Genomic DNA, 63,026 nt, shown 5'->3' on the forward strand with positions numbered 1-63,026 from the left:
CATGTTAGCACACATGCTAATGCTAACACATACTTTAAACATCTACTCATGAACCATAGATCAGATTGACTCTAGATCTGGTATATAGACTCAATGAATTAGCCACTAAAGAATTAGAGAATGATTACTTGTTGCATTCATTGTCGGCCACTAGATGAAATGCTCTTATGTAGTTGACTTGCAAATCCAATCAGCCTTTTCCACATTGATTTAATGTCATCACATGTTTTGGGTTGAAGTGAAGAGGAAACTACATTGATTACAACAAGGGGAAGGGGGAAAATGTTAAAATACAAATTACAAAATAACATAAAGATCAATGTTTGAAAAATAAACAACAAAATACTTGTATTTTCAAGTGTATTTAATTAAAATGCTTGTATTTTGTATTTTAAAATACAGAAGTACATTAACCAGTAGCAGACCCCAACATCAACAACCCTCTCAGTAATGATAACAGAAACAGTTGACTTGCTATGACTGTGATACAGGATGTTGTTGTTTATCTGCCTTTAGTTTAATGCACTGAAGTCACTCTGGATAAGAGTGTCTGATAAATGACTAAATGTATTAGTGAAAATGAACATACCATGATGAACAGCAATGTGCTGGGGCAATAAACTAAAACGTTCCCCCCTTCAGGGTCCCCAGGACCAGGACAAAAGGACACTGATCTACAGTATGGTACAGTAGCTTTCCCAGAAGCCTGGTTACAGTATGATACAGTAGCTTTCCCAGAAGCCTGGTTACAGTAAGGTACAGTGGCTTTCCCAGAAGCCTGGTGCAGCTCTGGGTGGAGCTCTGGGTGCAGCTCTGGGTGGAGCTCTGGATCCACCTTCCATATCAATCCTAGTATCCCCAGACTCCCTGGGGGCGATGCCCTGATACATAATTGCATTTTGCTCATGGGTGGAATAGCCCGCCTGTTCCAGGAAGTTACTCAATGAATGGCCACATATGATCATGAGCAACCCCCTGCTGATGCAATAGGTGTTGACCGGGTCGAAGCTCCTCAGGTCCTCGTGCTGGGTCACATAGACCTTATCCACTATCCTGTCTGAACGCATACTGATGATGAGGCGGTCCATGTTGCTGGTATCTATGTTACCAGTGTTGTACTTCCTGACATATTTAGGCAATGATTTAGATGTTGGGAGGTGGAGGTTGCCCACCTCATAGAATGGGTAGCCATCATAAGGAAGCAGCCTCTTGCAGACATTGTTTTCACACTCACGCCTGTTCTGGAAGTGATGGAAACCAAAGTCTCCCTCTTTGGGGTCGGGATTTGCAAACATCTGGTTGTCATCGTTGAAGACGATGTAATCGTTGGCAAACCAGAAAAGGAGCTTGAGTCCGTGCCTCGGCCAGGGACGACCAAAACTAGAACCTCTTAGCTCCGCCATATTGTTCAATGTTCTGACCATGGTATCCCTGGGGGGGGGGGAGAGAGAGAGAGAGAGAGAGAGGGAGAGGGAGAGGGAGAGGGAGAGGGAGAGGGAGAGGGAGAGGGAGAGGGAGAGAGAGAGAGAGAGAGAGAGAGAGAGAGAGAGAGAGAGAGAGAGAGAGAGACAGAGACAGAGACAGAGACAGAGACAGAGACAGAGACAGAGACAGACAGAGACAGAGACAGAGACAGAGACAGAGAGAGAGAGAGAGAGAGAGAGAAGGGGGGAGAAACAGACATAATTAAACAATACAGTTCATAGTGATAGACTTAAAACCTCTTGAAACTCTGGGGGCGGTATTTCATTTTTGGATAAAAAACGTTCCCGTTTTAAACGGGATATTTTGTCACGACAAGATGCTCGACTATGCATATAATTGACAGCTTTGGAAAGAAAACACTCTGACGTTTCCAAAACTGCAAAGATATTGTCTGTGAGTGCAACAGAACTGATGTTACAGGCGAAACCCAGATAAAAATCCAATCAGGAAGTGCCCCATATTTTGAAAGCGCTGCATGCCAATGACTCCTTATATGGCTGTGAATGGGCTACGAATGAGCTTACGCTTTCTACGTATTCCCCAAGGTGTCTACAGCATTGTGACGTCTTTTTACGCATTTCCATTGAAGAATAGCCGTATATAGCATGTGGTCACATGGTGTCTCCCGCAGAAAATCTCGCATAAAGTACAGAGGTAGCCATTATTCCAATCGCTTCTAATGAGAAACCAATTGTCCTGGTGGATATATTATCCAATAGATAAGTGAAAAACACCTTGAGGATTTATTCTAAACAACGTTTGCCATGTTTCTGTCGATATTATGGAGCTAATTTGGAAAAAAGTTTGGAGTTGTAGTGAACGCATTTTCCAGTCGATTTCTCAGCAAAACGTGAAGGACAAACGGAGCTATTTCGCCTACAAAAATAATATTTTTGGAAAAAAGGAACATTTGCTATCTAACTGGGAGTCTCGTGAGTGAAAACATCTGAAGTTCTTCAAAGGTAAATAATTGAATTTGATTGCTTTTAACTTCTCTAGTTGTCTTGACAGATGTGGAGGGTTAACTCCTCTAGTTGTCTTGATAGATGTGGAGGGTTAACACCTCTAGTTGTCTGTATAGATGTGGAGGGTTAACTCCTTTAGTTGTCTTGATAGATGTGGAGGGTTAACTCCTCTAGTTGTCTTGATAGATGTGGAGGGTTAACACCTCTAGTTGTCTGTATAGATGTGGAGGGTTAACTCCTTTAGTTGTCTTGATAGATGTGGAGGGTTAACTCCTCTAGTTGTCTTGATAGATGTGGAGGGTTAACTCCTTTAGTTGTCTTGGTAAATGTGGAGGGTTAACTCCTTTAGTTGTCTTGGTAGATGTGGAGGGTTAACTCCTCTAGTTGTCTTGATAGATGTGGAGGGTTAACTCCTTTAGTTGTCTTGATAGATGTGGAGGGTTAACTCCTCTAGTTGTCTTGGTAGATGTGGAGGGTTAACTGCTCTAGTTGTCTGGGATGTGGAGGGTTAACTCCTCTAGTTGTCTTGATAGATGTGGAGGGTTAACACCTTTAGTAGTCTTGATAGATGTGGAGGGTTAACTCCTTTAGTTGTCTTGATAGATGTGGAGGGTTAACTCCTCTAGTTGTCTTGGTAGATGTGGAGGGTTAACTGCTCTAGTTGTCTGGGATGTGGAGGGTTAACTCCTCTAGTTGTCTTGATAGATGTGGAGGGTTAACTCCTCTAGTTGTCTTGGTAGATGTGGAGGGTTAACTCCTCCAGTTGTCTTGGTAGATGTGAAGGGTTAACTCCTCTAGTTGTCTTGATAGATGTGGAGGTTTAAGTCCTCTGGTTGTCTTGATAGATGTGGAGGGTTAAATACTCTAGTTGTCTTGATAGATGTGGAGGGTTAACACCTCTAGTTGTCTTGATAGATGTGGAGGGTTAAATACTCTAGTTGTCTTGATAGATGTGGAGGGTTAACTCCTCCAGTTGTCTTGATAGATGTGGAGGGTTAACTCCTCTAGTTGTCTTGATAGATGTGGAGGGTTAACTCCTCTAGTTGTCTTGATAGATGTGGGGGGTTAACTCCTCTAGTTGTCTTGGTAGATGTGGAGGGTTAACACCTCTAGTTGTCTTGATAGATGTGGAGGGTTAACTTCTCTAGTTGTCTGAGATGTGAAGGGTTAACTCCTCTAGTTGTCTTGATAGATGTGGAGGGTTAACACCTCTAGTTGTCTTGATAGATGTGGAGGGTTAACTCCTCTAGTTGTCTTGATAGATGTGGAGGGTTAACTCCTCCAGTTGTCTTGGTAGTTGTGGAGGGTTAACTTCTCTAGTTGTCTGAGATGTGGAGGGTTAACTCCTCTAGTTGTCTTGGTAGATGTGGAGGGTTAACTCCTCCAGTTGTCTTGATAGATGTGGAGGGTTAACTCCTTTAGTTGTCTTGATAGATGTAGAGGGTTAACACCTTTAGTTGTCTTGATAGATGTGGAGGGTTAACTCCTCTAGTTGTCTGGGTAGATGTGGACGGTTAATTCCTCTAGTTGTCTTGATAGATGTGGATGGTTAACTCCTTTAGTTATCTTAATAGATGTAAAGGGTTAACACCTTTAGTTGTCTTGATAGATGGGGAGGGTTAACTCCTTTAGTTGTCTTGATAGATGTCGAGGGTTAACTCCTTTAGTTGTCTTGATAGATGTGGAGGGTTAACTCCTCTAGTTGTCTTGATAGATGTGGAGGGTTAACTCCTCCAGTTGTCTTGGTAGTTGTGGAGGGTTAACTTCTCTAGTTGTCTGAGATGTGGAGGGTTAACTCCTCTAGTTGTCTTGGTAGATGTGGAGGGTTAACTCCTCCAGTTGTCTTGATAGATGTGGAGGGTTAACTCCTCTAGTTGTCTTGATAGATGTGGAGGGTTAACTCCTCTAGTTGTCTTGATAGATGTGGAGGGTTAACACCTCTAGTTGTCTTGATAGATGTGGAGGGTTAACTCCTTTAGTTGTCTTGATAGATGTGGAGGGTTAACACCTCTAGTTGTCTTGATAGATGTGGAGGGTTAACTCCTTAAGTTGTCTTGATGGATGTTGAGGGTTAACACCTTTAGTTGTCTTGATAGATGTGGAGGGTTAACTCCTTTAGTTGTCTTGATAGATGTGGAGGGTTAACTCCTCTAGGTGTCTTGGTAGATGTGGAGGGTCAACTCATCTAGTTGTCTTGGTAGATGTGAAGGGTTAGCTCCTCTAGTTGTCTTGATAGATGTGGAGGGTTAACACCTCTAGTTGTCTTGATAGATGTGGAGGGTTAACTCCTTAAGTTGTCTTGATAGATGTGGAGGGTTAACTCCTCCAGTTGTATTGGTAGATGTGGAGGGTTAACTTCTCTAGTTGTCTGAGATGTGGAGCGTTAACTCCTCTAGTTGTCTTGATAGATGTGGAGGGTTAACACCTCTAGTTGTCTTGATAGATGTGGAGGGTTAAATACTCTAGTTGTCTTGATAGATGCGGAGGGTTAACTCCTCTAGTTGTCTTTACAGATGTGGAGGGTTAACTCCTCCAGTTGTCTTGATAGATGGGGAGGGTTAACTCCTCTAGTTGTCTAATTAGATGTGGAGGGTTAACACCTTTAGTTGTCTTGATAGATGTGGAGGGTTAACTCCTCTAGGTGTCTTGTTAGATGTGGAGGGTTAACTCCTCTAGTTGTCTTGGTAGATGTGGAGGGTTAACTCCTCCAGTTGTCTTGGTAGATGTGGAGGGTTAACTCCTCTAGTTGTCTTGATAGATGTGGAGGGTTAACTCCTCTAGTTGTCTTGATAGATGTAGAGGGTTAACACCTTTAGTTGTCTTGATAGATGTGAAGGGTTAACTCCTCTAGTTGTCTGGGTAGATGTGGACGGTTAATTCCTCTAGTTGTCTTGATAGATGTGGATGGTTAACTCCTTTAGTTATCTTAATAGATGTAAAGGGTTAACACCTTTAGTTGTCTTGATAGATGGGGAGGGTTAACTCCTTTAGTTGTCTTGATAGATGTCGAGGGTTAACTCCTTTAGTTGTCTTGATAGATGTGGAGGGTTAACTCCTCCAGTTGTCTTGATAGATGTGGAGGGTTAACTCCTCTAGTTGTCTTGATAGATGTGGAGGGTTAACTCCTCTAGTTGTCTTGATAGATGTGGAGGGTTAACACCTCTAGTTGTCTTGATAGATGTGGAGGGTTAACTCCTTTAGTTGTCTTGATAGATGTAGAGGGTTAATACCTTTAGTTGTCTTGATAGATGTGGAGGGTTAACTCCTCTAGTTGTCTTGATAGATTTGGAGGGTTAACTCCTCCAGTTGTCTTGGTAGATGTGGAGGGTTAACTCCTCTAGTTGTCTTGTAGATGTGGAGGGTTAATTCCTGTAGTTGTCTTGGTAGATGTGGAGGGTTAACTCCTCTAGTTGTCTTGATAGATGGAGGGTTAACTCCTTTAGTTGTCTTGGTAGATGTGGAGGGTTAACTCCTTTAGTTGTCTTGGTAGATGGAGGGTTAACTCCTCTAGTTGTCTTGAGAGATGTGGAGGGTTAACTCCTCTAGTTGTCTTGACATATGTGGAGGGTTAACTCCTCTAGTTGTCTTCATAGATGTGGTGGGTTAACTCCTCTAGTTGTCTTGAGAGATGTGGAGGGTTAACTCCTCTAGTTGTCTTGATAGATGTGGAGAGTTACCTTCTTTAGTTGTCTTGGTAGATGTGGAGGGTTAACTCCTTTAGTTGTCTCTCCCTATTTTCATTTCTAGACAAACATTCCTTTATCTGATCTTCCCTGTTTTTGTTTATCTCCACTTTGTGGTTTACTTCCTGTCTTGAAGTTTGGTGTGTGTGTTTCTTTTGTTTACCTCTTCTTGTTGAATTTAGTGGGTCTCATTGTGGGTGTCTTTTAGGCTCCAGTTGTTATTGCTAGTCACACCCCCATGAGTGTCTTTCAGAACCCCTCCTAAAACCCCACCCGTTTCATTCTGGTTGTGGTCAGTGACTCTTTGTTAGTTTCTGTTTCAGTGACATTTTTGGTTTTCTTGCTGTGGAACGTGACAATAGAACATCAAATAGAAAGGAGGACCAAGGCCCTCTTCATATCATTAATTAAAATGCCTTTATTAGTATGGCCTGTTCAATAGTTACACACTTTTAAAAATCAGACGAGATCAAATCGTATTGTTGCTGTGGAACGTGTCATTTGGGATAAAGCCTGGATGATTCATGTGTTAAATAAAACAATACACTCTAGTGAGTCCCAAATGCCACCCTATTCCCTATATAGTGCCCTTCTTTTGAACAGGACCCAATGGGGAATAGGGTGTCATTTGGGACCACGCCTGGATGAGTCAAGTGTTAGTTTGAAATATAATCTCCTGAAGGATCCAGGAACATGAAACTTAAAGGGAAATAAAATATTTAACTACATGACAGTGAATGCAAGGTTTAAATAGTTACCAAACAGTATACTTGTTAAAGTTATAAGTGAACAGAAGGTAAAATCTCTCTCTTACCGTACCATGTTTTAATGCAGAAAAAAATAGCTGATATATATTCAACCACAATCTGTCATGCTTCTAGTAAACGTATTAAAATATAATACATTTTGATAGTAATGCTTTATTATTCAGGATTCATTTAATATAAAAAAATAATATACATTTTCACTGAATGAACAAAACATTAGGAACACCTGCTCTTTCCATGACACAGACTGACCAGGTGAAAGATATGATCCCTTATTGATGTCACTTGTTAAATCCACTTCAATCAGTGTAGATGAAGGGGAGGAGACCTGGTTAAAGAAGGATTTTTAAGCCTTGAGACATTGTGTCTGTGTTGCCATTCAGAGGGTGAATGGGCAAGACAACATATTGAAGTGCCTTTGAACGGGGTGTGGTATTACCTACGGTAGTAGGTGCCAGGTGCACCGGTTTTAGTGTTTCAAGAACTGCAACGCTGCTGGTTTTTCATACTCAACAGTTTCCTGTGGGTATCAAGAATGGTCCACCACCTAAAGGACATCCAGCCAACTGGACACAACAGTGGAAGCACTGCAGTCAACATGGGCCAGCATCCCTGTGGAACGCTTTCAACACCTTGTAGAGTCAACATGGGGCCAGCATCCCTGTGAAACGCTTTCGACACCTTGTAGAGTCAACATGGGCCAGCATCCCTGTGGAACACTTTCAACACCTTGTAGAGTCAACATGGGCCAGCATCCCTGTGGAACGCTTTCAACACCTTGTAGAGTCAACATGGGGCCAGCATCCCTGTGGAACGCTTTCAACACCTTGAGTCCGTGCCCTGATGAATTGTGGCTGTTCTGAGGGCAAAATGGGTTGCAACTCTATATTAGGAAGGTGTTCCTAATGGTTTGTACACTCAGTGTAAAAATAGATATAATTGATTTTGAATCATGTCCTTAGCTAGTTAGATTATAACTGTTGTTGTGTCTGAACATAATCAATAAACTCAAGACTGGAGAGCAGACCTAGATTAATTTAAAAACTAGAACAGACCTAGATGAACCCAGATTGAAGCAGACCTAGATGATCTCAAACTAGATCAGACCTAGATGATCTCAGATTAGATCAGACCTAGATGATCTCAGATTAGAGCAGACCTAGATGAACTCAGATTAGAGCAGACCTAGATGAACTCAAACTAGATCAGACCTAGATTAACTCAAACTAGAGCAGACCTAGAGGAACTCAGATTAGATTAGACCTAGATGAACTCAGAATAGAGCAGACCTAGATGAACTCAGATTAGAGCAGACCTAGATGAACTCAGATTAGATCAGACCTAGATTAAGATCAGATCAGCTCAGATCAGATCAAATAAAGTATCAAGTTGTTAATTGTGAGCTAGATTCGGGCATATTCCTTCCTAGAGAGCAAACCTACAAAAATATACAACACAGACTAGATCTAACTTGTAAGGACAGACTAGATCACAAAAAAGCACATCATAAATGTTTTTTCTGTACCTGGTGTTTATATTAAATGTAATCTCTTGTTCTCTGGTGCTCGGTGTCCCTGTAGATCTGTATGAGGCCGTGTGAGAAGTTGATTGGATGATCTGCAAGCTTTGCTGTGTGTGTGTGTGTGTGTGTGTGTGTGTGTGTGTGTGTGTGTGTGTGTGGTGTCATAACTGGGGGCAGGACTCACCATGAAGATCTCAGGAAATGAAACTGAAAGTAATCAGTCTTGGCCTGGGCTGTGTTACATACCACAAATGTCCCTACTTTGAGCCTCCTCCATTCACAAAGCGTCTCTGAATCAGTGTTATGATCTAGGATCAGTTCTAATCCTTATAATCATCATGGAAAAGATTACAAAGACAGGGGGACCTGATCCTAGACCAGCAGTAGTCTGAGACGCTTTTAGAACACGGGACCAGATGTTTGAGCTCCAGCCAAGAGCTACAACCCTTTTTCCTTTTAGGGACTGGTGAGCTATGGTTTCTCTTCCTTGGGGAACTGCTTACATTCAAACTAACATTGCATTAGCGTCAGTGCATTAGCGTCAGTCACTGCATTAGCGCCAGTCACTGCATTAGCGTCAGTCACTGCATTAGCGTCAGTCACTGCATTAGCGTCAGTGCATTAACGTCAGTCACTGCATTAGCGTCAGTGCATTAGCGTCAGTGCATTAGCGTCAGTCACTGCATTAGCGTCAGTGCATTAACGTCAGTCACTGCATTAGCGTCAGTGCATTAGCGTCAGTCACTGCATTAGCGTCAGTGCATTAGCGTCAGTCACTGCATTAGCGTCAGTCACTGCATTAGCGTCAGTCACTGCATTAGCGTCAGTCACTGCATTAGCGTCAGTCAGTGCATTAGCGTCAGTCAGTGGCGGCCTGTTATTCAGGGCCTGTTATGAGCCCCGCCTTTTTTTATTGCCTGTTTTGCATGTTACTTTGGCATTAATACGTGTCAAATATCAGTTTGCAAACAGTGTAAAAAATATATATTTATAAAAAAAACAGTATTGAGTTAATAAAGTTGCAAACAAACATGGTCTCTTTATTGCTTTCTTGAAAAAGGCAGCTTCAAAATGCAGGTGTTTCAGCTCAGTGCGGTGCGGTGGGGGGCCAGCCAGTGGGAAATACAGAGCATAGGGGTTGGGAATCTTCTCTAGTTGCGCCGTGATTGGCTCAAAGTTCTGTCACTCATGGGGACACCATGTCCTCGCAAAATCTACGAGGAGAGCTCAAAAAATTCCAGCCCCTTAGATTAATTAACTCCTCTAGTTGTCACCCCATTAGAAGTGCCTGTCCAATAAGGCTCATGGTGATTTGGCCACAGATCAAATTATGTCAAATCACGTTATATCTACAGTAGCTTTGATTGGACTGCTCATGTCAACATCATACCTTTCTAAATCTTAGCTAGCAGTCATCATCATGAATCAAGTTCACAATCTACTGACAAATCTTTTTCAACCCAATAAATTATGAAGAGAAATTATAGATTAAAACATGTTGGTGCTCAACGTCCATTGGACACAAACATTACACAACAAGTTGGAAATCGCAAATTCAACGAGTGGTTTGGAAGGAATCAGCGGCTAACTGCAGCATTGCAAAGCAATCACTAGCGTGCTTTCAAAAGTGCTGAACAAATTGTTATATTGACTACGTCCGTCCTAGCTCGCTCATTGATGTCTTAATCGCAATCACGAACTGCCTCTTATCTGCTTGTCGTCCCCTTATGCCATAGTTTGTACATCTCAATTGTCAGTAGAAACCACATTTGTTTAAGCAAGTCAGCCATATCAGCAATGTTTTTTTAAAGGCAGTAAATGAGGCTGAATGAACAGTTTCGCTGCCAGACAAGACTCCGCTGATAGCCAGGTGTAGCAGTGGTAAGGTATTGGGACTCTGCTGATAACCAGGTGTACCAGTGGTAAGGTGTTGGGACTCTGCTGATAGCCGGGTGTACCAGTGGTAAGGTGTTGGGACTCCGCTGATAGCCGGGTGTACCAGTGGTAAGGTGTTGGGACTCTGCTGATAGCCAGGTGTAGCAGTGGTAAGGTGTTGGGACTCTGCTGATAGCCAGGTGTAGCAGTGGTAAGGTGTTGGGACTCCGCTGATAGCCAGGTGTACCAGTGGTAAGGTGTTGGGACTCCGCTGATAGCCAGGTGTAGCAGTGGTAAGGTGTTGGGACTCTGCTGATAGCCGGGTGTACCAGTGGTAAGGTGTTGGGACTCCGCTGATAGCCGGGTGTACCAGTGGTAAGGTGTTGGGACTCTGCTGATAGCCGGGTGTACCAGTGATAAGGTGTTGGTACTCCGCTGATAGCCGGGTGTAGCAGTGGTAAGGTGTTGGGACTCTACTGATAGCCAGGTGTAGCAGTGGTAAGGTGTTGGGACTCCGCTGATAGCCAGGTGTAGCAGTGGTAAGGTGTCGGGACTCCGCTGATAGCCAGGTGTACCAGTGGTAAGGTGTTGGGACTCCGCTGATAGCCAGGTGTAGCAGTGGTAAGGTGTTGGGACTCTGCTGATAGCCGGGTGTAGCAGTGGTAAGGTGTCGGGACTCCGCTGATAGCCGGGTGTAGCAGTGGTAAGGTGTCGGGACTCCGCTGATAGCCGGGTGTAGCAGTGGTAAGGTGTCGGGACTCTGCTGATAGTCAGGTGTAACAGTGGTAAGGTGTTGGGACTCTGCTGATAGCCAGGTGTAGCAGTGGTAAGGTGTTGGGACTCTGCTGATAGCCGGGTGTAGCAGTGGTAAGGTGTCGGGACTCCGCTGATAGCCGGGTGTAGCAGTGGTAAGGTGTCGGGACTCCGCTGATAGCCGGGTGTAGCAGTGGTAAGGTGTCGGGACTCTGCTGATAGTCAGGTGTAACAGTGGTAAGGTGTTGGGACTCTGCTGATAGCCAGGTGTAGCAGTGGTAAGGTGTTGGGACTCCGCTGATAGCCGGGTGTAGCAGTGGTAAGGTGATGGGACTCTGCTGATAGCCAGGTGTACCAGTGGTAAGGTGTCGGGACTCCGCTGATAGCCAGGTGTACCAGTGGTAAGGTGTCGGGACTCTGCTGATAGCCGGGTGTAGCAGTGGTAAGGTGTTGGTACTCCGCTGATAGCCAGGTGTAGCAGTGGTAAGGTGTTGGGACTCCGCTGATAGCCAGGTGTAGCAGTGGTAAGGTGTTGGGACTCTGTTGATAGCCAGGTGTAGCAGTGGTAAGGTGTTGGGACTCCGCTGATAGCCAGATGTAGCAGTGGTAAGGTGTCGGGACTCTGCTGATAGCCAGGTGTAGCAGTGGTAAGGTGTTGGGACTCTGCTGATAGCCAGGTGTAGCAGTGGTAAGGTGTTGGGACTCTGCTGATAGACAGGTGTAGCAGTGGTAAGGTGTTGGGACTCTGCTGATAGACAGGTGTAGCAGTGGTAAGGTGTTGGGACTCTGCTGATATCCAGGTGTAGCAGTGGTAAGGTGTTGGGACTCCGCTGATAGCCGGGTGTAGCAGTGGTAAGGTGTCGGGACTCTGCTGATAGTCAGGTGTAACAGTGGTAAGGTGTTGGGACTCTGCTGATAGCCAGGTGTAGCAGTGGTAAGGTGTTGGGACTCCGCTGATAGCCGGGTGTAGCAGTGGTAAGGTGATGGGACTCTGCTGATAGCCAGGTGTACCAGTGGTAAGGTGTCGGGACTCCGCTGATAGCCAGGTGTACCAGTGGTAAGGTGTCGGGACTCTGCTGATAGCCGGGTGTAGCAGTGGTAAGGTGTTGGTACTCCGCTGATAGCCAGGTGTAGCAGTGGTAAGGTGTTGGGACTCCGCTGATAGCCAGGTGTAGCAGTGGTAAGGTGTTGGGACTCTGTTGATAGCCAGGTGTAGCAGTGGTAAGGTGTTGGGACTCCGCTGATAGCCAGATGTAGCAGTGGTAAGGTGTCGGGACTCTGCTGATAGCCAGGTGTAGCAGTGGTAAGGTGTTGGGACTCTGCTGATAGCCAGGTGTAGCAGTGGTAAGGTGTTGGGACTCTGCTGATAGACAGGTGTAGCAGTGGTAAGGTGTTGGGACTCTGCTGATATCCAGGTGTAGCAGTGGTAAGGTGTTGGGACTCCGCTGATAGTCAGGTGTAACAGTGGTAAGGTGTTGGGACTCTGCTGATAGACAGGTGTAGCAGTGGTAAGGTGTTGGGACTCTGCTGATATCCAGGTGTAGCAGTGGTAAGGTGTTGGGACTCCGCTGATAGTCAGGTGTAACAGTGGTAAGGTGTTGGGACTCCGCTGATAACCAGGTGTAACAGTGGTAAGGTGTTGGGACTCCGCTGATAACCAGGTGTAGCAGTGGTAAGGTGTTGGGACTCTGCTGATAGCCGGGTGTAGCAGTGGTAAGGTGTTGGGACTCTGCTGATAACCAGGTGTACCAGTGGTAAGGTGTTGGGACTCCGCTGATAGCCAGGTGTACCAGTGGTGAGGTGTCGGTACTCTGCTGATAGCCAGGTGTAGCAGTGGTAAGGTGTTGGGACTCTGCTGATAGCCGGGTGTACCAGTGGTAAGGTGTCGGGACTCTGCTGATAGCCAGGTGTAGCAGTGGTAAGGTGTTGGGACTCTGCTGATAGCCGGGTGTAGCAGTGGTAAGGTGTCGGGACTCTGCTGATAACCAGGTGTAGCAGTGGTAAGGTGTCGGGACTCCGCTGATAGCCAGGTGTACCAGTGGTGAGGTGTCGGTACTCTGCTGATAGCCAGGTGTAGCAGTGGTAAGGTGTTGGGACTCTGCTGATAGCCGGGTGTACCAGTGGTAAGGTGTCGGGACTCTGCTGATAGCCAGGTGTAGCAGTGGTAAGGTGTCGGGACTCTGCTGATAACCAGGTGTAGCAGTGGTAAGGTGTTGGGACTCTGCTGATAGCCAGGTGTACCAGTGGTGAGGTGTCGGTACTCTGCTGATAGCCAGGTGTAGCAGTGGTAAGGTGTTGGGACTCTGCTGATAGACAGGTGTAGCAGTGGTAAGGTGTTGGGACTCTGCTGATAACCAGGTGTACCAGTGGTAAGGTGTTGGGACTCTGCTGATAGCCAGGTGTAGCAGTGGTAAGGTGTTGGGACTCCGCTGATAGCCAGGTGTAGCAGTGGTAAGGTGTCGGGACTCCGCTGATAGCCAGGTGTACCAGTGGTAAGGTGTTGGGACTCCGCTGATAGCCAGGTGTAGCAGTGGTAAGGTGTTGGGACTCTGCTGATAGCCGGGTGTAGCAGTGGTAAGGTGTCGGGACTCCGCTGATAGCCGGGTGTAGCAGTGGTAAGGTGTCGGGACTCCGCTGATAGCCGGGTGTAGCAGTGGTAAGGTGTCGGGACTCTGCTGATAGTCAGGTGTAACAGTGGTAAGGTGTTGGGACTCTGCTGATAGCCAGGTGTAGCAGTGGTAAGGTTTTGGGACTCTGCTGATAGACAGGTGTAGCAGTGGTAAGGTGTTGGGACTCTGCTGATAACCAGGTGTACCAGTGGTAAGGTGTTGGGACTCTGCTGATAGCCAGGTGTAGCAGTGGTAAGGTGTTGGGACTCTGCTGATAGCCGGGTGTACCAGTGGTAAGGTGTCGGGACTCTGCTGATAGCCAGGTGTAGCAGTGGTAAGGTGTTGGGACTCTGCTGATAGCCGGGTGTAGCAGTGGTAAGGTGTCGGGACTCTGCTGATAACCAGGTGTAGCAGTGGTAAGGTGTCGGGACTCCGCTGATAGCCAGGTGTACCAGTGGTGAGGTGTCGGTACTCTGCTGATAGCCAGGTGTAGCAGTGGTAAGGTGTTGGGACTCTGCTGATAGCCGGGTGTACCAGTGGTAAGGTGTCGGGACTCTGCTGATAGCCAGGTGTAGCAGTGGTAAGGTGTCGGGACTCTGCTGATAACCAGGTGTACCAGTGGTAAGGTGTTGGGACTCCGCTGATAGCCAGGTGTAGCAGTGGTAAGGTGTTGGGACTCTGCTGATAGTCAGGTGTAGCAGTGGTAAGGTGTTGGGACTCTGCTGATAGCCAGGTGTACCAGTGGTGAGGTGTTGGGACTCCGCTGATAACCAGGTGTACCAGTGGTAAGGTGTTGGGACTCTGCTGATAGCCGGGTGTAGCAGTGGTAAGGTGTTGGGACTCCGCTGATAGTCAGGTGTAGCAGTGGTAAGGTGTTGGGACTCTGCTGATAGCCAGGTGTAGCAGTGGTAAGGTGTTGGGACTCTGCTGATAGCCAGGTGTAGCAGTGGTAAGGTGTTGGGACTCCGCTGATAACCAGGTGTAGCAGTGGTAAGGTGTTGGGACTCTGCTGATAGCCAGGTGTAGCAGTGGTAAGGTGTTGGGACTCTGCTGATAGCCAGGTGTAGCAGTGGTAAGGTGTTGGGACTCCGCTGATAACCAGGTGTAGCAGTGGTAAGGTGTCGGGACTCTGCTGATAGCCAGGTGTAGCAGTGGTAAGGTGTTGGGACTCTGCTGATAGCCGGGTGTAGCAGTGGTAAGGTGTCGGGACTCTGCTGATAACCAGGTGTAGCAGTGGTAAGGTGTCGGGACTCTGCTGATAGCCAGGTGTAGCAGTGGTAAGGTGTTGGGACTCTGCTGATAGCCAGGTGTAGCAGTGGTAAGGTGTTGGGACTCTGCTGATAGACAGGTGTAGCAGTGGTAAGGTGTTGGGACTCTGCTGATATCCAGGTGTAGCAGTGGTAAGGTGTTGGGACTCCGCTGATAGTCAGGTGTAACAGTGGTAAGGTGTTGGGACTCCGCTGATAACCAGGTGTAACAGTGGTAAGGTGTTGGGACTCCGCTGATAACCAGGTGTAGCAGTGGTAAGGTGTTGGGACTCTGCTGATAGCCGGGTGTAGCAGTGGTAAGGTGTTGGGACTCTGCTGATAGTCAGGTGTAGCAGTGGTAAGGTGTTGGGACTCTGCTGATATCCAGGTGTAGCAGTGGTAAGGTGTTGGGACTCTGCTGATAACCAGGTGTAGCAGTGGTAAGGTGTCGGGACTCTGCTGATAGCTAGGTGTAGCAGTGGTAAGGTGTCGGGACTCTGCTGATAACCAGGTGTAGCAGTGGTAAGGTGTCGGGACTCTGCTGATAGCTAGGTGTTGCAGTGGTAAGGTGTTGGGACTCTGCTGATATCCAGGTGTAGCAGTGGTAAGGTGTTGGGACTCTGCTGATAGCCAGGTGTAGCAGTGGTAAGGTGTTGGGACTCTGCTGATAGCCAGGTGTAGCAGTGGTAAGGTGTTGGGACTCTGCTGATAGCCAGGTGTAGCAGTGGTAAGGTGTTGGGACTCCGCTGATAGTCAGGTGTAACAGTGGTAAGGTGTTGGGACTCTGCTGATAGCCAGGTGTAGCAGTGGTAAGGTGTTGGGACTCCGCTGATAGTCAGGTGTAACAGTGGTAAGGTGTCGGGACTCTGCTGATAACCAGGTGTAGCAGTGGTAAGGTGTTGGGACTCTGCTGATAGACAGGTGTAGCAGTGGTAAGGTGTTGGGACTCTGCTGATAGCCGGGTGTAGCAGTGGTAAGGTGTTGGGACTCCGCTGATAACCAGGTGTAGCAGTGGTAAGGTGTTGGGACTCCGCTGATAACCAGGTGTAGCAGTGGTAAGGTGTTGGGACTCTGCTGATAGCCGGGTGTAGCAGTGGTAAGGTGTTGGGACTCTGCTGATAGTCAGGTGTAGCAGTGGTAAGGTTTTGGGACTCTGCTGATAGTCAGGTGTAGCAGTGGTAAGGTGTTGGGACTCTGCTGATAACCAGGTGTACCAGTGGTAAGGTGTTGGGACTCTGCTGATAGTCAGGTGTAGCAGTGGTAAGGTGTTGGGACTCTGCTGATAGCCAGGTGTAGCAGTGGTAAGGTCTCTGCTGATAGCCGGGTGTACCAGTGGTAAGGTGTCGGGACTCCGCTGATAGCCGGGTGTAGCAGTGGTAAGGTGTTGGGACTCTGCTGATAACCAGGTGTACCAGTGGTAAGGTGTTGGGACTCCGCTGATAGTCAGGTGTAGCAGTGGTAAGGTGTTGGGACTCCGCTGATAGCCAGGTGTACCAGTGGTAAGGTGTTGGGACTCTGCTGATAGCCAGGTGTAGCAGTGGTAAGGTGTCAGGACTCTGCTGATAGCCAGGTGTAGCAGTGGTAAGGTGTTGGTACTCTGCTGATAACCAGGTGTAGCAGTGGTAAGGTGTTGGGACTCTGCTGATAGCCAGGTGTAGCAGTGGTAAGGTGTTGGGACTCTGCTGATAGCCAGGTGTAGCAGTGGTAAGGTGTTGGGACTCCGCTGATAGCCGGGTGTAGCAGTGGTAAGGTGTTGGGACTGCTGATGGAACTCTGCTGTTGGGACAGTTTTATGTTGGGCCCTAACAGTTTGTGGGCACCGTTTGTCACCATTATAGTGCAACTAATGTATTGTTTAGTGTTGTGTTGTGCAGTGGCTCTGCTGACATGTATCCCAATGTGTTTGTTGTCGAGTTTATCCCACCAAGATTGACACGCTAAAATCACCACTGGTGTCAGTTAATCATCTCAGGGACCGGCCAGCAACATCCCACTGACTGGCGCAGGTCCACGGAACAGAGGTTGAGAAACACCATACTAAATCTCTTGCAACGCTCTTATGGTAGAAAAGTTGTGTGTCACACTGTGTTACCATGGACACAGAACAACAATGTCAGCTGTTCTTCACTTAGCCACCGTGCTTCTACATCTGCATTGCTTGCTGTTTTGGGGGTTTCAGGCTGGGTTTCTGTGTAAGCACTATGTGACATCAGCTGATGTCAGAAGGGCTTTATAAATACATTTGATTGATTGAAATACATGTGATAATACAGACAATCACAGATGGGCATCAGGCCTATTTCTGTTACATGTATTTCAAATATGTGTTTCAATTACTGCTGAGTATTTAGAGTCGTGTGTATTACAATGGGCTAAACCACACGCCAATGTATTTAGTAACAAGATACTTCGGAGAGCTGTAATTTGTATTCTCAAAATGCTTTCGGTACCATTTTTGATAGCCGTTCACCATTTTGTGTCCCCCTTTCTCCCTGCATTGGTATCAGAAGTCTGATGGCACCATAGTGTGATAAGAGCCTCTGCTAAATGGACTAAGTTGAATTGTATATGTAAAAAAAAATAATCGCAAAGCATGCTGAGTATTATTCTAATGAGCTCTGCCCCGAAGTAGGACCAATAACAACACCCATTGTGCTTTGCAGTTCATTTTGGTATGTTCATTCTCACAACATTTACGTTTTGGTCGTTTATCAGACACTCTTATCCAGAGTGACTTCAGTGCATTAAACTAAAGGCAGATGAACAACAACATCCTGTATCACAGTCATAGGAAGTCAACTGTTTCTGTTACCATTACTGAGAGGGTTGTTGCTGTTGGGGCTGATTACTGGCTAATGCATGTCTACATTTTAAAATACAAAATACAAGTATTTTAATTAAAAACACAGCAAAATACAAGTATTTTAATTAAATACACAGCAAAATACAAGTATTTTAATTAAATACACAGCAAAATACAAGTATTTTAATTAAATACACAGCAAAATACAAGTATTTTAATTAAATACACAGCAAAATACATGTATTGTGTAGTTTATTTGGATACATTGATGTTTGTATTGTTTGGTAGTTCTATTTTGTAATGTACCCATCCCTGCTGACAATACAATTACTATTATTGATTTTTTTTAAAACCTTTTTTTTTTAACTAACTTTAATTTACTAACAATATGATCCCAGGAGGCAGGGCCTGTTAGAACAGGAGGCAGGGCCTGTTAGAACAGGAGGCAGGGCCTGTTAGAACAGGAGGCAGGGCCTGTTAGAACAGGAGGCAGGGCCTGTTAGAACAGGAGGCAGGGCCTGTTAGAACCGTGTTTCTCAACCCTTTCTACACCAGGGACCAGACAGAGCTATGATTTATTCTCCTTTAAAACTACAACTGTACAAATGAGAGAGTAGAGAGGTGAAAAAACATAGACCAAATAATACTTCAAACATTCAATAAACAGCAACTTACGGTTTATGTTGAGGTTCTGCTCTCTGTCTTTTCCTCATGTCTAGAAGACCTGTATGAACAGCAACTTACGGTTTATGTTGAGGTTCTGCTCTCTGTCTTTTCCTCATGTCTAGAAGACCTGTATGAACAGCAACTTACGGTTTATGTTGAGGTTCTGCTCTCTGTCTTTTCCTCATATCTAGAAGACCTGTATGAACAGCAACTTACGGTTTATGTTGAGGTTCTGCTCACTGTCTTTTCCTCATGTCTAGAAGACCTGTATGAACAGCAACTTACGGTTTATGTTGAGGTTCTGCTCTCTATGGTCAGGGCGTGACACCAGCATCATGGGGGAACATAACGGTAGTCCAGACTCTGTTATATCACACCAGCATCATGGGGGAACATAACGGTAGTCCAGACTCTGTTATATCACACCAGCATCATGGGGGAACATAACGGTAGTCCAGACTCTGTTATATCACACCAGCATCATGGGGAACATAACGGTAGTCCAGACTCTGTTATATCACACCAGCATCATGGGGGAACATAACGGTAGTCCAGACTCTGTTATATCACACCAGCATCATGGGGAAACATAACGGTAGTCCAGACTCTGTTATATCACACCAGCATCATGGGGGAACATAACGGTAGTCCAGACTCTGTTATATCACACCAGCATCATGGGGGGAACATAACGGTAGTCCAGACTCTGTTATATCACACCAGCATCATGGGAAACATAACGGTAGTCCAGACTCTGTTATATCACACCAGCATCATGGGGAAACATAACGGTAGTCCAGACTCTGTTATATGGGGCGGCAGGGTAGCCTAGTGGTTAGAGCGTTGGACTAGTAACCGGAAAGTTGCGAGTTCAAACCCCCGAGCTGACAAGGTACAAATCTGTCGTTCTGCCCCTGAACAGGCAGTTAACCCACTGTTCCCAGGCCGTCATTGAAAATAAGAATTTGTTCTTAACTGACTTGCCTGGTTAAAAAAAAAAAAAAAAAAAAAAAAAAAAAAATATCACACCAGCATCATGGGGGAACATAACGGTAGTCCAGACTCTGTTATATCACACCAGCATCATGGGAAACATAACGGTAGTCCAGACTCTGTTATATCACACCAGCATCATGGGGGAAACATAACGGTAGTCCAGACTCTGTTATATCACACCAGCATCATGGGAAACATAACGGTAGTCCAGACTCTGTTATATCACACCAGCATCATGGGGGAATATAACGGTAGTCCAGACTCTGTTATATCACACCAGCATCATGGGGGAATATAACGGTAGTCCAGACTCTGTTATATCACACCAGCATCATGGGGGAACATAACGGTAGTCCAGACTCTGTTATATCACACCAGCATCATGGGGAACATAACGGTAGTCCAGACTCTGTTATATCACACCAGCATCATGGGGGAACATAACGGTAGTCCAGACTCTGTTATATCACACCAGCATCATGGGGAACATAACGGTAGTCCAGACTCTGTTATATCACACCAGCATCATGGGGGAACATAACGGTAGTCCAGACTCTGTTACATCACACCAGCATCATGGGGGAACATAACGGTAGTCCAGACTCTGTTATATCACACCAGCATCATGGGGGAACATAACGGTAGTCCAGACTCTGTTATATCACACCAGCATCATGGGGAACATAACGGTAGTCCAGACTCTGTTATATCACACCAGCATCATGGGGGAACATAACGGTAGTCCAGACTCTGTTATATCACACCAGCATCATGGGGGAACATAACGGTAGTCCAGACTCTGTTATATCACACCAGCATCATGGGGAACATAACGGTAGTCCAGACTCTGTTATATCACACCAGCATCATGGGGGAACATAACGGTAGTCCAGACTCTGTTATATCACACCAGCATCATGGGGAAACATAACGGTAGTCCAGACTCTGTTATATCACACCAGCATCATGGGGGAACATAACGGTAGTCCAGACTCTGTTATATCACACCAGCATCATGGGGGAAACATAACGGTAGTCCAGACTCTGTTATATCACACCAGCATCATGGGGGAACATAACGGTAGTCCAGACTCTGTTATATCACACCAGCATCATGGGGGAATATAACGGTAGTCCAGACTCTGTTATATCACACCAGCATCATGGGGGAAACATAACGGTAGTCCAGACTCTGTTATATCACACCAGCATCATGGGGGAACATAACGGTAGTCCAGACTCTGTTATATCACACCAGCATCATGGGGAACATAACGGTAGTCCAGACTCTGTTATATCACACCAGCATCATGGGGAACATAACGGTAGTCCAGACTCTGTTATATCACACCAGCATCATGGGGGAACATAACGGTAGTCCAGACTCTGTTATATCACACCAGCATCATGGGGAACATAACGGTAGTCCAGACTCTGTTATATCACACCAGCATCATGGGGAACATAACGGTAGTCCAGACTCTGTTATATCACACCAGCATCATGGGAAACATAACGGTAGTCCAGACTCTGTTATATCACACCAGCATCATGGGGAACATAACGGTAGTCCAGACTCTGTTATATCACACCAGCATCATGGGGGAACATAACGGTAGTCCAGACTCTGTTATATCACACCAGCATCATGGGGGAACATAACGGTAGTCCAGACTCTGTTATATCACACCAGCATCATGTGGGAACATAACGGTAGTCAGGACTCTGTTATATCACACCAGCATCATGGGGAACATAACGGTAGTCAGGACTCTGTTATATCACACCAGCATCATGGGGAACATAACGGTAGTCCAGACTCTGTTATATCACACCAGCATCATGGGGAACATAACGGTAGTCCAGACTCTGTTATATCACACCAGCATCATGGGGGACATAACGGTAGTCCAGACTCTGTTATATCACACCAGCATCATGGGGAACATAACGGTAGTCCAGACTCTGTTATATCACACCAGCATCATGGGGAACATAACGGTAGTCCAGACTCTGTTATATCACACCAGCATCATGGGGAAACATAACGGTAGTCCAGACTCTGTTATATCACACCAGCATCATGGGGGAACATAACGGTAGTCCAGACTCTGTTATATCACACCAGCATCATGGGGGACATAACGGTAGTCCAGACTCTGTTATATCACACCAGCATCATGGGGAACATAACGGTAGTCCAGACTCTGTTATATCACACCAGCATCATGGGAAACATAACGGTAGTCCAGACTCTGTTATATCACACCAGCATCATGGGGGACATAACGGTAGTCCAGACTCTGTTATATCACACCAGCATCATGGGGAACATAACGGTAGTCCAGACTCTGTTATATCACACCAGCATCATGGGGGAACATAACGGTAGTCCAGACTCTGTTATATCACACCAGCATCATGGAGGAACATAACGGTAGTCCAGACTCTGTTATATCACACCAGCATCATGGGGGAACATAACGGTAGTCCAGACTCTGTTATATCACACCAGCATCATGGGGGAACATAACGGTAGTCCAGACTCTGTTATATCACACCAGCATCATGGGGGAAATAACGGTAGTCCAGACTCTGTTATATCACACCAGCATCATGGGGAACATAACGGTAGTCCAGACTCTGTTATATCACACCAGCATCATGGGGGAACATAACGATAGTCCAGACTCTGTTATATCACACCAGCATCATGGGGGAAACATAACGGTAGTCCAGACTCTGTTATATCACACCAGCATCATGGGGGAACATAACGGTAGTCCAGACTCTGTTATATCACACCAGCATCATGGGGGAACATAACGGTAGTCCAGACTCTGTTATATCACACCAGCATCATGGGGGAACATAACGGTAGTCCAGACTCTGTTATATCACACCAGCATCATGGGGGAACATAACGATAGTCCAGACTCTGTTATATCACACCAGCATCATGGGGGAACATAACGGTAGTCCAGACTCTGTTATATCACACCAGCATCATGGGGAACATAACGGTAGTCCAGACTCTGTTATATCACACCAGCATCATGGGGGAACATAACGGTAGTCCAGACTCTGTTATATCACACCAGCATCATGGGGGAAATAACGGTAGTCCAGACTCTGTTATATCACACCAGCATCATGGGGGAAATAACGGTAGTCCAGACTCTGTTATATCACACCAGCATCATGGGGAACATAACGGTGGTCCAGACTCTGTTATATCACACCAGCATCATGGGGGAACATAACGGTAGTCCAGACTCTGTTATATCACACCAGCATCATGGGGGAACATAACGGTAGTCCAGACTCTGTTATATCACACCAGCATCATGGGGGAACATAACGGTAGTCCAGACTCTGTTATATCACACCAGCATCATGGGGAACATAACGGTAGTCCAGACTCTGTTATATCACACCAGCATCATGGGGGAACATAACGGTAGTCCAGACTCTGTTATATCACACCAGCATCATGGGGGAACATAACGGTAGTCCAGACTCTGTTATATCACACCAGCATCATGGGGGAACATAACGGTAGTCCAGACTCTGTTATATCACACCAGCATCATGGGGGAACATAACGGTAGTCCAGACTCTGTTATATCACACCAGCATCATGGGGGAACATAACGGTAGTCCAGACTCTGGTATATCACACCAGCATCATGGGGGACACAACGGTAGTCAGGACACTCTTATATATGACACCAGCATCATGGGAAACATAACGGTAGTCTAGACTCTGTTATATCACACCAGCATCATGGGGAACATAACGGTAGTCCAGACTCTGTTATATCACACCAGCATCATCAAATCAAATCAAATCAAATTTATTTATATAGCCCTTCGTACATCAGCTGATATCTCATAGTGGGGAACATAACGGTAGTCCAGACTCTGTTATATCACACCAGCATCATGGGGGAACATAACGGTAGTCCAGACTCTGTTATATCACACCAGCATCATGGGGGAACATAACGGTAGTCCAGACTCTGTTATATCACACCAGCATCATGGGGGAACATAACGGTAGTCCAGACTCTGTTATATCACACCAGCATCATGGGGGAATATAACGGTAGTCCAGACTCTGTTATATCACACCAGCATCATGGGGGAACATAACGGTAGTCCAGACTCTGTTATATCACACCAGCATCATGGGGGAACATAACGGTAGTCCAGACTCTGTTATATCACACCAGCATCATGGGGGAACATAACGGTAGTCCAGACTCTGTTATATCACACCAGCATCATGGGGGAACATAACGGTAGTCCAGACTCTGTTATATCACACCAGCATCATGGGGAACATAACGGTAGTCCAGACTCTGTTATATCACACCAGCATCATGGGGGAACATAACGGTAGTCCAGACTCTGTTATATCACACCAGCATCATGGGGGAACATAACGGTAGTCCAGACTCTGTTATATCACACCAGCATCATGGGGAACATAACGGTAGTCCAGACTCTGTTATATCACACCAGCATCATGGGGGAACATAACGGTAGTCCAGACTCTGTTATATCACACCAGCATCATGGGAAACATAACGGTAGTCCAGACTCTGTTATATCACACCAGCATCATGGGGGAACATAACGGTAGTCCAGACTCTGTTATATCACACCAGCATCATGGGAAACATAACGGTAGTCCAGACTCTGTTATATCACACCAGCATCATGGGGGAACATAACGGTAGTCCAGACTCTGTTATATCACACCAGCATCATGGGGGAACATAACGGTAGTCCAGACTCTGTTATATCACACCAGCATCATGGGAAACATAACGGTAGTCCAGACTCTGTTATATCACACCAGCATCATGGGGGAACATAACGGTAGTCCAGACTCTGTTATATCACACCAGCATCATGGGGGAACATAACGGTAGTCCAGACTCTGTTATATCACACCAGCATCATGGGGAACATAACGGTAGTCCAGACTCTGTTATATCACACCAGCATCATGGGGAACATAACGGTAGTCCAGACTCTGTTATATCACACCAGCATCATGGGGGAACATAACGGTAGTCCAACTCTGTTATATCACACCAGCATCATGGGGGAAACATAACGGTAGTCCAGACTCTGTTACATCACACCAGCATCATGGGGGAACATAACGGTAGTCCAGACTCTGTTATATCACACCAGCATCATGGGGGAACATAACGGTAGTCCAGACTCTGTTATATCACACCAGCATCATGGGAAACATAACGGTAGTCCAGACTCTGTTATATCACACCAGCATCATGGGGGAACATAACGGTAGTCCAGACTCTGTTATATCACACCAGCATCATGGGAAACATAACGGTAGTCCAGACTCTGTTACATCACACCAGCATCATGGGGGAACATAACGGTAGTCCAGACTCTGTTATATCACACCAGCATCATGGGGGACATAACGGTAGTCCAGACTCTGTTATATCACACCAGCATCATGGGGAACATAACGGTAGTCCAGACTCTGTTATATCACACCAGCATCATGGGGGAACATAACGGTAGTCCAGACTCTGTTATATCACACCAGCATCATGGGGAACATAACGGTAGTCCAGACTCTGTTATATCACACCAGCATCATGGGGGAACATAACGGTAGTCCAGACTCTGTTATATCACACCAGCATCATGGGGGAACATAACGGTAGTCCAGACTCTGTTATATCACACCAGCATCATGGGGGACATAACGGTAGTCCAGACTCTGTTATATCACACCAGCATCATGGGGGAACATAACGGTAGTCCAGACTCTGTTATATCACACCAGCATCATGGGAAACATAACGGTAGTCCAGACTCTGTTATATCACACCAGCATCATGGGGGAACATAACGGTAGTCCAGACTCTGTTATATCACACCAGCATCATGGGGGAACATAACGGTAGTCCAGACTCTGTTATATCACACCAGCATCATGGGGAACATAACGGTAGTCCAGACTCTGTTATATCACACCAGCATCATGGGGGAACATAACGGTAGTCCAGACTCTGTTATATCACACCAGCATCATGGGGGAATATAACGGTAGTCCAGACTCTGTTATATCACACCAGCATCATGGGAAACATAACGGTAGTCCAGACTCTGTTATATCACACCAGCATCATGGGGGAACATAACGGTAGTCCAGACTCTGTTATATCACACCAGCATCATGGGGGAACATAACGGTAGTCCAGACTCTGTTATATCACACCAGCATCATGGGGAACATAACGGTAGTCCAGACTCTGTTATATCACACCAGCATCATGGGAAACATAACGGTAGTCCAGACTCTGTTATATCACACCAGCATCATGGGGGAATATAACGGTAGTCCAGACTCTGTTATATCACACCAGCATCATGGGGGAACATAACGGTAGTCCAGACTCTGTTATATCACACCAGCATCATGGGGGAACATAACGGTAGTCCAGACTCTGTTATATCACACCAGCATCATGGGGGAACATAACGGTAGTCTAGACTCTGTTATATCACACCAGCATCATGGGGGAACATAACGGTAGTCCAGACTCTGTTATATCACACCAGCATCATGGGGGAACATAACGGTAGTCCAGACTCTGTTATATCACACCAGCATCATGGGGGAACATAACGGTAGTCCAGACTCTGTTATATCACACCAGCATCATGGGGGAACATAACGGTAATCCAGACTCTGTTATATCACACCAGCATCATGGGGGAACATAACGGTAGTCCAGACTCTGTTATATCACACCAGCATCATGGGGGAACATAACGGTAGTCCAGACTCTGTTATATCACACCAGCATCATGGGGGAACATAACGGTAGTCTAGACTCTGTTATATCACACCAGCATCATGGGGGAACATAACGGTAGTCCAGACTCTGTTATATCACACCAGCATCATGGGGGAACATAACGGTAGTCCAGACTCTGTTATATCACACCAGCATCATGGGGGAACATAACGGTAATCCAGACTCTGTTATATCACACCAGCATCATGGGGGAACATAACGGTAGTCCAGACTCTGTTATATCACACCAGCATCATGGGGGAACATAACGGTAGTCCAGACTCTGTTATATCACACCAGCATCATGGGGGAACATAACGGTAGTCTAGACTCTGTTATATCACACCAGCATCATGGGGGAACATAACGGTAGTCCAGACTCTGTTATATCACACCAGCATCATGGGGGAACATAACGGTAGTCCAGACTCTGTTATATCACACCAGCATCATGGGGAACATAACGTAGTCCAGACTCTGTTATATCACACCAGCATCATGGGGGAACATAACGGTAGTCCAGACTCTGTTATATCACACCAGCATCATGGGAAACATAACAGTAGTCCAGACTCTGTTATATCACACCAGCATCATGGGGGAACATAACGGTAGTCCAGACTCTGTTATATCACACCAGCATCATGGAGGAACATAACGGTAGTCCAGACTCTGTTATATCACACCAGCATCATGGGGGAACATAACGGTAGTCCAGACTCTGTTATATCACACCAGCATCATGGGGGAACATAACGGTAGTCCAGACTCTGTTATATCACACCAGCATCATGGGGGAACATAACGGTAGTCCAGACTCTGTTATATCACACCAGCATCATGGAGGAACATAACGGTAGTCCAGACTCTGTTATATCACACCAGCATCATGGGGGAACATAACGGTAGTCCAGACTCTGTTATATCACACCAGCATCATGGGGGAACATAACGGTAGTCCAGACTCTGTTATATCACACCAGCATCATGGGGGACATAACGGTAGTCCAGACTATGTTATATCACACCAGCATCATGGGGGAACATAACGGTAGTCCAGACTCTGTTATATCACACCAGCATCATGGGGGAACATAACGGTAGTCCAGACTCTGTTATATCACACCAGCATCATGGGAAACATAACGGTAGTCCAGACTCTGTTATATCACACCAGCATCATGGGGGACATAACGGTAGTCCAGACTCTGTTATATCACACCAGCATCATGGGGGAACATAACAGTAGTCCAGACTCTGTTATATCACACCAGCATCATGGGGGAACATAACGGTAGTCCAGACTCTGTTATATCACACCAGCATCATGGGAAACATAACGGTAGTCCAGACTCTGTTATATCACACCAGCATCATGGGGGAACATAACGGTAGTCCAGACTCTGTTACATCACACCAGCATCATGGGGGAACATAACGGTAGTCCAGACTCTGTTATATCACACCAGCATCATGGGGGACATAACGGTAGTCCAGACTCTGTTATATCACACCAGCATCATGGGGGAACATAACGGTAGTCCAGACTCTGTTATATCACACCAGCATCATGGGGGAACATAACGGTAGTCCAGACTCTGTTATATCACACCAGCATCATGGGGGACATAACGGTAGTCCAGACTCTGTTATATCACACCAGCATCATGGGGGACATAACAGTAGTCCAGACTCTGTTATATCACACCAGCATCATGGGGAACATAACGGTAGTCTAGACTCTGTTATATCACACCAGCATCATGGGGAACATAACGGTAGTCTAGACTCTGTTATATCACACCAGCATCATGGGGGAACATAACGGTAGTCCAGACTCTGTTATATCACACCAGCATCATGGGGAACATAACGGTAGTCCAGACTCTGTTATATCACACCAGCATCATGGGAAACATAACGGTAGTCCAGACTCTGTTATATCACACCAGCATCATGGGAAACATAACGGTAGTCCAGACTCTGTTATATCACACCAGCATCATGGGGGACATAACGGTAGTCCAGACTCTGTTATATCACACCAGCATCATGGGGGAACATAACGGTAGTCCAGACTGTTATATCACACCAGCATCATGGGGAACATAACGGTAGTCCAGACTCTGTTATATCACACCAGCATCATGGGGGACATAACGGTAGTCCAGACTCTGTTATATCACACCAGCATCATGGGAAACATAACGGTAGTCCAGACTCTGTTATATCACACCAGCATCATGGGGGAACATAACGGTAGTCCAGACTCTGTTACATCACACCAGCATCATGGGGGAACATAACGGTAGTCCAGACTCTGTTATATCACACCAGCATCATGGGGAACATAACGGTAGTCCAGACTCTGTTATATCACACCAGCATCATGGGGGACATAACGGTAGTCCAGACTCTGTTATATCACACCAGCATCATGGGGGAACATAACAGTAGTCCAGACTCTGTTATATCACACCAGCATCATGGGGGAACATAACGGTAGTCCAGACTCTGTTATATCACACCAGCATCATGGGAAACATAACGGTAGTCCAGACTCTGTTATATCACACCAGCATCATGGGGGAACATAACGGTAGTCCAGACTCTGTTACATCACACCAGCATCATGGGGGAACATAACGGTAGTCCAGACTCTGTTATATCACACCAGCATCATGGGGGACATAACGGTAGTCCAGACTCTGTTATATCACACCAGCATCATGGGGGAACATAACGGTAGTCCAGACTCTGTTATATCACACCAGCATCATGGGGGAACATAACGGTAGTCCAGACTCTGTTATATCACACCAGCATCATGGGGGACATAACGGTAGTCCAGACTCTGTTATATCACACCAGCATCATGGGGGACATAACAGTAGTCCAGACTCTGTTATATCACACCAGCATCATGGGGAACATAACGGTAGTCTAGACTCTGTTATATCACACCAGCATCATGGGGAACATAACGGTAGTCTAGACTCTGTTATATCACACCAGCATCATGGGGGAACATAACGGTAGTCCAGACTCTGTTATATCACACCAGCATCATGGGGAACATAACGGTAGTCCAGACTCTGTTATATCACACCAGCATCATGGGGAACATAACGGTAGTCCAGACTCTGTTATATCACACCAGCATCATGGGGAACATAACGGTAGTCCAGACTCTGTTATATCACACCAGCATCATGGGAAACATAACGGTAGTCCAGACTCTGTTATATCACACCAGCATCATGGGAAACATAACGGTAGTCCAGACTCTGTTATATCACACCAGCATCATGGGGGACATAACGGTAGTCCAGACTCTGTTATATCACACCAGCATCATGGGGGAACATAACGGTAGTCCAGACTCTGTTATATCACACCAGCATCATGGGGGAACATAACGGTAGTCCAGACTCTGTTATATCACACCAGCATCATGGGGAACATAACGGTAGTCCAGACTCTGTTATATCACACCAGCATCATGGGGGAACATAACGGTAGTCCAGACTCTGTTATATCACACCAGCATCATGGGGGAACATAACGGTAGTCCAGACTCTGTTATATCACACCAGCATCATGGGGGAACATAACGGTAGTCCAGACTCTGTTATATCACACCAGCATCATGGGGGAACATAACGGTAGTCCAGACTCTGTTATATCACACCAGCATCATGGGGGAACATAACGGTAGTCCAGACTCTGTTATATCACACCAGCATCATGGGAAACATAACGGTAGTCCAGACTCTGTTATATCACACCAGCATCATGGGGGAACATAACGGTAGTCCAGACTCTGTTATATCACACCAGCATCATGGGGGAACATAACAGTAGTCCAGACTCTGTTATATCACACCAGCATCATGGGGAACATAACGGTAGTCCAGACTCTGTTATATCACACCAGCATCATGGGGGAACATAACGGTAGTCCAGACTGTTATATCACACCAGCATCATGGGGAACATAACAGTAGTCCAGACTCTGTTATATCACACCAGCATCATGGGGAACATAACGGTAGTCCAGACTCTGTTATATCACACCAGCATCATGGGGGAACATAACGGTAGTCCAGACTCTGTTATATCACACCAGCATCATGGGGGAACATAACGGTAGTCCAGACTCTGTTATATCACACCAGCATCTTGGGGGAACATAACGGTAGTCCAGACTCTGTTATATCACACCAGCATCATGGGGGAACATAACGGTAGTCCAGACTCTGTTATATCACACCAGCATCATGGGGGAAACATAACGGTAGTCCAGACTCTGTTATATCACACCAGCATCATGGGGGAACATAACGGTAGTCCAGACTCTGTTATATCACACCAGCATCATGGGGGAACATAACGGTAGTCCAGACTCTGTTATATCACACCAGCATCATGGGGGAACATAACGGTAGTCCAGACTCTGTTATATCACACCAGCATCATGGGGGAACATAACGGTAGTCCAGACTCTGTTATATCACACCAGCATCATGGGGGAAACATAACGGTAGTCCAGACTCTGCTGTTGTGAAATTATGTCTGAGGGAATAAACTGTTTTGTTGTTGTTTAAAGTGACCTCTTTGTTGCTGTAATGTCGTTAACAAACATGGCCGTTTCACCGTTCCAGACTTCAACTGTCATTCTTCTTTTATGTGAAAAAACAACAACATTTAACAGTTTTTTAAAACAACCAGTTTTATTTGTCTTTATCTGGCCGAATGTGTACCGGGAAAGGTCCATTCAGTGTTATTGACTTCAAACAGAATCAGGATTGCAATGTCAACCATTTGACTAAATAAACATTATTTACAAACAACGATCAATAACAACAAGATCCATCGTTTACCACCTAAAGGTTTTTGACCTCACATAGGGACAATGAGGAGTTTATTTCAACCCAAAACCCTGGATAGAGAGGCTCAGTGAATGTGGAGCGGAATGTGTGTAGGTGAGTGAGTGTGTCAGAGGAGGACAGAGTGTAGAAGGACAGAGTGCCGGCCGGCCAGTCCAGATACACTCCTACTCTGTTGGACGAGGAGGAGGCAGGTAAGTCAGTTCTCTCCTTATTGTGCCTGGCAGTGTAACCGTAATCAGAGCAGCTCAGACTCCAGGACTTGTCATTGCATCCAAGCTTACTGTCATCGGCGTTTCCTGTCCTGCCGATTCCTCTGTACGTCATTCCTATGTCATCCCCTCCCCCACTCATCTCTGCCTCCCAGTAACAGCGCCCAGTCAGACCCTCTCTACACAGCACCTGTGGCCAGAACTCAAATCTCCCTGGGCGATCAGGATACGGCTGCTCCTCTTTCCCCCGTGTCACCTTCCTGTTCCCCTCTGACAGAGAGAGGTGTCTGCATGCTGTGTTCGGGTCCAGTGTGACATCACAGGCATCTGATAGGGGAAGATCAATATTAGAAATCATCATCATCAGAATGTTAATCATCAAGGCCTTTTATGAGGAGCATTGACTCATTGATTAAAACGTCTAACTAACAGACGGCGCTGGATGGAATGAAATAATGAAATGATGATTAATTGTTGAGTATATCGACTGTGTACTGTACTGACACAATAAAAAGTAGTTAAAAATAAGAGAGAGAGAGTACTTGTAAATAATGTGTTTTTTAGTATTTCATTTATCGTCTTTTTCATCTACATTTGTCTGTATTTTATATGGCCATTTGTATGCAAGCCTGTACAGTATATCCCTCTGGGCAAAAACTGGTTGAATCAACATTGTTTCCATGTCATTTCAACAACAAAAAAGTACATGTGAGGACGTTGAATCAACGTTGAAAACTGACTGGATTTGGGAACTTTTAACCTAAATCCACTGACAGGGTGACAAATCTTCGTTGATTTCACGTGGAATTCAGGTTAGTCGATAACTTAACCGAACGTCAATCAAAACTAGACGTTGAACTGATGTCTGTGCCCAGTGGGTCTGATTCTACTACCTTAAAGATGGCGGCTCATATTTCATCTGACCACGTAGGTCAAACAGTTGAGTAATTTGACTCTGAGGTTATGCCATTTCCTGTCTCATCACCAGGAACACATTTCACATTTTCTTCACAGCAGTCAACACTTACATTTTTTCAGCAGCCAGTACTCTCCACGGTGGTCAACACTGCACAGGAAGCAGAACAGTGACTCAGTAAAAACACACACACACACACACACACACACACAACCACAACCACACAACCACACAACCACACACTCACACACTCACACACTCACACAACCACACACAAATATTGTTTATAGGATATTAAATACAGGGGCTGTGGTTTTAGAAGTGGGGGGGACACATATATATTTTTTTCCAGTTGTATAAACACTCCAAACAGCCGACCTGACCACATGGAGGCATCCACATGGTCCTAAAGCACACTGTTGCCTCGTTTTGTATAAAACTGGGGGGCGGGGGGGTGGATGTGGTGCCCCTGATTAAATAGTTATAACTAACCCAGGAAACCTGAACCAAAATTGTCCAATTGACACAAACTTCACAAACACTCTCTACATACTTGAGTTTCTCCAGTCTCCAGTGTGGATCCTCTAGTCCAGCAGAGAGCTGCTTCACTCCTGAGTCTCCTGGGATATTGTAGCTCAGGTCCAGCTCTCTCAGGTAGGAGGGGTTGGACCTCAGAGCTGAGGCCAGAGAAGCACAGCCTTTCTTTGTGATCAGACAGCGTGACAACCTGCAGAGTTTATCACACATTTACACCCTCTAGTGGTGAAAAGGGGACACATTTACACCCTCTAGTGGTGAAAAGGGGACACATTTACACCCTCTAGTGGTGAAAAGGGGACACATTTACACCCTCTAGTGGTGAAAAGGGGACACATTTACACCCTCTAGTGGTGAAAAGGGAACATATTTACACCCTCTAGTGGTGAAAAGGGAACCTATTTACACCCTCTAGTGGTGAAAAGGGAACCTATTTACACCCTCTAGTGGTGAAAAGGGGACATATTTACACCCTCTAGTGGTGAAAAGGGGAAATGGCAGGTGTGTGTCTTCCTCAAACTCAACAGACATTTGCATTAAAAAAATGACCCGATTAAAATAATATTACAATCACATAATTATATAACTAAAAACATTTGACTTCAGGAAGTAAAGCATCTTGAAAATAAATAATATCAATAGATTGTGTGAGTCTTCCTCTTCCAAACATGAATCTGCAGTTCGGTAACTATGACATTTAAAATTCAGCTGATTACTCTGATATTATTTATTTAACTAGGCAAGTCAGTTAAGAACAAATTCGTATTTACAATGACAGCCTACTAATTGTTCTCTGTAAATACCTATAGAACTATCCCCTTTAGTGAACTAATACAGACTACTGACCTCAGTGTCTCCAGTTTACAGTGGGGATTCTCCAGTCCAGCAGAGAGCAGCTTCACTCCTGAATCCTGCAGGTTGTTGTCACTCAGGTCCAGCTCTCTCAGGTTTGAGGAGGTTGAGTTGAAAGCTGAGGCCAAGGCTTCACAGCATTTCTCAGTGAGGTTACACCCATTAAGCCTTTGAAAAGTAAAGCACAATGGAAATTAATTTAGACAACTGTGTGTACTGTGTACAGTACATGTAGCAGAATATTTGAGAATCAATCATTAATAAGTAATATGCTAGTGTATATTCTAACTGACACACCTACGCATTCAAGGGTTTCTCTTTATTTTTAAAATGTTCTACGTTGTAGAATATTAGTGAAGACATCAAAACTATGAAATGACACATGTGGAAATCTGTCTTTTGGTCTGATGAGTTCAATTTTGAGATTTTTTTCCAACTGACGTGCCTTTGTGAGACGCAGAGTAGGTGAACGGATGATCTCCGCATGTGTGGTTCCGACTGTGAAGCATGGAGTAGGAGGTGTGATGGTATTTTGCTGGTGACGCTGTCTGTGATTTATTTAGGATTCAAGGCACACTTAACCAGCATGGCTACCACAGCCTTCTGCAGCGAAACGGCATCCCATCTGGTTTGCACATAGCGGGACTATCATTTGTTTCTCAACAGGACAATGAACCAAAACACACCTCTAGGCTGTGTAAGGCCTATTTGACCAAGGAGAGTGATGAAGTTGCCCATCAGATGACCTGGCCTCCACAATCACCCGACCTCAATCCAATTGAGGTGGTTTGGGATGAGATGGACCGCAAAGTGAAGGAAAGCAGCCAAAAAGTGCTCAGCACATGTGGGAACTCCTTCAAGACAGTTGGAAAAGCATTCCTTATGAAGCTGGTTGAGAGAATGCCAAGAGTGTGCAAAGCTGTCATCAAGGCAAAGGGTGGCTACTTTGAAAAATATAAAATATATTTTGATTTGTTTAACACTTTTTTGGTTACTACATGATTCCATGTGTGTTATTTCATAGTTTTTATGTCTTTACTATTATTCTACAATGTAGAAAAAAATGTTTTTAAAAATAAAGAAAAACCCTTTAATGAGTAGGTGTGTCCAAACTATTGACCCGTACTGTATATATACTTTTTTAACGTGTATTTACAGAACAGTTCTGGAGGCTTTGACCACTGGCAGCAGCCTCAGAAGACCTTCCTCTGATCTGGAGTATTTCTTCAGGTCAAACACATCCAGCTCCTCTTCTGAAGTCAGCAACACAAAGACCAGAGCTGACCACTGTGCAGGTGACAGGTTGGTTTTGGACAGATTTCCTGAATGCAGGTATCTTTGGATCTCCTCCACTAGAGAATGGTCATTCAGTTCATTCAGGCAGTGGAACAGATTGATGCACCTCTCTGAAGATGGAGTGTTCCTGATCTTCTTCTTGATGTACTTGACTGTTTCCTCATGGCCCCGTGAGCTGCTTCTGGTGCTTCTTGTCTGTGTCAGTAGGCCGTGTAAGTGAGTCTGATTGGACTCCAGTGAGAGGCCCAGAAGGAAGCGGAGGAACAGGTCCAGGTGTCCATTCTCACTCTGTAAGGCTTTATCCACTGCAATCGTGTGGAAAGTGATGGCAGGATTCAACTTCACGAGACATTTTCTGATGAAGGATTGGTCTTCGGTCATCGGGTTGACATTGCTGTTGTTGAAGGAGAGGAAAACGTATAACGCAGCAAGAAACTCCTGACCGCTCAGATGCACAAAGCAGTACACCTTGTCCTGGAACGGCCCATAGTCCTGTCTAAAGAGCTGCGTGCACACTCCTGAGTTCACTGAGGCTTCAGTGACATCAATGCCATACTTTTTCAGGTCTGCCTCATAGAAAATGAGGTTGCCATTTTCCAGCTGGTTAAAAGCAAGTTTCCCCAGTGCCATGAAGCTCTCTTTATCCCTGCGTGGATCTCGCTCACCTTTCTTGTGATATTTATCATTCATCTGTTTGGTCTGAAATATCAGTAACCCAATAAATAATTGAGTCAGAGTCTTGGGCATCTCTTCATTCTTATCTGAACTCAACACATGCTCCAGAACTGCAGCTAAGATCCAACAGAAGACTGGAATGTGGCACATGATGTGGAGGCTCCTTGATGTCTTTATGTGTGAGATGATTCTGTTGGCCAGGTCCTCATCACTGAATGTCTTCCTGAAGTACTCCTCCTTCTGTGGGTCATCGAACCCTCGTACCTCTGTCACCTGGTCAACACACTCAGGAGGGATGTGATTGGTTGCTGCAGGTCTGGAGGTTATCCAGAGGAGAGCAGAGGGAAGCAGATTTCCCTTGATGAGGTTTGTCAGCAGCACGTCCACTGAGGTTGGCTCTGTGACATCGCACCAGCTCTTACCGGTCTCGTAGTCGAGGGTCAGTCGGCACTCATCCAGACCATCAAGGACAAATATAACTTTGTACTTGCTCTCATTGTGGTTTCCTGGTTTTTGCAATTTTGTTAAAATGTGATTCAAAAAGTCTCTCTCAATCACTCCAGTCTCTAAGACACATGTATGTAGAAGTTCTACAAAACTGTACTTTTCCCCCCTCACCAAATTCAGCTCCCGAAAAGGGAGTGAAATTACGAATTGGACATCCTGATTGGCTTTCCCTTCAGCCCAATCCAGAATGAACTTCTGCACACAAACTGTTTTTCCAATGCCAGCGACTCCTTTTGTCAGCACAGTTCTGATAGGTTTGTCTTGTCCAGAGGATTGTTTGAAGATGTCATTGCAGAGGATTTTAGCCTCTGGTCTTGCTGGATTCTTGGACGTGATCTCGTTCTGTCTCACCTCATGTTCCTGATTGACCTCTCCACTTCCACCCTCTGTGATGTAGAGCTCTGTGTAGATCTCATTGAGAAGTCGTTTATGGCCCTGCTTTGGTACCCCGTTGAAAACATGCTGAAACTTATTTTTTACTTCCAGTTTATATTCATGTTGGAACTTCTCACCATCTTCATCTGAAGGACCTGACGATGGACAATGGTTATAGAATCGTTAGCAAGCATGCGTTGTTCTCTAGACGCTCAACAGTACACAATAAACAAATATACACATTTTTTTATTTTACAATATATCTGGTTATTGGAGAAAAAAAAATCTAAGCACATGAAATGAATGCACATTTCAAAGAAAAATTATCATTTTACAAGTTAACCAATAACAAACATACAAATACTGTATAACTTATTTAAGAAAATATATAGAATTTCAATTTCAACAATACAGTAGAATATACACTGCTAAAAAAATAAAGGGAACAATTAAACAACACAATGTAACTCCAAGTCAATCACACTTCTGTGAAATCAAACTGTCCACTTAGGAAGCAACACTGATTGACAATACATTTCACATGCTGTTGTGCAAATGGAATAGACAACTGGTGGAAATTATAGGCAATTAGCAAGACACCCCCAATAAAGGAGTGGTTCTGCAGGTGGGGACCACAGACCACTTCTCAGTTCCTATGCTTCCTGGCTGATGTTTTGGTCACTTTTGAATGCTGACGGTGCTTTCACTCTAGTGGTAGCATGAGACGGATTCTACAACCCACACAAATGGCTCAGGTAGTGCAGCTCATCCAGGATGGCACATCAATGCGAGCTGTGGCAAGAAGGTTTGCTGTGTCTGTCAGTGTAGTGTCCAGAGCATGGAGGCGCTACCAGGAGACAGGCCAGTACATCAGGAGACGTGGAGGAGGCCGTAGGAGGGCAACAACCCAGCAGCAGGACCGCTACCTCCGCCTTTGTGCAAATAGAAGCAGGAGGAGCACTGCCAGAGCCCTGCAAAAGGACCTCCAGCAGGCCACAAATGTGCATGTGTCTGCTCAAACGGTCAGAAACAGACTCCATGAGGGTGGTATGAGGGCCCGACGTCCACAGGGTGGGGGTTGTGCTTACAGCCCAACACCGTGCAGGACGTTTGGCATTTGCCAGAGAACACCAAGATTGGCAAATTCGCCACTGGCGCCCTGTGCTCTTCACAGATGAAAGAAGGTTCACACTGAGGACATGTGACAGACGTGACAGAGTCTGGAGACGCCGTGGAGAACGTTCTGCTGCCTGCAACATCCTCCGGTTTGGCGGTGGGTCAGTCATGGTGTGGGGTGGCATGTCTTTGGGGGGCCGCACTCCATGTGCTCGCCAGAGGTAGCTTGACTGCCATTAGGTACCGAGATGAGATCCTCAGACCCCTTGTGAGACCATATGCTGGTGCGGTTGGCCCTGGGTTCCTCCTAATGCAAGACAATGCTAGACCTCATGTGGCTGGAGTGTGTCAGCAGTTCCTGCAAGAGGAAGGCATTGATGCTATGGACTGGCCCGCCCGTTCCCCAGACTTGAATCCAATTGAGCACATCTGGGACATCATGTCTCGCTCCATCCACCAACGCCACATTGCACCACAGACTGTCCAGGAGTTGGCGGATGCTTTAGTCCAGGTCTGGGAGGAGATCCCTCAGGAGACCATCCGCCACCTCATCAGGAGCATGCCCAGGCGTTGTAGGGAGGGGAGGTCATACAGGCACATGGAGGCCACACACACTACTGAGCTTGTTTTAAGGACATTACATCAAAGTTGGATCAGCCTGTAGTGTGGTTTTCCACTTTAATTTTGAGTGTGACTCCAAATCCAGACCTCCATGGGTTGATAAATTTGATTTCCATTGATAATTTTTTTGTGTGATTTTGTTGTCAGCACATTCAACTATGTAAAGAAAAAAGTATTTAATAAGAATATTTCATTCATTCAGATCTAGGATGTTGTTTTAGTGTTCCCTTTATTTTTTTGAGCAGTGTATTTATATTTGCTCAAAACCTTATAGACACAAGAATTCTGAATTACCTATTGGACAGTCTCTGTTTAGCTTCTCAGTGAGATCGTTGCGGCTAATCTTCTTCAGGATTATCAGTGTGATCTGCACAGCCACATTCCCCCTGTATTTCTGCACCATCTGATCCACTATGTCCAGTCCGTCAGATGTCTCCAGCTGGCCCTTTGGAATGCGAGGGAAGCCATCCAGCTGGATTCCTGTAGTTAGATGCCACTTAAATCTCTTCAGCTCGTCAGAGCCGAGATCCTCCAGAACGGCCAGGAGTCGCTCTTTCACAGATATGGCCATTGTAGGTCAGTGGAGACTGTAAAACAGATGGAGTCATTGTAGGTCAGTGGAGACTGTTAAACAGCAGATGGGGCCATTATAGAGACTGTAAAACAGCAGATGGGGCCATTATAGAGACTGTTAAACAGCAGATGGGGCCTTTATAGAGACTGTTAAACAGCAGATGGGGCCATTATAGACTGTTAAACAGCAGATGGGGCCATTATAGGTTAGTGGAGACTGTTAAACAGATGGGGACATTATATAGACTGTTAAACAGCAGATGGGGCCATTGTAGGTCAGTGGAGACTGTTAAACAGCCGATGGGGCCATTATAGAGACTGTTAAACAGCAGATGGGGCCATTATAGAGACTGTTAAACAGCAGATAGGGCCATTATAGAGACTGTTAAACAGCAGATGGGGACATTATAGAGACTGTTAAACAGCAGATGGGGCCATTGTAGGTCAGTGGAGACTGTTAACCAGCAGATGGGGCCATTATAGGTTAGTGGAGACTGTTAAACAGATGGGGTCATTATATAGACTGTTAAACAGCAGATGGGGTCATTGTAGGTCAGTGGAGACTGTTAAACAGCAGATGGGGCCATTATAGGTCAGTGGAGACTGTAAAACAACAGATGGGGTCATTATAGAGACTGTTAAACAGCAGATGGGGCCATTATAGAGACTGTTAAACAGCAGATGGGGCCATTATAGAGACTGTTAAACAGCAGATGGGGCCATTATAGAGACTGTTAAACAGCAGATGGGGTCATTGTAGGTCAGTGGTGACTGTTAAACAGATGGGGCCATTGTAGGTCAGTGGAGACTGTTAAACAGATGGGGCCATTATATAGACTGTTAAACAGCAGATGGGGCCATTGTAGGTCAGTGGAGACTGTAAAACAGCAGATGGGGCCATTGTAGGTCAGTGGAGACTGTAAAACAGCAGATGGGGCCATTATATAGACTGTTAAACAGCAGATGGGGCCATTGTAGGTCAGTGGAGACTGTAAAACAGCAGATGGGGCCATTGTAGGTCAGTGGAGACTGTTAAACAGATGGGGCCATTATATAGACTGTTAAACAGCAGATGGGGCCATTGTAGGTCAGTGGAGACTGTAAAACAGCAGATGGGGCCATTGTAGGTCAGTGGAGACTGTAAAACAGCAGATGGGGCCATTATATAGACTGTTAAACAGCAGATGGGGCCATTATAGAGACTGTTAAACAGCAGATGGGGCCATTATATAGACTGTTAAACAGCAGATGGGGTCATTGTAGGTCAGTGGAGACTGTTAAACAGCAGATGGGGCCATTGTAGGTCAGTGGAGACTGTTAAACAACAGATGGGGCCATTGTAGGTCAGTGGTGACTGTTAAACAGATGGGGCCATTGTAGGTCAGTGGAGACTGTAAAACAGCAGATGGGGCCATTATATAGACTGTGAAACAGCAGATGGGGCCATTATAGAGACTGTTAAACAGCAGATGGGGCCATTATAGAGACTGTTAAACAGCAGATGGGGCCATTGTAGGTCAGTGGAGACTGTTAAACAGCAGACGGGGCCATTATATAGACTGTTAAACAGCAGATGGGGCCATTATAGAGACTGTTAAACAGCAGATGGGGCCATTGTAGGTCAGTGGAGACTGTAAAACAACAAAGTATGTAGCGTCATAATCTACAAGCCCCGACATCTGCACTATTGTGAGAAATACATGTACATCATGATTTGCTATTACTTACATTACTACCATTTTCCACATAATATTCAGTAAAATATTTAGATGCCATTGGTGCTCAACCCCAGTAGAAAATAGGCGCTTAGGACAACAGTTAAAGCTCTGGCGCCCTCTGGTGGCATTTTCTAAGCAACACATATATTGTAAACTACCTTCATTAGATACATTTTGATTTCAATACTAGAAGTCCTTACAAACACATAAGAACCCGTGGGATTCTGGTACAACAACGTAACTAAGACAGAGCAACAGCAGGCAAAGAAAAGACATACAAAATATGTCCGTTTATTTTGTATTTTTCGTTTTGGTTCCCGAATTGTCCCCATGCTGGGGAATAAGAGATTTGCAAATAAAATAAATAGAACATTTTAAAAAATCATAATAAATTGTCATATCTTTTAAAATGGCAAAATAGGGGGTAAATTGTGGCAAAAATAACGTGACCAAACATGGGTCTAAATTATTATTTTTTCCCCTGGTTTTCATATACTGTGTCTCTAGGACAGACACTTCAAATGATTTGTTTTCTGACTGTCTGTTTTGCCATAAACGTGTTATTCAATGCTTTTCAATGGGCTTTAGGCCAAATTAGACCTACAGGGGTTTAAAATGGCTTTGTTCTATTGGAACAAAGCTCAGAGCTTTTATCCAAACATGCACAGATTCCAATAGAACAAAGCCATTTTAGGTCTAATTTGGCCTAAAGCCCATAGAAAAGCATTAACATGCATGGCAAAACAGACAGTCAGAAAATAAATCCTTTGAAGTGTCTGTCCTAGAGACACAGTATATGAAAACCAGGGAAAAAAATACAAATAATTATTTTTGCCACAATTTACCCCCTATGCACATTTTGCCATTTTTACAGCCTGTTACTGGGTTACTTTTAAGACAACTCCCCTGAAGCTTGGTGAAGAAGCTGGATGCAGCTCATTTTTTATTTTTTTTATTATTTTACCTTTATTTAACTAGGCAAGTCAGTTAAGAACAAATTCTTATTTTCAATGACGGCCTAGGAACAGTGGGTTAACTGCCTGTTCAGGGGCAGAAAGACAGATTTTGTACCTTGTCAGCTCGGGGATTTGAACTTGCAACCTTTCGGTTACTAGTCCAATGCTCTAACCACTAGGCTACCCTGCCGCCCCATTGATGGTGGATGAGGTGAGTTTCCCACTACTATGTAAAGCACTGTAAAGTACCTCAGGTGGTAGAAGAGTGCTATATAAATCCAATCAATTATTATTAATTTACGTGTCTCTACTTCTACTTTGTCCTTTTCCAGATATGAAAGGAGACACCCCTCAGTTATTATTATAACAGTACAGTTTTATTGTGTCCCCAGACAAACACACCCGATTAAACTTGTCAACTACCTAAATCAGGTACCAGGCTGTAAAAATGGCAAAATGTGCATAGGGGGTAAATTGTGGCAAAAATAACGTATGTTTGTCCGGGTCTACAACAACAACGTGTTATGCCTCAGCCACAACGTCAATCTATTATCAATATGTCCACTCCTAGTTATAGAGTTTATCTTGTCAGCTCAACAACAACAAAAATGTTTATGTCGTGATCACAAAATAAATAAGTTGGGATCTTAACATGATGTCCTCTCTGGACTTTTGTATCTTCCTGATGACCAGCGCTCTGTATATTCTGACGGATGAGGTCTGAGATGGAACATGAAGCTAACTGAACCTGACTAGCGCTCTGTATATTCTGATGGATGAGGCCTGAGACGGAACATGAAGCTAACTGAACCTGACTAGCGCTCTGTATATTCTGATGGATGAGGCCTGAGATGGAACGTGAGGCTAACTGAACCTGACCAGCGCTCTGTATATTCTGATGGATGAGGCCTGAGATGGAACATGAAGCTAACTGAACCTGACTAGCGCTCTGTATATTCTGATGGATGAGGCCAGAGATGGAAAGCTCTGTATATTCTGACGGATGAGGTCTGAGATGGAACGCTCTGTATATTCTGACGGATGAGGCCTGAGATGGAACGTGAAGCTAACTGAACCTGACTAGCGCTCTGTATATTCTGACGGATGAGGCCTGAGATGGAACGCTCTGTATATTCTGACGGATGAGGTCTGAGATGGAACGCTCTGTATATTCTGACGGATGAGGTCTGAGATGGAACGCTCTGTATATTCTGACGGATGAGGCCTGAGATGGAACGTGAAGCTAACTGAACCTGACTAGCGCTCTGTATATTCTGATGGATGAGGCCTGAGATGGAACGTGAGGCTAACTGAACCTGACCAGCGCTCTGTATATTCTGATGGATGAGGCCTGAGATGGAACATGAAGCTAACTGAACCTGACTAGCGCTCTGTATATGTGGCCACAAGGTGGAGTGAGAGGATCACAAGGAGCACCAACCAGCGCCGTTAAACCACACACAGTCATGTACATTCTCAGTTGTCGTCTCTCTAATCTAGGCCAGGTGACTGACAGGAGAGATGCCCAAGGGCTCTGGGCTTGGATTTAAAAGATGGCTACCGGTGTTGAAGGTGTGGTTTCTCAGTGAAGATGCAGCCAGTGAAAGAACTGATATGAGACCTGTACTCCACATTGTAGAAGGAGACCTGTACTCCACATCGTAGAAGGAGACCTGTACTCCACATCGTAGAAGGAAACCTGTACTCCACATCGTAGAAGGACACCTGTACTCCACATCGTAGGAGACCTGTACTCCACATCGTAGAAGGAGACCTGTACTCCACATCGTAGAAGGAGACCTGTACTCCACATCGTAGAAGGATACCTGTACTCCACATCGTAGAAGGAGACCTGTACTCCACATCGTAGAAGGAGACCTGTACTCCACATCGTAGAAGGAGACCTGTACTCCACATCGTAGAAGGAGACCTGTACTCCACATCGTAGAAGGAGACCTGTACTCCACATCGTAGAAGGAGACCTGTACTCCACATCGTAGAAGGAGACCTGTACTCCACATCGTAGAAGGAGACCTGTACTCCACATCGTAGAAGGAGACCTGTACTCCACATCGTAGAAGGAGACCTGTACTCCACATCGTAGAAGGAGACCTGTACTCCACATCGTAGAAGGAGACCTGTACTCCACATCGTAGAAGGAGACCTGTACTCCACATCGTAGAAGGAGACCTGTACTCCACATCGTAGAAGGAGACCTGTACTCCACATCGTAGAAGGAGACCTGTACTCCACATCGTAGAAGGAGACCTGTACTCCACATCGTAGAAGGACACCTGTACTCCACATCGTAGAAGGAGACCTGTACTCCACATCGTAGAAGGAGACCTGTACTCCACATCGTAGAAGGAGACCTGTACTCCACATCGTAGAAGGAGACCTGTACTCCATATTGTAGAAGGAGACCTGTACTCCACATCGTAGAAGAACACTTGTACTCCACATCGTAGAAGGACACCTGTACTCCACATCGTAGAAGGAGACCTGTACTCCACATCGTAGAAGGAGACCTGTACTCCACATCGTAGAAGGAGACCTGTACTCCACATCGTAGAAGGACACCTGTACTCCACATCGTAGAAGGAGACCTGTACTCCACATCGTAGAAGGAGACCTGTACTCCACATCGTAGAAGGAGACCTGTACTCCATATTGTAGAAGGAGACCTGTACTCCACATCGTAGAAGGAGACCTGTACTCCACATCGTAGAAGGAGACCTGTACTCCACATCGTAGGAGACCTGTACTCCACATCGTAGAAGGAGACCTGTACTCCACAACGTAGAAGGAAACCTGTACTCCACATCGTAGAAGGAGACCTGTACTCCACATCGTAGAAGGAGACCTGTACTCCACATCGTAGAAGGAGACCTGTACTCCACATCGTAGGAGACCTGTACTCCACATCGTAGAAGGAGACCTGTACTCCACATCGTAGAAGGACACCTGTACTCCACATCGTAGAAGGAGACCTGTACTCCACATCGTAGAAGGAGACCTGTACTCCACATCGTAGAAGGAGACCTGTACTCCATATTGTAGAAGGAGACTTGTACTCCACATCGTAGACTTCTCAGGGACTAAAAGTCAGATTCACTATGGACTCATCACAATGGTGCCTAAATAGGACTCATCACAATGGTGCCTAAATAGGACTCATGACAATGGTGCCTAAATAGGACTCATCACAATGGTCCCTAAATAGGACTCATGACAATGGTGCCTAAATAGGACTCATCACAATGGTGCCTAAATAGCTCATCACAATGGTGCCTAAATAGGACTCATGACAATGGTGCCTAAATAGGACTCATCACAATGGTGCCTAAATAGGACTCATCACAATGGTGCCTAAATAGGACTCATCACAATGGTGCCTAAATAGGACTCATCACAATGGTGCCTAAATAGGACTCATCACAATGGTGCCTAAATAGGACTCATCACAATGGTGCCTAAATAGGACTCATCACAATGGTGCCTAAATAGGACTCATCACAATGGTGCCTAAATAGGACTCATGCCAATGGTGCCTAAATAGGACTCATCACAATGGTGCCTAAATAGGACTCATCACAATGGTGCCTAAATAGAACTCATCACAATGGTGCCTAAATAGGACTCATCACAATGGTGCCTAAATAGGACTCATCACAATGGTGCCTAAATAGGACTCATCACAATGGTGCCTAAATAGGACTCATCACAATGGTGCCTAAATAGGACTCATGCCAATGGTGCCTAAATAGGACTCATCACAATGGTGCCTAAATAGGACTCATCACAATGGTGCCTAAATAGGACTCATCACAATGGTGCCTAAATAGGACTCATCACAATGGTGCCTAAATAGGACTCATCACAATGGTGCCTAAATAGGACTCATCACAATGGTGCCTAAATAGGACTCATCACAATGTTGTCTAAATAGGACTCATCACAATGGTGCCTAAATAGGACTCATCACAATGTTGTCTAAATAGGACTCATCACAATGGTGCCTAAATAGGACTCATCACAATGGTGCCTAAATAGGACTCATCACAATGGTGCCTAAATAGGACTCATCACAATGGTGCCTAAATAGGACTCATCACAATGGTGCCTAAATAGGACTCATGCCAATGGTGCCTAAATAGGACTCATCACAATGGTGCCTAAATAGGACTCATCACAATGGTGCCTAAATAGAACTCATCACAATGGTGCCTAAATAGGACTCATCACAATGGTGCCTAAATAGGACTAATCACAATGGTCCATAATGCGTTTGAGAAAATAATTTTGATGCATTCACAGATTTCCACACTTAACCAGTACATGCACATACGCTAATATGATAAAATATGCAAAACAGTCGCTAACAAATCTTCTTGGACCAAATGACACCAAATTCAGAATGTAGAGGCCCATGGAACATCTTCACCTAGTCTGAGAAACGCTAAGGGTCAACAGAGATCAATGTTTGAAAAATAAACAACAAAATACTTGTATTTTCAAGTGTATTTAATTAAAATGCATGTATTTTGTATTTTAAAATACAGAAGTACATTAACCAGTAGCAGGCCCAAACATCAACAACCTTCTCAGTAATGGTAACAGAAACAGTTGACTTGCTATGACTGTGATACAGGATGTTGTTGTTTACCTGCCTTTAGTTTAATGCACTGAAGTCACTCTGGATAAGAGTGTCTGATAAATGACTAAATGTATTAGTGAAAATGAACATACCATAATGAACTGCAAAGGGTAAAAAACTCAAATAAGCAAAAATATTTAAAAAATATAATTAACTAAAAAGTTCCCCCCTTCAGGATCCCCAGGACCAGGACTAAAGGACACTGATCTACAGCTGCCAAACATAACCTCGTAAAACTGACCATCCTACCGATCCTCGACTTCGGCGATGTCATTTATAAAATAGCCTCCAACACTCTACTCAGCAAACTGGATGCAGTCTATCACAGTGTCATCCGTTTTGTCACCAAAGCCCCATATACCACCCACCACTGTGACCTGTATCCTGTCGTCGGCTGGCCTTCGTTACATATTCGTCGCCAGACCCACTGGCTCCAGGTCATCTATAAGTCTTTGCTAGGTAAAGCTCCGCCTTATCTCAGCTCACTGGCCACCATAACAACACCCACTCACTCGTAGCACGTGATCCAGCAGGTATATCTCACTGGTCATCCCCAAAGCCAACACCCCCTTTGGCCGCCTTTCCTTCCAGTTCTCTGCTGCCAGTGACTGGAACGAATTGCAAAAATCGCTGAAGTTGAAGACTTATATAACTTACTAACTTTAAGCATCATCTATCTGAGCAGCTAACCGATCGCTGCAGCTGTACACAACTCATCTGTAAGAAGCCCATCCAACTATCTACAGTGCCTTGCGAAAGTATTCGGCCCCCTTGAACTTTGCACTGTACCTCATCCCAATATTGTTTTTATTTACTTTTTGCTCTCTTGCACATCACCATCTGCTCATCTATCACTCCAGTGTTAATTTGCTAACTTGTAATTACTTTGCTACTGTGGCCTATTTATTGCTTTACCTCCTTACACCATTTGCACACACTGTATATAGACTTTTTCTATTATGTTATTGACTGTTATTGACTGTACATTTGTTTATATGTGTAACTCTGTGTTGTTGTTTGTGTTGCACTGCTTTTCTCTATCTTGGCTAGGTCGCAGTTGTAAATGAGAACTAGTTCTCAACTAGCCTACCTGGTTAAATAAAGGTGAATAAAAAATAAAAATAAAAAAAAATAAAAAAATATATATAACAGCATGGTACAGCAGCTTTCCCAGAAGCCTGGTGCAGCTCTGGGTGGAGCTCTGGATCCAACTTCTATATTCATTCTGGTATCTCTAGACTCCCTGGGGGCGGGGCTTGGGAATTCGATTTGGGCGGTACTAGAACACTGATCGATGTATCTCATTGGCTCGTAGGTAGAATAGCCCGCCTGTTCCAGGAAGTTCCTAAATGACATGTCCGCGAATGGATGGCCGCATATGATCATGAGCAACCCCCTGCTGATGCGATAGGTGTTGACCGGGTCGAAGCTCCTCAGGTCCTCGTGCTGGGTCACATAGACCCTATCCACTGTCATGTCTGGACGCATACTGATAATGAGGCGGTCCATGTTGCTGGTATCTATGTCACCAGTGTTGTACTTCCTGACATAATTAGGCATGGAATAAGCTGCTGTGAGGTGGAGGTTGCCCACCTCATAGAATGGGTAGCCATCATCAGGAAGCAGCCTCTTGCAGACGTTGTTTTCACACTCAAGTCTGTTGCGGAAGTGATGGAAACCAAAGTGTCCCTCTTCGGGGTCGTAATTTGCAAACATCTGGTTGTCGTTGTCAAAGACGATGTAATCGTTGGCAAACCAGAAAAGGAGCTTGAGTCCGTGCCTCGGCCAGGGACGACCAAAACCTGAACCTCTCAGCTCCTCCATATTGTTCAATGTTCGAACCATGGTACCCCTGGGGGGAGGGGGGGGGGGGGGGGGAGAGAGAGAGAGAGAGAGAGAGAGAGGGGGGGGGGGGGGGATAGAGAGATAGGGATAGAGAGAGAGAGACAGAGAGAGAGAGCGAGGGAGAGAGAGAAACAGGAAACAGACAGCATTAAACAATACAGTTCATGATGATATAGTTAAGTTACCTCTGCTAAGAGGTCTGGACCTTTATGGCACAGGAATGTACTACTGTGGCTGTTCCCCAAATCTGGCAATACTGTTCCAGGCTTTGGATTTTACATTTATGTTTAGAGGTTGCAACCTAGGTTGCACGTAGGGCGCACCGATTGGTGTCACCTCATTAGTCAATATGTGTTACACCTGTGCTCGCTTGTCCATCTCATTAGTCGGAAGGTGTTTCACCTGCGCTGGCTCAGGTGATATTTAAGAGTGGCTGGCCCAGGTGATTTTTAAGAGCGGCTGGCCCAGGTGAAATTTAGGAGTGTCTGGCCCAGGTGATATTTAAGAGTGGCTGGCTCAGGTGATATTTAAGAGTGGAAGGCCCAGGTGATATTTAAGAGTGGCTGGCCCAGGTGATATTTAAGAGTGTCTGGCCCAGTGCTCCAGTTGTCTTAATAGATGTGGAGGGTTAACACCTTCAGTTGTCTAGGTAGATGTGGAGGGTTAACTCCTCTAGTTGTCTTGGTAGATGTGCAGGGTTAACTCATCATGTTGCCTTAATAGATGTGGAGGGTTAACTCCTCTAGTTGTCTTGGTAGATGTGCAGGGTTAACTCATCATGTTGCCTTAATAGATGTGGAGGGTTAACTCATCTCGTTGCCTTTATAGATGTGGAGGGTTAACTTCTCTAGTTGTCTTGACATATGTGGAGGGTTAACTCCTCTAGTTGTCTTGATAGATGTGGAGGGTTAACTTCTTTAGTTGTCTTGATAGATGTGGAGGGTTAACTTCTTTAGTTGTCTTGATAGATGTGGAGGGTTAACTCCTCTAGTTGTCTTGACATATGTGGAGGGTTAACTCCTCTAGTTGTCTTGACATATGTGGAGGGTTAACTCCTCTAGTTGTCTTGATAGATGGAGGGTTAACTCCTCTAGTTGTCTTGACATATGTGGAGGGTTAACTCCTCTAGTTGTCTTGATAGATGTGGAGGGTTAACTCCTTTAGTTGTCTTGAGAGATGTGGAGGGTTAACTCCTCTAGTTGTCTTGACATATGTGGAGGGTTAACTCCTCTAGTTGTCTTGACATATGTGGAGGGTTAACTCCTCTAGTTGTCTTGAGAGATGTGTAGGGTTAACTCCTCTAGTTGTCTTCATAGATGTGGAGGGTTAACTCCTCTAGTTGTCTTGAGAGATGTGGAGGGTTAACTCCTCTAGTTGTCTTGACATATGTGGAGGGTTAACTCCTCTAGTTGTCTTGACATATGTGGAGGGTTAACTCCTCTAGTTGTCTTGATAGATGTGGAGGGTTACCTCCTTTAGTTGTCTTGGTAGATGTGGAGGGTTAACTCCTCTAGTTGTCTTGAGAGATATGGAGGGTTAACTCCTTTAGTTGTCTCTCCCTATTTTCATTTCTAGACAAACATTCCTTTATCTGATCTTCCCTGTTTTTGTTTTTCTCCACTTTGTGGTTTACTTCCTGTCTTGAAGTTTGGTGTGTGTGTTTCTTTTGTTTACCTCTTCTTGTTGAATTTAGTGGGTCTCATGGTGGATGTCTTTTAGGCTCCAGTTGTTGTTGCTAGTCACACCCCCATGAGTGTCTTTCAGAACCCCTCCTAAAACCCCACCCGTTTCATTCTGGTTGTGGTCAGTGACTCTTTGTTAGTTTCTGTTTCAGTGGCATTTTTGGTTTTCTTGCTGTGGAACGTGACAATAGAACATCAAATAGAAAGGAGGACCAAGGCACTCTTCATATCATTAATTAAAATGCCTTTATTAGTATGGCCTGTTCAATAGTTACACACTTTTAAAAATCAGACGAGATCAAATCGTATTGTTGCTGTGGAACGTGTCATTTGGGATAAAGCCTGGATGATTCATGTGTTAAATAAAACAATACACTCTAGGTGAGTCCCAAATGCCACCCTATTCCCTATATAGTGCCCTTCTTTTGAACAGGACCCAATGGGGAATAGGGTGTCATTTGGGACCACGCCTGGATGAGTCAAGTGTTAGTTTGAAATATAATCTCCTGAAGGATCCAGGAACATGAAACTTAAAGGGAAATAAAATATTTAACTACATGACAGTGAATGCAAGGTTTAAATAGTTACCAAACAGTATACCTGTTAAAGTTATAAGTGAACCGTCATAAACAGAAGGTAAAATCTCTCTCTTACCGTACCATGTTTTAATGCAGAAAAAAATAGCTGATATATATTCAACCACAATCTGTCATGCTTCTAGTAAACTTATTAAAATATAATACATTTTGATAGTAATGCTTTATTATTCAGGATTCATTTAATATAAAAAAATAATATACATTTTCACTGAATGAACAAAACATTAGGAACACCTGCTCTTTCCATGACACAGACTGACCAGGTGAAAGATATGATCCCTTATTGATGTCACTTGTTAAATCCACTTCAATCAGTGTAGATGAAGGGGAGGAGACCTGGTTAAAGAAGGATTTTTAAGCCTTGAGACATTGTGTCTGTGTTGCCATTCAGAGGGTGAATGGGCAAGACAACATATTGAAGTGCCTTTGAACGGGGTATGGTATTACCTACGGTAGTAGGTGCCAGGTGCACCGGTTTTAGTGTTTCAAGAACTGCAACGCTGCTGGTTTTTCATACTCAACAGTTTCCTGTGGGTATCAAGAATGGTCCACCACCCAAAGGACATCCAGCCAACTGGACACAACAGTGGAAGCACTGCAGTCAACATGGGCCAGCATCCCTGTGGAATGCTTTCAACACCTTGTAGAGTCAACATGGGGCCAGCATCCCTGTGAAATGCTTTCGACACCTTGTAGAGTCAACATGGGCCAGCATCCCTGTGGAACACTTTCAACACCTTGTAGAGTCAACATGGGCCAGCATCCCTGTGGAACGCTTTCAACACCTTGTAGAGTCAACATGGGCCAGCATCCCTGTGGAACGCTTTCAACACCTTGAGTCCGTGCCCTGATGAATTGTGGCTGTTCTGAGGGCAAAATGGGTTGCAACTCTATATTAGGAAGGTGTTCCTAATGGTTTGTACACTCAGTGTAAAAATAGATATAATTGATTTTGAATCATGTCCTTAGCTAGTTAGATTATAACTGTTGTTGTGTCTGAACATAATCAATAAACTCAAGACTGGAGAGCAGACCTAGATGATCTCAAACTAGATCAGACCTAGATGATCTCAAACTAGATCAGACCTAGATGAACTCATATTAGATCAGATCTAGATGAACTCAGATTAGAGCAGACCTAGATGAACTCAGATTAGATCAGACCTAGATTAACTCAAACTAGAGCAGACCTAGATTAATTTAAAAACTAGAACAGACCTAGATGAACCCAGATTGAAGCAGACCTAGATGATCTCAAACTAGATCAGACCTAGATGATCTCAGATTAGATCAGACCTAGATGATCTCAGATTAGAGCAGACCTAGATGAACTCAGATTAGAGCAGACCTAGATGAACTCAAACTAGATCAGACCTAGATTAACTCAAACTAGAGCAGACCTAGAGGAACTCAGATTAGATTAGACCTAGATGAACTCAGAATAGAGCAGACCTAGATGAACTCAGATTAGAGCAGACCTAGATGAACTCAGATTAGATCAGACCTAGATTAAGATCAGATCAGCTCAGATCAGATCAAATAAAGTATCAAGTTGTTAATTGTGAGCTAGATTCGGGCATATTCCTTCCTAGAGAGCAAACCTACAAAAATATACAACACAGACTAGATCTAACTTGTAAGGACAGACTAGATCACAAAAAAGCACATCATAAATGTTTTTTCTGTACCTGGTGTTTATATTAAATGTAATCTCTTGTTCTCTGTTGCTCGGTGTCCCTGTAGATCTGTATGAGGCCGTGTGAGAAGTTGATTGGATGATCTGCAAGCTTTGCTGTGTGTGTGTGTGTGTGTGTGTGTGTGTGTGTGTGTGTGGTGTCATAACTGGGGGCAGGACTCACCGTGAAGATCTCAGGAAATGAAACTGAAAGTAATCAGTCTTGGCCTGGGCTGTGTTACATACCACAAATGTCCCTACTTTGAGCCTCCTCCATTCACAAAGCGTCTCTGAATCAGTGTTATGATCTAGGATCAGTTCTAATCCTTATAATCATCATGAGAGAGATTACAAAGACAGGGGGACCTGATCCTAGACCAGCAGTAGTCTGAGACGCTTTTAGAACACGGGACCAGATGTTTGAGCTCCAGCCAAGAGCTACAACCCTTTTTCCTTTTAGGGACTGGTGAGCTATGGTTTCTCTTCCTTGGGGAACTGCTTACATTCAAACTAACATTGCATTAGCGTCAGTGCATTAGCGTCAGTCACTGCATTAGCGCCAGTCACTGCATTAGCGCCAGTCACTGCATTAGCGTCAGTCACTGCATTAGCGTCAGTGCATTAGAGTCAGTCACTGCATTAGCGCCAGTCACTGCATTAGCGTCAGTCACTGCATTAGCGTCAGTCACTGCATTAGCGTCAGTCACTGCATTAGCGTCAGTGCATTAACGTCAGTCACTGCATTAGCGTCAGTGCATTAGCGTCAGTCACTGCATTAGCGTCAGTGCATTAGCGTCAGTGCATTAGCGTCAGTCACTGCATTAGCGTCAGTCACTGCATTAGCGTCAGTCACTGCATTAGCGTCAGTCACTGCATTAGCGTCAGTGCATTAGCGTCAGTCAGCGCATTAGCGTCAGTCAGTGCATTAGCGTCAGTCACTGCATTAGCGTCAGTGCATTAGCGTCAGTCAGCGCATTAGCGTCAGTCAGTGCATTAGCGTCAGTCACTGCGTTAGCGTCAGTGCATTAGCGTCAGTCAGTGCATTAGCGTCAGTCAGTGCATTAGAGTCAGTCACTGCATTAGCGTCAGTCAGTGCATTAGCGTCAGTCACTGCATTAGCGTCAGTCACTGCATTAGCGTCAGTGCATTAGCGTCAGTCAGCGCATTAGCGTCAGTCAGTGCATTAGCGTCAGTCACTGCATTAGCGTCAGTGCATTAGCGTCAGTCAGTGCATTAGCGTCAGTCACTGCATTAGCATCAGTCAGTGCATTAGCGTCAGTCACTGCATTAGCATCAGTCAGTGCATTAGCGTCAGTCACTGCATTAGCGTCAGTCAGTGCATTAGCGTCAGTCACTGCATTAGCGTCAGTCAGTGCATTAGCGTCAGTCAGTGCATTAGCGTCAGTCAGTGCATTAGCGTCAGTCACTGCATTAGCGTCAGTGCATTAGCGTCAGTCACTGCATTAGCGTCAGTCACTGCATTAGCGTCAGTCACTGCATTAGCGTCAGTCAGTGCATTAGCGTCAGTCAGTGTTGGCCTGTTATTCAGGGCCTGTTATGAGCCCCGCCTTTTTTTATTGCCTGTTTTGCATGTTACTTTGGCATTAATACGTGTCAAATGTCAGTTTGCAAACAGTGTAAAAAATATATATTTATAAAAAAAACAGTATTGAGTTAATAAAGTTGCAAGCAAACATGGTCTCTTTATTGCTTTCTTGAAAAAGGCAGCTTCAAAATGCAGGTGTTTCAGCTCAGTGCGGTGTGGTGGGGGGCCAGCCAGTGAGAAATACAGAGCATAGGGGTTGGTAATCTTCTCTAGTTGCGCCGTGATTGGCTCAAAGTTCTGTCACTCATGGGGACACCATGTCATCGCAAAATCTACGAGGAGAGCTCAAAAAATTCCAGCCCCTTAGATTAATTAACTCCTCTAGTTGTCACCCCATTAGAAGTGCCTGTCCAATAAGGCTCATGGTGATTTGGCCACAGATCAAATTATGTCAAATCACGTTATATCTACAGTAGCTTTGATTGGACTGCTCATGTCAACATCATACCTTTCTAAATCTTAGCTAGCAGTCATCATCATGAATCAAGTTCACAATCTACTGACAAATCTTTTTCAACCCAATAAATTATGAAGAGAAATTATAGATTAAAACATGTTGGTGCTCAACGTCCATTGGACACAAACATTACACAACAAGTTGGAAATCGCAAATTCAACGAGTGGTTTGGAAGGAATCAGCGGCTAACTGCAGCATTGCAAAGCAATCACTAGCGTGCTTTCAAAAGTGCTGAACAAATTGTTATATTGACTACGTCCGTCCTAGCTCGCTCATTGATGTCTTAATCGCAATCACGAACTGCCTCTTATCTGCTTGTCGTCCCCTTATGCCATAGTTTGTACATCTCAATTGTCAGTAGAAACCACATTTGTTTAAGCAAGTCAGCCATATCAGCAATGTTTTTTTAAAGGCAGTAAATGAGGCTGAATGAACAGTTTCGCTGCCAGACAAGACTCCGCTGATAGCCAGGTGTAGCAGTGGTAAGGTATTGGGACTCTGATGATAACCAGGTGTACCAGTGGTAAGGTGTTGGGACTCTGCTGATAGCCGGGTGTACCAGTGGTAAGGTGTTGGGACTCCGCTGATAGCCGGGTGTACCAGTGGTAAGGTGTTGGGACTCTGCTGATAGCCAGGTGTAGCAGTGGTAAGGTGTTGGGACTCTGCTGATAGCCAGGTGTAGCAGTGGTAAGGTGTTGGGACTCCGCTGATAGCCAGGTGTACCAGTGGTAAGGTGTTGGGACTCCGCTGATAGCCAGGTGTAGCAGTGGTAAGGTGTTGGGACTCTGCTGATAGCCGGGTGTACCAGTGGTAAGGTGTTGGGACTCCGCTGATAGCCGGGTGTACCAGTGGTAAGGTGTTGGGACTCTGCTGATAGCCGGGTGTACCAGTGATAAGGTGTTGGTACTCCGCTGATAGCCGGGTGTAGCAGTGGTAAGGTGTTGGGACTCTACTGATAGCCAGGTGTAGCAGTGGTAAGGTGTTGGGACTCTGCTGATAGCCAGGTGTAGCAGTGGTAAGGTGTTGGGACTCCGCTGATAGCCAGGTGTAGCAGTGGTAAGGTGTCGGGACTCCGCTGATAGCCAGGTGTACCAGTGGTAAGGTGTTGGGACTCCGCTGATAGCCAGGTGTAGCAGTGGTAAGGTGTTGGGACTCTGCTGATAGCCGGGTGTAGCAGTGGTAAGGTGTCGGGACTCCGCTGATAGCCGGGTGTAGCAGTGGTAAGGTGTCGGGACTCCGCTGATAGCCGGGTGTAGCAGTGGTAAGGTGTCGGGACTCTGCTGATAGTCAGGTGTAACAGTGGTAAGGTGTTGGGACTCTGCTGATAGCCAGGTGTAGCAGTGGTAAGGTGTTGGGACTCCGCTGATAGCCGGGTGTAGCAGTGGTAAGGTGTTGGGACTCTGCTGATAGCCAGGTGTACCAGTGGTAAGGTGTCGGGACTCCGCTGATAGCCAGGTGTACCAGTGGTAAGGTGTTGGGACTCTGCTGATAGCCGGGTGTAGCAGTGGTAAGGTGTTGGTACTCCGCTGATAGCCAGGTGTAGCAGTGGTAAGGTGTTGGGACTCCGCTGATAGCCAGGTGTAGCAGTGGTAAGGTGTTGGGACTCTGTTGATAGCCAGGTGTAGCAGTGGTAAGGTGTTGGGACTCCGCTGATAGCCAGATGTAGCAGTGGTAAGGTGTCGGGACTCTGCTGATAACCAGGTGTAGCAGTGGTAAGGTGTCGGGACTCTGCTGATAGCCAGGTGTAGCAGTGGTAAGGTGTTGGGACTCTGCTGATAGCCAGGTGTAGCAGTGGTAAGGTGTTGGGACTCTGCTGATAGACAGGTGTAGCAGTGGTAAGGTGTTGGGACTCTGCTGATATCCAGGTGTAGCAGTGGTAAGGTGTTGGGACTCCGCTGATAGTCAGGTGTAACAGTGGTAAGGTGTTGGGACTCTGCTGATAGACAGGTGTAGCAGTGGTAAGGTGTTGGGACTCTGCTGATATCCAGGTGTAGCAGTGGTAAGGTGTTGGGACTCCGCTGATAGTCAGGTGTAACAGTGGTAAGGTGTTGGGACTCCGCTGATAACCAGGTGTAACAGTGGTAAGGTGTTGGGACTCCGCTGATAACCAGGTGTAGCAGTGGTAAGGTGTTGGGACTCTGCTGATAGCCGGGTGTAGCAGTGGTAAGGTGTTGGGACTCTGCTGATAACCAGGTGTACCAGTGGTAAGGTGTTGGGACTCCGCTGATAGCCAGGTGTACCAGTGGTGAGGTGTCGGTACTCTGCTGATAGCCAGGTGTAGCAGTGGTAAGGTGTTGGGACTCTGCTGATAGCCGGGTGTACCAGTGGTAAGGTGTCGGGACTCTGCTGATAGCCAGGTGTAGCAGTGGTAAGGTGTTGGGACTCTGCTGATAGCCGGGTGTAGCAGTGGTAAGGTGTCGGGACTCTGCTGATAACCAGGTGTAGCAGTGGTAAGGTGTCGGGACTCCGCTGATAGCCAGGTGTACCAGTGGTGAGGTGTCGGTACTCTGCTGATAGCCAGGTGTAGCAGTGGTAAGGTGTTGGGACTCTGCTGATAGCCGGGTGTACCAGTGGTAAGGTGTCGGGACTCTGCTGATAGCCAGGTGTAGCAGTGGTAAGGTGTCGGGACTCTGCTGATAACCAGGTGTAGCAGTGGTAAGGTGTCGGGACTCTGCTGATAGCCAGGTGTACCAGTGGTGAGGTGTCGGTACTCTGCTGATAGCCAGGTGTAGCAGTGGTAAGGTGTTGGGACTCTGCTGATAACCAGGTGTACCAGTGGTAAGGTGTTGGGACTCCGCTGATAGCCAGGTGTAGCAGTGGTAAGGTGTTGGGACTCTGCTGATAGTCAGGTGTAGCAGTGGTAAGGTGTTGGGACTCTGCTGATAGCCAGGTGTACCAGTGGTGAGGTGTTGGGACTCCGCTGATAACCAGGTGTACCAGTGGTAAGGTGTTGGGACTCTGCTGATAGCCGGGTGTAGCAGTGGTAAGGTGTTGGGACTCCGCTGATAGTCAGGTGTAGCAGTGGTAAGGTGTTGGGACTCTGCTGATAGCCAGGTGTAGCAGTGGTAAGGTGTTGGGACTCCGCTGATAACCAGGTGTAGCAGTGGTAAGGTGTTGGGACTCTGCTGATAGCCAGGTGTAGCAGTGGTAAGGTGTTGGGACTCTGCTGATAGCCAGGTGCAGCAGTGGTAAGGTGTTGGGACTCCGCTGATAACCAGGTGTAGCAGTGGTAAGGTGTCGGGACTCTGCTGATAGCCAGGTGTAGCAGTGGTAAGGTGTTGGGACTCTGCTGATAGCCGGGTGTAGCAGTGGTAAGGTGTCGGGACTCTGCTGATAACCAGGTGTAGCAGTGGTAAGGTGTCGGGACTCTGCTGATAGCCAGGTGTAGCAGTGGTAAGGTGTTGGGACTCTGCTGATAGCCAGGTGTAGCAGTGGTAAGGTGTTGGGACTCTGCTGATAGACAGGTGTAGCAGTGGTAAGGTGTTGGGACTCTGCTGATATCCAGGTGTAGCAGTGGTAAGGTGTTGGGACTCCGCTGATAGTCAGGTGTAACAGTGGTAAGGTGTTGGGACTCCGCTGATAACCAGGTGTAACAGTGGTAAGGTGTTGGGACTCCGCTGATAACCAGGTGTAGCAGTGGTAAGGTGTTGGGACTCTGCTGATAGCCGGGTGTAGCAGTGGTAAGGTGTTGGGACTCTGCTGATAGCCGGGTGTAGCAGTGGTAAGGTGTTGGGACTCTGCTGATAGTCAGGTGTAGCAGTGGTAAGGTGTTGGGACTCTGCTGATATCCAGGTGTAGCAGTGGTAAGGTGTTGGGACTCTGCTGATAACCAGGTGTAGCAGTGGTAAGGTGTCGGGACTCTGCTGATAGCTAGGTGTAGCAGTGGTAAGGTGTCGGGACTCTGCTGATAACCAGGTGTAGCAGTGGTAAGGTGTCGGGACTCTGCTGATAGCTAGGTGTAGCAGTGGTAAGGTGTTGGGACTCTGCTGATATCCAGGTGTAGCAGTGGTAAGGTGTTGGGACTCTGCTGATAGCCAGGTGTAGCAGTGGTAAGGTGTTGGGACTCTGCTGATAGCCAGGTGTAGCAGTGGTAAGGTGTTGGGACTCTGCTGATATCCAGGTGTAGCAGTGGTAAGGTGTTGGGACTCTGCTGATATCCAGGTGTAGCAGTGGTAAGGTGTTGGGACTCTGCTGATAGCCAGGTGTAGCAGTGGTAAGGTGTTGGGACTCTGCTGATAGCCAGGTGTAGCAGTGGTAAGGTGTTGGGACTCCGCTGATAGTCAGGTGTAACAGTGGTAAGGTGTTGGGACTCCGCTGATAGTCAGGTGTAACAGTGGTAAGGTGTTGGGACTCTGCTGATAGCCAGGTGTAGCAGTGGTAAGGTGTTGGGACTCCGCTGATAGTCAGGTGTAACAGTGGTAAGGTGTCGGGACTCTGCTGATAACCAGGTGTAGCAGTGGTAAGGTGTTGGGACTCTGCTGATAGACAGGTGTAGCAGTGGTAAGGTGTTGGGACTCTGCTGATAGCCGGGTGTAGCAGTGGTAAGGTGTTGGGACTCCGCTGATAACCAGGTGTAGCAGTGGTAAGGTGTTGGGACTCCGCTGATAACCAGGTGTAGCAGTGGTAAGGTGTTGGGACTCTGCTGATAGCCGGGTGTAGCAGTGGTAAGGTGTTGGGACTCTGCTGATAGTCAGGTGTAGCAGTGGTAAGGTTTTGGGACTCTGCTGATAGTCAGGTGTAGCAGTGGTAAGGTGTTGGGACTCTGCTGATAACCAGGTGTACCAGTGGTAAGGTGTTGGGACTCTGCTGATAGTCAGGTGTAGCAGTGGTAAGGTGTTGGGACTCTGCTGATAGCCAGGTGTAGCAGTGGTAAGGTCTCTGCTGATAGCCGGGTGTACCAGTGGTAAGGTGTCGGGACTCCGCTGATAGCCGGGTGTAGCAGTGGTAAGGTGTTGGGACTCTGCTGATAACCAGGTGTACCAGTGGTAAGGTGTTGGGACTCCGCTGATAGTCAGGTGTAGCAGTGGTAAGGTGTTGGGACTCCGCTGATAGCCAGGTGTACCAGTGGTAAGGTGTTGGGACTCTGCTGATAGCCAGGTGTAGCAGTGGTAAGGTGTTGGGACTCTGCTGATAGCCAGGTGTAGCAGTGGTAAGGTGTTGGGACTCCGCTGATAGCCGGGTGTAGCAGTGGTAAGGTGTTGGGACTGCTGATGGAACTCTGCTGTTGGGACAGTTTTATGTTGGGCCCTAACAGTTTGTGGGCACCGTTTGTCACCATTATAGTGCAACTAATGTATTGTTTAGTGTTGTGTTGTGCAGTGGCTCTGCTGACATGTATCCCAATGTGTTTGTTGTCGAGTTTATCCCACCAAGATTGACACGCTAAAATCACCACTGGTGTCAGTTAATCATCTCAGGGACCGGCCAGCAACATCCCACTGACTGGCGCAGGTCCACGGAACAGAGGTTGAGAAACACCATACTAAATCTCTTGCAACGCTCTTATGGTAGAAAAGTTGTGTGTCACACTGTGTTACCATGGACACAGAACAACAATGTCAGCTGTTCTTCACTTAGCCACCGTGCTTCTACATCTGCATTGCTTGCTGTTTTGGGGGTTTCAGGCTGGGTTTCTGTGTAAGCACTATGTGACATCAGCCACCGTGCTTCTACATCTGCATTGCTTGCTGTTTTGGGGGTTTCAGGCTGGGTTTCTGTACAGCACTATGTGACATCAGCTGATGTCAGAAGGGCTTTATAAATACATTTGATTGATTGAAATACATGTGATAATACAGACAATCACAGATGGGCATCAGGCCTATTTCTGTTACATGTATTTCAAATATGTGTTTCAATTACTGCTGAGTATTTAGAGTCGTGTGTATTACAATGGGCTGAACCACACGCCAATGTATTTAGTAACAAGATACTTCGGAGAGCTGTAATTTGTATTCTCAAAATGCTTTCGGTACCATTTTTGATAGCCGTTCACCATTTTGTGTCCCCCTTTCTCCCTGCATTGGTATCAGAAGTCTGATGGCACTATAGTGTGATAAGAGCCTCTGCTAAATGGACTAAGTTGAATTGTATATGTAAAAAAATTAATCGCAAAGCATGCTGAGTATTATTCTAATGAGCTCTGCCCCGAAGTAGGACCAATAACAACACCCATTGTGCTTTGCAGTTCATTTTGGTATGTTCATTCTCACAACATTTACGTTTTGGTCGTTTATCAGACACTCTTATCCAGAGTGACTTCAGTGCATTAAACTAAAGGCAGATGAACAACAACATCCTGTATCACAGTCATAGCAAGTCAACTGTTTCTGTTACCATTACTGAGAAGGTTGTTGCTGTTGGGGCTGATTACTGGCTAATGCATGTCTACATTTTAAAATAGAAAATACAGGTATTTTAATTAAATACACAGCAAAATACAAGTATTTTAATTAAATACACAGCTAAATACACAGCAAAATACATGTATTGTGTAGTTTATTTGGATACATTGATGTTTGTATTGTTTGGTAGTTCTATTTTGTAATGTACCCATCCCTGCTGACAATACAATTACTATTATTGATTTTTTTTAAACCTTTTTTTTTTTGAACTAACTTTAATTTACTAACAATATGATCCCAGGAGGCAGGGCCTGTTAGAACAGGAGGCAGGGCCTGTTAGAACAGGAGGCAGGGCCTGTTAGAACAGGAGGCAGGGCCTGTTAGAACAGGAGGCAGGGCCTGTTAGAACCGTGTTTCTCAACTCTTTCTATACCAGGGACCAGACAGAGCTATGATTTATTCTCCTTTAAAACCACGACTGTAGAAAAGACTCAGTAGAGAGGTGAAAACACATAGACCAAATAATAGGTCTAACATTCGTTAATAAAAACGCTTTTGGTAGAAACAGTAGACTGAATGCAGATGTATGGGTTTGGTAGGGGGTTCTTCTGACCAATATTAAGACATTGACTGTATAATAATGACATTATGTTTAACGATGCTCTAAAAAAGGTCGTCCCGTGATGCGACCCACCTGGACCCTTGCCAGAGATACAACCCAGAAGTGGGTCCCCACAGTTAGGAACCACTGGTTTAGACAGACCACTGGTATAGACAGCCCACTGGTAGAGACAAACTACTGGTATAGACAGACAACTGGTATAGACAGCCCACTGGTAGAGACAAACTACTGGTATAGACAGACAACTGGTATAGACAGCCCACTGGTAGAGACAGACCACTGGTAGAGACAGACCACTGGTATAGCCAGACCACTGGTATAGCCAGACCACTGGTAGAGACAGACCACTGGTATAGACAGACCACTGGTAGAGACAGACCACTGGTATAGACAGCCCACTGGTATAGACAGACCACTGGTATAGACAGAACCACTGGTATAGCCAGACCACTGGTATAGACAAACCACTGGTATAGACAGAAACACTGGTATAGACAGACCACTGGTATAGACAGACCACTGGTATAGACAGACCACTGGTAGAGACAGACCACTGGTAGAGACAGACCACTGGCATAGCCAGACCACTGGTAGAGACAGACCACTGGTATAGCCAGACCACTGGTACAGACAGACCACTGGTACAGACAGAACCACTGGTATAGACAGACCACTGGTATAGACAGACCACTGGTAGAGACAGACCACTGGTATAGACAGACCACTGGTTTAGACAGACCACTGGTTTAGACAGACCACTGGTTTAGACAGACCACTGGTATAGACAGACCACTGGTATAGACAGACCACTGGTATAGACAAACCACTGGTATAGACAGACCACTGGTATAGACAGCCCACTGGTATAGACAGACAACTAGTATAGACAGACCACTGGTATAGACAGACAACTAGTATAGACAGCCCACTGGTATAGACAGACCACTGGTATAGACAAACCACTGGTATAGACAGACCACTGGTATAGACAGACCACTAGTATAAACAGACCACTGGTATAGACTGACCACTGGTATGGACAGACCACTGGTAGAGACAGACCACTGGTATAGACAGACCACTGGTATAGACAGACCACTGGTATAGACAGCCCACTGGTAGAGACAGACCACTGGTATAGACAGACCACTGGTATAGACAGACCACTGGTAGAGACAGACCACTGGTATAGACAGACCACTGGTATAGACAGACCACTGGTATAGCCAGACCACTGGTAGAGACAGACCACTGGTATAGACAGACCACTGGTAGAGACAGACCACTGGTATAGACAGCCCACTGGTATAGACAGACCACTGGTATAGACAGAACCACTGGTATAGCCAGACCACTGGTATAGACAAACCACTGGTACAGACAGAACCACTGGTATAGACAGACCACTGGTAGAGACAGACCACTGGTATAGACAGACCACTGGTATAGCCAGACCACTGGTATAGCCAGACCACTGGTAGAGACAGACCACTGGTATAGCCAGACCACTGGTATAGACAAACCACTGGTACAGACAGAACCACTGGTATAGACAGACCACTGGTATAGACAGACCACTGGTATAGACAGACCACTGGTATAGCCAGACAACTGGTACAGACAGACCACTGGTATAGACAGAACCACTGGTAGAGACAGACCACTGGTACAGACAGACCACTGGTACAGACAGAACCACTGGTATAGCCAGACCACTGGTAGAGACAGACCACTGGTATAGACAGACCACTGGTATAGACAGAACCACTGGTATAGACAGACCACTGGTATAGACAGAACCACTGGTAGAGACAGACCACTGGTATAGACAGACCACTGGTATAGACAGAACCACTGGTAGAGACAGACCACTGGTATAGACAGACCACTGGTATAGACAGAACCACTGGTAGAGACAGACCACTGGTATAGACAGACCACTGGTTTAGACAGAACCACTGGTAGAGACAGACCACTGGTAGAGACAGACCACTAGTATAGACAGACCACTGGTATTTGACAGACAACTAGTATAGACAGACCACTGGTATAGACAGACCACTGGTAT

The 63,026-nt window shown here is 45.6% G+C and overlaps 3 protein-coding genes across 3 annotated transcripts; all 3 read right to left on the bottom strand.

The window, feature by feature from the left end:
• Positions 1 to 729: 729 nt before the first annotated feature.
• On the bottom strand, positions 730 to 8,552 carry LOC110539048. Its single transcript, XM_036939403.1, has 2 exons — positions 8,426 to 8,552; positions 730 to 1,431 (listed from the first exon to the last, which is right to left on the bottom strand). The coding sequence occupies exon 2, from the start codon at positions 1,422 to 1,424 to the stop codon at positions 747 to 749; it is 678 nt and encodes a 225-aa protein (XP_036795298.1). The 5' UTR covers positions 1,425 to 1,431; positions 8,426 to 8,552; the 3' UTR covers positions 730 to 746.
• A 22,382-nt stretch (positions 8,553 to 30,934) lies between these two features.
• On the bottom strand, positions 30,935 to 38,795 carry LOC110538791 (NACHT, LRR and PYD domains-containing protein 3-like). The gene is made up of 6 exons (XM_021625768.2): positions 38,519 to 38,795; positions 34,791 to 36,642; positions 33,629 to 33,802; positions 32,799 to 32,972; positions 32,358 to 32,395; positions 30,935 to 31,656 (listed from the first exon to the last, which is right to left on the bottom strand). Exons 1-6 carry the CDS (start codon positions 38,793 to 38,795, stop codon positions 31,115 to 31,117), a joined length of 3,057 nt encoding a protein of 1,018 aa, XP_021481443.2. The 3' UTR covers positions 30,935 to 31,114.
• An 8,428-nt stretch (positions 38,796 to 47,223) lies between these two features.
• Positions 47,224 to 52,055, bottom strand: LOC110539046 (the record flags this gene model as incomplete). Its single annotated transcript, XM_036939404.1, has 2 exons — positions 51,943 to 52,055; positions 47,224 to 47,980 (listed from the first exon to the last, which is right to left on the bottom strand). A coding segment is annotated over exon 2 (750 nt), but the record flags the coding sequence as incomplete, so codon positions are not given.
• Between the last annotated feature and the right edge of the window lie 10,971 nt (positions 52,056 to 63,026).

Source organism: Oncorhynchus mykiss, chromosome 12 (genome assembly GCF_013265735.2).
Source record: "Oncorhynchus mykiss isolate Arlee chromosome 12, USDA_OmykA_1.1, whole genome shotgun sequence".
Taxonomy (NCBI): Eukaryota; Metazoa; Chordata; class Actinopteri; order Salmoniformes; family Salmonidae; genus Oncorhynchus; species Oncorhynchus mykiss.

Bases quoted from the DNA above. Each gene is read 5' to 3' on its own strand.
- LOC110539048 (XM_036939403.1), bottom strand. From the start codon at position 1,424: ATGGTCAGAACATTGAACAATATGGCGGAGCTAAGAGGTTCTAGTTTT.
- LOC110538791 (XM_021625768.2), bottom strand. From the start codon at position 38,795: ATGGCCATATCTGTGAAAGAGCGACTCCTGGCCGTTCTGGAGGATCTC. The intron at 32,396-32,798 runs GTATGTAGAGAG...CTTCCTGTGCAG, and splicing joins TGGAGACTGGAGAAACTCAA to TGTTGACCACCGTGGAGAGT. The intron at 31,657-32,357 runs GTAAGTGTTGAC...TTCCCCTATCAG, and splicing joins GTACTGGCTGCTGAAAAAAT to ATGCCTGTGATGTCACACTG.